This window comes from Nicotiana tabacum, chromosome 16, assembly GCF_000715075.1.
Source record: "Nicotiana tabacum cultivar K326 chromosome 16, ASM71507v2, whole genome shotgun sequence".
NCBI lineage: Eukaryota > Viridiplantae > Streptophyta > Magnoliopsida > Solanales > Solanaceae > Nicotiana > Nicotiana tabacum.
In genome coordinates this window covers 165423798-165495886 of record NC_134095.1, presented here as the reverse complement: position 1 = coordinate 165495886, position 72089 = coordinate 165423798, and the positions used below count along the sequence as shown (strand labels likewise).

Below are 72089 nucleotides of genomic sequence, written 5' to 3'. Positions count from 1 at the left end.
GACCCCTCTATTTATAGGGAAAGAGTGAGCCACCAAATAAAATCCCTAAAATCTCTCTAAAATATAAACATTCATCTTAAATAAAACTCTATTTATAACACATTACTAGTTTTTAACTAGAAAATTAACGATTAACAATTGATAGAAGCTAACGACAGTAGTTACTCCTTCTATCCCAATTAGTTCGGATATCGAGCGCCAAAATTTTGTTTTCTTTGATTGTAATTTTTTATATAACTTTATATATTTTAAATTATTAATTATTTTGACTTATAGTATTTTTTATGTAATTTTTAAATATATAAATTTTATTTTTAAAAACTTTAAAAAAATTATTTAAACTTTACAGTAAAAATTAAGAAATTTGACTCTCGAAATTCGAGTCCCGCCACATGGAGACAGAGGAAATAATTAGTGCTAATAAGTAGTATCAATTATCAATAATAATGAGTACCGAACATAGCGTACAAAAGTAGCTTTATTAAACCTAAAGTTAGGTGTTTGTTTTATTCATGTAGCTCAAGTTTCTTATAAGTTGGTGTTTTAGTAACATTATTATATCGTTTGAAGCATATGATTAGCTCAAAGTTATTTAATAGAATGATTCGGTTGGTATGAATTTAAAATTTATAAAATGGAACTCTTGCCCAAGTTTAGTCAACAACAGCATTAATTTTATCTACGTCGGATAACAACCTTGCTATTTTAAGAAAGACTAAATAAATTAAATAACAAGTTATGAATGATTGTCCCGCAGAAAAAATTACAAACTACAATAGTAATTAGGGCTGTGCATGGATCGCATCGGATTTAGCACATTTCGCATTGAAATTTCGGATTTCGGATTTCACAAATCATAATAGAACAAAATTAACATAAACAACAGTTCAATTCAACATAGTTCTAATTCTTGTGAACATCAGTCCTAATCCACATAGTTCTTGGTCATCTCTATAGTTCTAATTCTTGTGAACAAAGTTCTCGAACATCAGTCCTAATTGACATACACATAGTTAAAAATTATAATTCAACAAGAAAAGGAAAGCTGCAAATCCTAATTCTTGTGATAGAATCCATTACATAAACAAAACACAATCTTCATAACAAAACAAAATATACTGAAATCTCAAATATATGTTAATGAACTGAAATCCTCAACCAGAATTCCTTAATAGACTACACAAATGAGTTCCAAGTTCCAACTTCTATTGGTGAGATCTTGGAGCTTGGGGCGATTCAGTGCCAGTGACACTGCCTTCTCTTCATACTCTTTCATACTGTAAAATGTAAAGCAAATAAACATGAACAAGCCCAAAAAGGTAGACACACAGATAAGAAAATAAGTCATCCTTCTCTAAGAAAGGGGGAGAAAGAGAGAGAGAACGAGAGAGAAGGAGTGAGTCTTAGTGTCTTACCAGTGCGGTCGTCGGAACACTGAGAAGAGATAGAGGAAGCGACGAGCAGGAGCAGCTTGAGCCTTGAGGCATGAAGTGAGCAGCAGCCAGCAGTCTCTGCCTCTCTGGGTGTGAGGCGTGAAATGAGGGAGCAGCAGAATAAAATAAGACCTAACCGGCTAACCCTAACAATAAAATTAGTTTTTATACTTCCCTTAATAAATTTGGATTTCGGATCGGATCGGCTTCAAACTATATAAATCCGAATCCAATCCGAAAATCCGAAATTTTAATAAATCAAATCCGAATCCGATCTAAATATCCGAAATTCGAAATCCGAAATCCGAAATTGAGCGGATCGGATCGGATTTTGGATATCCGATCCAAATGCACAGCCCTAATAGTAATAGATATACAAACTATTGAGTTTGAGTATTTTTGTTTTCTTAATTAAAGATGAATGGCTTCATGTATGTGTCACGAGAAATAATTTTATCTGATTTACTCCCACCGTCTCAAATTATCTGTCGCGTTTCTCCTTTACATGACCCTTAAAAATTTCAATTAGAAGGGTTTTTTCTTTATTTTATTCTTATTTACTAGTATCCGTATCCGCGCATTCCAAGGAGAATAATAATATAATTCTTGTTAAGAAAATATATCTTGGAAAAGATGGTAGATACAAAAAAGCATGAAAATGCTATTATTTTTTGGAACATATTAATGTAATGGATGTTCGTATAATAAAGTAGTAAGGAAACTCAATAGAGAAACATACAGTTATTTCTTGAAGTCCAATAATGTTCTTTATAGCCTTAATAAAGCAAGTCAAGTATACCCAGAGGTGGATCCAGGATTTAAACCTATGAGTTCAACTTTTAAATTTTTTAGTATTGAACTCATTATATTTTTAAAAGTTAAGGATTCATATTTACTATTTTTGCAATTTTAATAAATTTTTACTCTACGTCGAAAGTTATGGGTTCAATTGAACCCATCGAGTATGCCCTACATACGCTCCTATGTATACCAGCTAGATTGCCACAAACAAATGTCTCTCATGCCTTGAAAAATCAGAAATACGACAAAGCCATAGTATTTTAAGATAAAAAAATCAGACCTCATAACATACCGTTACGGAAAAACAATTACTCTCATTTGCATAACCTTGACATCCATAATGTATGCGAACTCTGACAACAACTTCAATTCTACTAATACTCATCTTAATGCTTATTTTGCAAAGTTATGGCCGTTTATTTAATGATTTAAAAGCTAAGACCAAAGGCAAAATGTTTCAGTATTGTCACGATCCTAACCCCAAACCCGATCGTGATGACGCCTCTCGTGAAGACAAGGCCAGCCAATTAAACCCAATTTACTTTTAAACAGTTAAATAACATAAAAGCAGTCTGAAACATGATATAGCAATACTAAGTAGCGAATAATGCCAATAAAGTGCGGAAGTACAACCCAACACAACCCTAACCGGGATGTCACAAGTCACAAACATCTCTAAACCATAATACTAGTCTGCTAAAGTCATAAACTACTACAAGTGTTTGAAAGGAAACAGAAATGATAGAGAAGTAGAGACACGGGGCTGCGGACGTCAACAACTACCTCGTAGTCTCCGAAAAACTGCCTGGAACTGGAGGAATCAGCACTCAGGAGCGATACTAACTACGCCTAAATCTGCACACAGGGTGCAGGAGTAAAGTGAGTACTCCAACTCAGTGAGTAAAAAATATAAATAATGACTAAAGGTAAGAAATCACATAAGGCACAAAGCATTCTATAATGAAGCAGTAAAATCACTTAAAACAGTAAAACAGTGAAAATTCAAGTGAAAATCCCTTTCTCAACAAGTAAAACAAGTAATTGACCGGTAAATATGAAAGATAAACATATAAAGGTCCGCCCCTCGGGCACAATGTCAACAACTCCGCCCCTCGGGCAATATCTCAAAACAATAACAACCCCTTGGGTAATCACATAGAACGGTACAAGCCCCTCGGGCAAACCACATAGAACAATACCAGCCCCTTGGGCTATCACATAGAACAATATCAGCCCCTCGGGCTATATCTCACATCACAATAGGTACCCGCGCTCACTGGGGGGTGTACAGACTCCGGAAGGGGCCCCTTACGGCCCAAGCGCAATATCAATCCATCTCGTGGCATCAAATCTAGGCCCTTGGCCTCATATCAGTCAAGCCACCTCGTGGCGTATATATCTCAGGACCTCGGCCTCATAAACAGTATCAACAAGCCACCTCGTGGCGTACATATCTCAGGCCCTCGGCCTTACTCAGTCAAAAATACTCACAAGCCCCTTGGGCAATAGTAAAACAGTATTTCTCAGCCCAAAACATCATTTAAAAATCATTTAAGGCTCAAAATTGAGTAAAATTGGCTGAGTAGTAAAACAGTGGAAAATAATGGGACTGAATTCAAGTAATAAGTCAAACAGTAAGGAAATGGTAATAAAAAACCCCGAAGGATTCAAATAGTTGGCACGAAGCCCAAATATGGAAATCAGCCCAAAGCATGATGAAATCAAACAAGTTTCAGTCAAATACGTGGTAAAATCATCAATTAGGACGGTCCAAGTCACAATCTCCAATAGTGCACGACTCTACGCTCGTCATCAAGCGTGTGCCTCACCTCAATATAGTACTACGATGTGCAATCCAAGGTTTCAAACCCTCAGAGCATCATTTACAATCATTACTCACCTCGAACCGACTAATTCTCTAGCTTACGACGCCTTTTCCCCTCGAATTGGCCTCCACGCGCGTCGAATCTATCCAAAATCAGAACGAATACGTCACAATATGCTAAGGGAACAAAGCCCAAGCGAGAACAATCAACAAAGGGCACGATTCCTGAAATTACCAAAACCCGAACCCCGAGCCCACGTCTCGAAATTGGTAAAATTTACATTTTCAGAATCCTCATAACCTCACGAGTCTAACCATACCAAAATTATCCAATTTCGGTACCATTTGGTCCTTCAAATCATCATTTTATATTTTTGGAAGATTCCACAACTTTTCTTCCCAAATTCCATCCCAAATCACGAATTAAATGATGAATTCAATGATAGATTCATGTATTCTAGCCAAATCTGAGTTAAAATCACTTACCCCGATGAATTTTTTGAAAACCCTTCAAAATATCGCCAAAATCCGAGCTCTCTAGATCAAGATATTAAATAAAACCCAAAACCTCGTATTTATAGAGTACCCCACAGATTTCCACCTCCGCGGGTCACACAAAATCGACCGCGGTCCGCACAAAAACGACCGCGGCCACACAGGCTTTCCTCTACAGTGATGGGCTTTAGTATTTTATACATACCTTTCGCTACATTTGTCCAAATTGCTATATCGTTACCTTTCTAGAAACTAGACACGAAGGGCTACAACTTTTGTTTTTGAATAATCTCCAAATTCTTTGTATATCAAAAGATATGATCTTCCGAATTAGGACCAGTGAAATGTTCCCCACCGCGGCCGCACTTCATTATGTGCGGTCCGCACAGCACCTACCGCGGCCGCACTTCATTTTGTGCGGACTACGCGGGTGGGTTCCGAGGCCTGCAACCCTTCTGGACCTGCTACAACTATGATTTTCGGCCTAAAATATCCTGGAACCTACCCGGGACTTCAAACCAATTGTACCAACACATCCCATGACATCGTTCAAACTTGTTCAAAACTTCGGAACGCTCACAACAACACCAAAATCACCAATTTAACATAGGATTCAAGCCTAAGAACTCCAAGAACTCTTAAATTATACTTTCGATCAAGAAGTCTATCAAATCTCACCCGAATGACCTGAAATTTTGCACACACATCCCAAATGACACAACTAAGCTACTGCAACTCTTGGAATTCCTTTCCGACCCCTATATTAAAATCTCGCCTATCTACCGGAAATCGCCAAAATATCAACTTCGCCAATTTAAGCTTAAATCTTCTCTTCAACTCCAAAACTCATTCCGATCGCGCTCCTAAGTCACAAATCACCTAACGGAGCTAACCAAACCATAAAAACTTTAATCAGAGATTATATACAAACAAGTCAAATATTGGTCAACCCTTTCAAATCTCAAACTTCAAACTAGGAACTGTTCTTTCAAGTTTATTCTGATTATCCTGAAAACTAAAACCAACGATCTACATAAGTCATATTACATCACACGGGCAAGTCATGCCCGAGAACTGGCGAGCGAAATGCAAAAGCTCAAAACGACCGGTCAGGTCGTTACATCCTCCCCCACTTAAACACATGTTCGTCCTCGAACGTGCCCAGAGTTGTTCCAGAAGCCAACCAATTGCTGAATAACTTTACCATGCATATACCCGGGGGTGATCCCACGTCTTCCTATCTCATATAGGTTCGATAACACAATATAACTGAAATTTCACAATCCATCCTAGTCCATAAACCATAGAACCACATTTCCACTTCTAAAATCATTAACACGATCAGAATCTCACATTTATACTGTGAATAAGTCCGAACAAGCTGTAACAAACCATATATGCTATCTCCGGTGCAGTCACATGATATACCACATAACTCAACACTTGTAGTGATAAATTCTAACTACATCAGCCGCACACAACATCTGCATACCGATTGCAAAAATCTTATCAACTAAAGTCTCACCCTAACACTTTCATATACTTCCAATGATCACTAAAACATGCGGTAAGCCATAACCATTTCCCAAATCAACCATTCAAGAAGCCACTTCTCCTTGGGCAAATACCACAACAAATTTCTGAGCCGAAGCTCGATATTATCCCTCGGATATGCTAAAATCGAACCCGTTCGTATTCATTAATGATCCCAACGGTCTCCTCTAATCCAACACACTACTTTGATGACATGACACATCAATACAGGCCTAAGCCACAGCTTGCACAATACATGCACCAATAACCAACAATCCGAATGTACTCAAATCATGAAAATGACCCAAATGAAAGAGTTGTACCTCAAGCTCACCAGTACCACCACAACACAAGGCTGAGAACCCTTCTCGCATCATGGGAACAGAACACACGAATCTAACCCGCCAGGTCATACCTCCACATAACTTTACTGCAATGCGCGATCCTATCCAACACTGCTCCACATGAACCACCTCAAGTCACTATGCTCGAAATCGACAACCACGCACAATTTGATGTCTGGAATCAAAGCAATTCATCATACCCATGGTAGATCAAATAACCTACACCATACAAGCCCGAAAGGACATAACCCATACATCATTCACCGAGTAACACCCAATTTCTCTTCCCGCTCGACTTCCACTATGAAACCTCAATAGAACCACACCCTAGGTGCCTATAATTGACAAATCACAACACCTCTCTCAGCAATACAATTCAGAGCCACCCAAGCCGACTCAAGTTAGAACATGCATCCACATTGGCCTGCCAATGAACTCCTTATCAAGGAAATCTTGAGGTTGTTCCTTCAACCCCTCTAACTCTATCGGTGCCATACGATACGGTGCCCGACATCAAATCAATACCGAAATCAACCACCCTGCCCGGCGACATGCTCGGCTACAAGAAACACATCTGAAAAGTCCATCACTACCGGAACTGAATCAATGGTAGGAGCCTCTACACTGACATTTATCATGAAAGCCCACATAAGAAAAACAATCTTCCCAACCGTCCGCTGGATCTTCAAAATATAAAACCACTTAAATAAGACATAATCTGTCGAACCTCGCCACTCAATCCATGGCATTTTTGGCATAGCCAACAGCATCGCCTTAGTGCAATAGTCCAAAATGACACAACATGGAGACAACCAGTCTGAACCCAATATCATATCCAAAATCTAATATACCAAGCAATGAAAGATCCGCTCGGGTTACCAAACCCCCAATAATTACTAAACAGTGCCGATACACACGACTCACAATTACAATATAGCCTAAATGTGAGAACTTCCCTGACTCTAAGTCCATATGGCACATGACTCAACACACCTGATCCCAATTCCGTCGTTCGATTGCATACCGCACCTCGAATACCCAATCATTCCATGAAAGATACTCTAAAATTCCCCTGTGTCACCAAGCAAACTCGAATATCAGCAGTCGATCTAACAAGAAAGTGCCGCAATACTACTGAAGTATCATCAACTTAATCACATTGCCTTTCCTAAAACATATACCCTCGTAAAGTCACTCCAACTAGAAATACCATTTCCTTAATCATCTGAAGATCATCCCCCTAATCATCTGAAGCTCATTTCTCTAATCATCTGAAACTGCTTGTGCTGCCTAAGAATTTTATGACTTTCCGTTCAAAACTGAACCGCAACCTTACACACGTGATTCTCAATCCTTCACAATATACCGCATAACCCGTACTATCCTAGGATAACCATGAGAACTTCATATCTCTTCCGAACCACAAGCAACTATAAATTCCACTAGCCAAGAACTTCCCATTGATCTCATCTAGAAGAGAACCACTATACATCCCATGATCCTCACGCCAATAGGAAAAATATACCTCTCTAACTGTGGTGGAAACCATCTAGAACTCCCCGAATTCCTTTTGCACAACACTAACTCATCAGGACTGAATCCTCTAACTCAACCGAGCTACGCATGTCACTAAAACCCAAAAGAATTGCCGCGAAACACCTGCAGAGACTCGTTACCTCGAAAACACCCAAGGAACTAATCATATCCTTACCATACCGATCTGGACTACTACCACGCTATCCCATCTATTTGAGTTTCCCTCTGATCTACCGTTAGCTTGACACTTCTTCTTGCTACAACACCACAATTCCTCAACCCAGACTCACCACGCGAGACCCAAGCACAAAACCACACCGTCCAAGACTCATAAGCCGCTAAATACTCTCTCAAATATTCTCAAAAGTACAACATTCAAAATGCTTTACTCCGAGAAACCTTCCTACGAATCTAAATTCGTTACCTTTACCTTCCTGATACTGATACATAGAATCCCATAATTAATATAGAAAATACCACAAGTCTTGACATCTTCCAATGAAAACTCAGCTTCTAACCACATATACAACCTTAAAATTTCTCATTTTACATGTAGAATCTTGAACGTATTAGAACTATTCTTGAGAGTCATTCACTCTATTCAAACTGCAATTAGTCTGATCAAACGAACCGATCAACCTGTGCATCATTAGCACTCCGACACCACAGAATGTGACATCATTCCATTACAACCAATCAACTTCCTGCTCTATGCACCGAGCATTCTTGCCAATAACAACTCAAGACATCCTGTGATTTTCACACACCTATGAAGCATAATATAATCTTCGTCGAAATTTTCCTTTACCGGAGCCATCCTCGGTCTCAACCTCCGTAGGCCATAACTGATTCACCCGAACGTCTCAAATCGAAACCAACATAGCACATAACCATGCAATCAACTAATCAACAGTAGACTCCCCCACCTGGCTCGAAGCCATAGATCAAAACACACTCAATAACTCATAACGCATATACTCCATTGCTGCCATAGAACCTTAGTGAGATCAAACTCAAATCCCTTGTAAGCTTGTGAAAACACGGATCATCTAGAATTTAACTTTTCTGCAAATCTCGCATTCATCCTCGCAACAGTCAAGCCCACTCTCTTAAGTGACCCAATTTAAATTACAACACATATCTTTCACTTGCAAATGAGATCTTCTAACAGACACATAAGGATCACACAACCTCAGAACACTTCGCAAGAGATAACCCACCTACTTTGCCTCAAATTAACATTTTTGTATACCTTCCACCGTCATAAACTATACACAATCACTTAGTCTTCCTGAGTCTGAACTCATACCGCAATATGAAATTTACTTCACTTACAACTAGGAAACATGAAAAGATCCTTCACACGCCCGTAACTCGGGGCTATACCTCGAATCAAGATGGAATTCAAGCACCTAATAGTACTTCTATCCTCTAGCAGACCCTTCTCGTCGCCTCCAAATCATATGGATACATCTCGCAGTACTAGCATACTCATCACATAGTTATCCAACCGTCACTCCCACTAGTAGGGACACTACCAAACATATGAGTTCAAAAACACTTGTTCACACAATCAACACCTCGGTGCTCAAGTTATAGGCAAAGATCCGGCCTCAAGTCCTCCAGACTATCCCAACATCAACTTACAGAGATCATAAATCGCCCCTCGATCAGGGAATCACAAGCCACCGAGGCACATCTGATACTGAGCGCTCATGCGCGCATACGAATGCGTGGAAGGAATTCAAAAGTTACTTTTCAAGCTGAATCAAGGACGCACAATTAGAATACAAGAATGTGAAGTTTTCCTAAAGGTCCTGCAGCCTCTCGAGGATAAATACAGACGTCTCTGTACCGATCCGCGAGACTCTACTAAGCCTGCTCATGACTCGTGAGACCTATGTAACCTAGGCTTTGATACCAACTTGTCACGACCCTAACCCCGAACCCGATCGTGATGGCACCTCTCGTGAAGACAAGGCCAGCCAATTAAACCCAATTCACTTTTTAATTAGTTAAATAACATAAAAGCAGTCTGAAACATGATACAACAATACTAAGTAGCGAATAATGCCCATAAAGTGCGGAAGTACAACCCAACACAGCCCTAACCAGGGTGTCACAAGTCACGAGCATCTCTAAACCACAATACTAGTCTGCTAAAGTCATAAACTACTACAAGTGTTTGAAAGGAAATAGAAATGATAGAGAAGTAGAGACACAGGGCTGCAAACGTCAACAGTTACCTCGTAGTCTCCGAAAAACTGCTTGGAACTGGAGGAATCAACACTCAGGAGCGACACCAGCTACGCCTGAATCTGCACACTGGGTGCAGGGATGAAAGTGAGTACTCTAACTCAGTGAGTAACAAATATAAATAATGACTGAAGGTAAGAAATCACATAAGGCACAAAGCATTCTATAATGAAGCAGTAAAATCACTTAAAACAGTAAAACAGTGAAAAGTCAAGTAAAAATCCCTTTCTCAACAAGTAAAACAAGTAATTGAGAGGTAAATATGAAAGATAAACATATAAAGGTTCGCCCCTCGGACACAATGTCAACAACTCCGCCCCTCGGGCAATATCTCAGAACAATAACAGCCCCTCGGACAATCACATAAAATGGTACTAGCCCCTCGGGCAAATCACATAGAACAATACCAGCCCCTCGGGCTATCACATAGAACAATATCATCCCCTCGGGCTATATCTCACATCACAATGGGTACCCGCGCTCACTGGGGGTGTACAGACTCCGGGAGGGGCCCCTTACGGCCCAGCGCAATATCAAGCCATCTCGTGGCACCAAATCAAGGCCCTCGGCCTCATATCAGTCAAGCCACCTCGTGTCGTATATATCTCAGGCCCTCGGCCTCATAAACAATATCAACAAGCCACCTCTTGGCGTACATATCTCAGGCCCTCGGCCTCAATCAGTATCAGTATTTCCTCACAACTAGGCCCTCGGCCTTACTCAGTCAAAAATACTCACAAGCCCCTCGGGCAAAAGTAAAACAGTATTTCTCAGCCCAAAACATCATTTAAAATATCATTTAAGTCTCAAATTTGAGTAAAATTGGCTGAGTAGTAAAACAGTGGAAAATAACGGGACTGAGTTCAAGTAATAAGTCAAACAGTGAGGAAATGGTAATAAAAATCCCCGAAGGGTACAAATAGTTGGCACGAAGCCCAAATATGACAATCAGCCCAAAACATGATGAAAACAAACAAGTTTCAATCAAATACGCGGTAAAATCATCAATTGGGACGGACCAAGTCACAATCCCCAATAGTGCACGACCCCACGCTCATCATCAAGCGTGTGCCTCACCTAAATATAGCACTACGATGTGCAATCCGGGGTTTCAAACCCTCAGGACATCATTTACAATCATTACTCACCTCGAACCGGCTAATTCTCTAGCTCGCGATGCCTTTGCCCCTTGAATTGGCCTCCACGCACGTCGAATCTATCCAAAATCAGAACGAATACGTCACAATATGCTAAGGGAACAAAGCCCAAGCGAGAATAATCAACAAAGGGCACGATTTCAGAAATTACCAAAACCCGAGCCCCGGGCCCACGTCTCGAAATCAGGTAAAATTTATATTTTCAGAATTCTCATACCCTCACGAGTCTAACCATACCAAAATTATCCAATTCCGATACCATTTGGTCCTTCAAATCATCATTTTTATATTTTTGGAAGATTTCACAACTTTTCTTCTCAAATTCCATCCCAAATCACGAATTAAATGATAGATTCATGTATTCTAGCCAAATTTGAGTTAGAATCACTTACCCCGATGAATTTTTTGAAAAACCTTTGAAAAATCGCCAAAATCTGAGCTCTCTAGGTCAAAATATTAAATAAAACCCAAAACCTCGTATTTATAGAGTATCACACAGATTTCCACCTCCGCGGGCTGCACAAAATCGACCGCGGTCCGCACAAAACCAGTGCGGCCCGCACAAAAACGACCGCGGTCGCACAGGCTTTCCTCTTCAGTGACAGACTTTAGTGTTTTGGCCATAACTTTCGCTACAAATGTTCAAATTGCGATATCTTTACCTTTCTGGAAACGAGACACGAAGGAATATAACTTTCGTTTTTGAATCATCTCCAAATTCTTTGTAGAACAAAAGATATGAGCTTCCGAAATAGGACAAGTGAAATGTTCCCCACCGCGGCCGCACTGCATTTTGTGCAGTCCGCACAGCACCCTACCGCGGCCGCACTTCATTTTGTGCGGACCGCGCAGGTGGGTTCCGAGGCCTGCAACCTTTCTAGACCTGCTACAACTATGATTTTCGGCCTAAAATATCCCGGAACCTACCCGGGACTTCAAACCAATTGTACCAACACATCCCATGACATCGTTCAAACTTGTTCAAAACTTTGGAACGCTCACAACAACACCAAAATAACCAATTTAACATAGGATTCAAGCCTAAGAACTCCAAGAACTCTTAAATTATGCTTTCAATCAAAAAGTCTATCAAACCTCACCCGAATGACCTGAAATTTTGCACACACATCCCAAATAACACAACGAAGCTACTACAACTCTCGTAATTTCTTTCCGACCCCTATATCAAAATCTCGCCTATCAACCGGAAATCGCCAAAATATCAACTTCGCCAATTTAATCCTACATCTTCTCTACAACTCCAAAACCCATTCCGATTGCGCTCCTAAGTCACAAATCACCGAACGGAGCTAACCAAACCATAAAATTTTCAATCCGAAATCATATACAAACAAGTCAAATATTGGTCAAGCCTTTCAAATCTCAAACTTCAAACTGGGAATTGTTCTTCCAAGTTTATTCCGATTATCTTGAAAACCAAAACCAACGATCTACATAAATCATATTATATTACACGGGGCAAGTCATGCCCGAGAACTGGCAAGCGAAATGCAAAAGCTCAAAACAACCGGTCGGGTCGTTACAATCATTCATACACAAGGCAAAATTCTAATTATTCTTATTTTAAAAAAGTATTGGTACAGTAAAATTTTAGTTATTTGGAATTCAATGAAATGGAGAGACTCATTCTATATTTTCTAGCACCGACAATTATTAATTCCTTTGTTTTGCACAGACCTTCGAGATCATTTATTTTCAAATATCATTACACATGTGTGTACGTGTGTGCATTTATTTAGCCCAAAGAAAAATAAGTTAGAATGTTGGGAGCTAAATGGTTATGCCATATTTTCTAGTTTGTAAAAATAGGGCAGCCCATAAGATTTGAACCTGAACCAACGACACAAATATAAATTGGGTATAATTGCCTATTACTCGACTCGTCTACCTTACTTTACCCACGAGTGTAGTTGCACTTTCAATTGAATTGTAAATATTATTAAAGTTATAAAATCCACCATCAAGGTTGATTTATAATGTTGTTCAAGTTAGAACTCAATAGTTATGCTATATTTTTCCCTTTGAAAACGGGGCACTCTGATGAGATTTGAACCTGAACCACCGATATAAATTTTAAGGATTAAGTCTTCTGCTGACATAATAATATTAATGTGGTATAATTGCCTATTACTCGACTTGTCATATTACTTTAGAACCCAAGAGTATAGTTTTCTTTCTATTGAATTGTAAATATTGTTAAAGTAATAAAATCTACTATCAGAGTTGATTTATAATGTTGTTAAAGTTACAAAATCCACGTAGGGCGACTATACATTCCGATATCTTATATGCAAATCAGAAATAATAGATGCTAACTAAACAATCAAATTTTTGGTAATTGAGAGAGACTATCTTCTTTATCTTTCGAATTAGCCATCTTTATGGATTTCATATTTACCTACCGTTGAAGGTTTTATTGACAACTTATAATCAATAATGTGTGTATCTCAGATTGGTTAACGTATTAAAAAGTTCGGTGAATATCAAGTATCGGCCAGAAAAAGTTTGTAGCTCAAGCAACGAATTTAAAAGTCTGAATTTAATGTATTTCGAGCTCATTGATACAGAGACAACCGTTCTTGAATTTCTATTTCTAACCTTTACTAATTCATTTTTTTTGCACAGATCTTCGATATAATATGGCCTTCCAGGGAAATGGTTATAGCTTAGGACGGACTATTATTCAATATCTGCTCGAATCACATACAAAATGGAAAATGTTTACTGCCAGCCTGCCAGGCAGATGATGTATGATGAACTATCTCAAGAAATTATTAAATTAATCGAGTTTGATGAAAAGATAATAAGTTATGATGTCAATAATAAACATATTCTTTCAAGTTAAGGATTAATCACATCGGCATCCTTGGCAAAAGTTTTTAACTTTCCTCTTTAGATGTAATTTCCTATTTATGTGTACTTGGCATTATTTCGACACTTTATGTTATTGGATATTTATTCTATTTATATATTATCTCCATTTTCAAGAGCAATTACTACTAAGGTTAAAATGAGGAAAAAAAATTCTTTGTGAGGAAAAAAAATAATCTTGTCACGAACTTCTAAAATAATAAATAATTTGAGATAACTATTTTTATAAAGACAGATAATTTGAGATAAAGGGAGTATATCTTAGCAACTGGATTATAAGCATACAAGTTTGTATAATTGCATCTTAAAAAGATTTACTCTAATCTTAGACAAATTGTTTGTGAGTCCTTTAAATGCGTTTTTTTTTTTCCTAAAAAAATGCGTATATTAATCATTAACAATTAATAAAGGTCCAAATCGGATAGAATTTTTTGGTTATTCAGTTCTAATAAAAATTTCATCAAAACTAGTGAAATATCAAAATAGCAACAGAAGGTAGAGATTCTTTGCAGTTAGGCCCTCAACTATGTGCCGAGTTACCCTTGTTCAAGGGGAGTCAATTGATATCCTGTTGTCGGAAAATTATAATGTGTAAATAGGTCAATCGTGACCAAGAGGCCACGGATTCAAGCCGTGGAAATCAATGTTTTAAAAGGCGTGGGCATAAGGCGAAACGTTTTACATATGCCTCAGCGAGGCGTAAGCCCCGATGCACGGGACATAAGCCCCATAGATATTTAATTTTTAATATTTTTTAAAATAATATAATTACAATAAATATTTATAAGCAGTTAAAATTGCATAAGAATTGAAGAAAACTATAAATATGTGAAGTGGCGCGTGCATGCTCCATCCCCACAAAAAATTAGTCAAAATAATCTATTATACGCTACTCAGAAGCACAAGTAACTTGAGTCGAAAAGAATAAATTTTTCTATATGGAGGAACAAAAAGGATGACTAACTTGCAATTTGAAATTTGAACTTGCTGCTATGAAGGAGAATGAATATTTGTAAAAAAAATTGAATATTCGTTGTTTTTAGGAGATATTAACAAAGTAGCGGACAAGATAAAGAATTGGGAAAGAACATGAATTAGGGCTTCAATCAATAAAAAAAAAAGGTCTTGACTTTTAAATTTAATATATTTCAGTTCCATTTTAAAATTTTTGAGTAATTACCAAGATGAATTTTGAGAATTCGGATATTATATAAATGACTTATTCGACAAATTTTAATTTAATTTGAAAAAGTCTCTGGGGGTTATGCTTCACTAAAAAACGCACCTCAAATGCCCGGGCGCACGCCCCGAATTGCTGGGCGTACGCCTCTTGAGACTTTCGCCCCGCACCATCGCCTCGGGGCGTTTTTGGTGTGCCCCGCCCAGGGCTCGCTCTGAAAACGCCTTTTAAAACACTGGTGAAAACAATCTCATGTAGAAATGCAGGGTAAGATTGCGTACAATAGACACTTATAGTCTCCCTTCCCTCGGACTCCGCATATAGTAGGAGTTTAGTGTACTGGCTATCCTTTTCTTAGATAACTCAATTTTTTAAATATATTATATGTTAAATTCTTTCAGATTTCGTATGTTTACTTCTTTATATTTTGGATCATTTTAGTGAAACTGTGGACTCCGCCCTTATCTCATAGAAATTGAAATTGATGGGAACCAAGTTACTGTAGTTGACCAATACACTAACATGGCTACTAACTAAATGACTTGATATATTTGATTAAGATGTGATAATTGCAAATTTGTTGCACTGTTTTAAGGTAATTACGCTTGAGAAATAAATTGTGACAGCAAAAGGTCAACTACCCTTTTGGACACAAGATTTGAAAGTGACTATACCAGTTTAACAAATTGAAAAGTTCAAATATCAATTTTCTTGCACTTATTTGGGTACATTCTGAATCTCTAATTTAGATTCCTGTTTTAGGTCCCATTTGTTTTTTTTTTAAATTTAAAATGTTTGAATATGAGATAAACATTTTTAAATGAAAAATTAAGATTTTTAAATTTCATAAAAGCTTGGCTAAACGGGGCTATTAGCATTTAACAATGGTGTTTTTATCGGCTTAGATTATCTTTTGACCTAATACATACTTTATATCATAGGATTATGGTTAGCGACCTTGAGTTTTAAATGTTCGTTTTTAACCTTCCTTTTGAACTTAGAGCCTGTTTGGACATATAATTTTTTTCATTTTTTCCGATTTTTTTTTTACTTTTTTTTGAAATATGTGTTATGACATAAAATTTTCAATTTTCACTTGAAGATGAGATTTAAATTTTTTTGAAAATTTTAAAAACTACAAAAAGCTATTTTTCAAAATTTTCACTCAGATCACTCACAAAACTTCAAAAACAACCCAAATTATATTCATGTCCAAACACAACTCTAATTTTCAAATATCATTTTCACTTTTTTTTTTAGAATTTTAAAATCCTTATGTCCAAACGCCCACTTAATTATAATGGAATAAGATTGACGATCACCATATAAGAAATGAGAATTTAATATAAAACATAATTATAAAACTCAAAAAGGACCGCAGGGGATAAATGAGTTGGTTGGGTGAATGGTTTTCCACATGGGAGACCTAGGATCGATTCCCCTCACAACAGCCTCCTCAGTGAGAGCTCATTGCACCGGGCATCCCTAGTGTGGTTTACATCTTCTGCGTGGTTTGAATTATTGCACAGTAAGCAGGTTACCCAAGAAAAAACAAAATCCTTCGAATGCCATCTTTTAATAGAGATTATCCCTAATTAAAATTTCAAGCTAAACATGATTTTACTAGTGCATTATTTACAAAAAAGGATTATTTATATAAAATTTAATTGACAGTATAATACATAGGAGAACCTTTGGCTAAGTTATTCACATGACAAAACCTAGAGATGCCAATAGTTTATTTGCCACCGACAGAAATAAATAAAAGAGAAAAAATGTCAAGGAGATGGAAATAAATATAAAAAATTAAGGCTTATTTAATTAATTTTCATAAAAAAACAAAAATTGATGTAACAACTGTCAACTCAAGATCTGCTGTCTAACGTCATTGGCTTTCTACTAACAACGTAAATAGAAAATGCTTCGTCCTCTTCAACTTATTTACCCGACGATGTTTTTAATTATAAATGCGTCAAAATAATTAATATGATTTTAATTAATACTCCGTATAATACTTATAACATTTTTAACTTTTAACAATAAATTTATTGAATCGTTAAATTTTGAACTATAATGTGATAGGTTCTCTATTAAGATAATTTTCAACTATTATTCTAAAATTTTCTTCCAAGTCTATAATAGTATACATAAATCAAATTTACATTTTAAATTCATTGCCTAATCTAATATAATCACATAAAATTTAAGGGAAAATGGGTGATAAATTATATATTCACTTAGTTTCTAAGAGTTCGTTTGGCCATAAAAAAGAACTTTACTTTTTTCGAATTTTTTTTACCTTTTTCCGAATCAGTATTTAGCCATGGAAATTTTTCTTTTTTCACTTGAAAATAAATTTTGAAATTTTTTCGAAAATTTGATAAACTCCAAAAGCAGTTTTTCAAAAAATTTCACTTCTGATCACTCACAAAAATTCAAAAATAGCCTAAAATTGTGTTCATGTCCAAATACAACTCTAATTTTTAAATACTATTTTTACTTAAATTTTGTTTTTTACTTTTTTTTTTCAGAAATATTAGAATTCTTATGTCCAAACGCCCACTAACTCAAATTAGCTAGGATTAATTTTGTAATAATATTATATAACTTAAATCTTAAGAGCGCGCAAAATAGCCGACACACCAAGAATGGACAGACAGCGCACGTTGTAATGCAATTTAGGGACAGGGGACAAAACCGTCATTATCACTAATCTCCAGGTCCTTTTCGTCTTTTGCCACTTCCCCTTTCCCTTCACCTCCATTTCCTCACTCACTTACTCTAACACTCAACTCTCTCCTTCTGCAACTTCACACACACACATACACTCCCTCTCACCCAAAATGGGTTCTCGAAGCGGGTCGCACCAGCTGAGCAACGGGTTAATCGTCTCGGGTCGACCCGAGCAGCTCAAGGAACGTCAGCCCACAATGGCCTCCCGCGCCGTGCCGTACACTGGTGGCGACGTCAAGAAGTCCGGCGAGTTGGGGAAGATGTACGGCGTCGGTCCTCCTGGCCCACCACCAACTCTTCTCAAACCCTCATCAAGGTCCTCATCTTCACAGCACAACAACAGCGGACCTGTTAGATCCGGCCCGAATTCCGGCCCTATGGTCCATAAACCCGGAAGTTCCGGCCCGATTAGGAAATCATCATCGTCTTCCTCCGGTCAGCTTATGACTCCGATTCAACCTACAGGCCTCATTACATCTGGCCCGTTGAGTACTAATGCGAGCCGGCGATCCGGCCCGCTCGAGCCCACCGGTTCGTTTAAGAAAGTTGTGTACGGTTCTGCTGTTACGAGCTTGGGAGATGTGATAAAGCTAGGATTCAGGGTTTCAAGGGTAACAATGTGGGTGTTTTTAGTGGTAGTGTTGATGGGTTTGGTGGTGGGTGCATTTCTAATGGTGGCGGTTAAAAAGGCGATGATTCTCGTGGCGATAGCGGGTGTTTTAGCTCCAATGGTGATGATTTTACTGTGGAATTTTGGGTATAAAGAACGAGGGTTGTTGGGTTTTTTGAAAAGATATCCTGATGCTGAGCTTAGAGGTGCCGTTGATGGTCAATATGTCAAGGTCACTGGGGTAATTTCGCAAACATTTACTAGCTTTGCTTATATCAGTTCTTAAATTTTCATTCTTAATATTGAGTGTGATGTGATGAGGTTGATGTTTCTAATTCTTGTTTTTAGTTATAATTTTGTAATTAGGTGGTAGTTAGTACATAATACTCACTCCATCCCAATTTAAGTGGGGGTGTTTGATTGGATACGGGATTCAATAGAGAAAGAAATACTTTTGAAACTTATGGTTTAAAATAAGGCAAATATTTCTATGGCTATGAATCATATTATTAAGGTAAAGTTAGAAATGTGTCACTCTTTTTGGAATAAGGAAAAGGAAAGAGTATCACAGTAATTGGGACGGAGGGAGTAGTTTAGTAGGATGGTACTGATGCTAGTTTTGAGACTGGCCATTTACCATTTGGTCCTTGGAGGTGTAGATTACCTTATGTTCTGGAATGAGATTTTGTCTGTGCAAACATTTGGCATGCTTATTACGTGGCGACGATGGTTTTAATTAGAGGTAGATCCATGATTTTAAGACTGTCATTCATCATCTTGTCTTCAAAGGTAAAGTTTGCTATGTTCTGGAGTGAGATTCTGTTTGTGAGGATCTTTATTGTGTTTTGAATTTGAGTTAAAGATACCATGGCTCTTGAACTAACCCAGGTTCTGCTTAAAGAAGGGTTATGTGCACCTTTTATCTGTGGGTTTCCAATCTTGGCTGCTGAGGCCTGAGTTATGGATACTCTAAGGGATCGTTTGGTTACCGGGATAGGGATACTAATCCTGGGATAAAATTTGGTACTTCATCTATCCCAAGCTTGGTAATGGTTATTAGGCCATTGGCTGATATTGGTATCAGTTTTATACCAAAAAATTGGTATTAACTGTCCCACATTGGATGTGGGATAATAATCCCTATCAATCCCAGGACAAACCTTTATATGTCCTAAAGGTTTTCGAAGTTCTTAATGGGACAGAGTTGTTGTAGGAGGATATAGGGGATAACCTAATTTGGTGTGGAAGGGATAGATACTATGTTGCTCAGGTCATTTAAAAATGTTCGCGCCCGTGTCCGATCCTCCAAAAATGCAAGTTGCATTTCCTAGCACCCGTCGATGAGGGTGAGTAGTTGCTAGCGAACTGTGTATATTCATTAAATTAAAAATCTATGCGAGAGGACTGGAGTTCGATTTTCGAAACGCCCCCAATTATTTGTTATCAATTATTATTTTGCACCCAAGAGTGCGGCCTAGTGGTCAATGATGTGGATTGAGAATCATGAGGTCCCCAGTTCAAATTCCAACGGAGTCAAAAATACTACGTGATTTCTTCCCATCTGTCCAAACATTGGTGGACAAAGTTACCTGGTACCTGTTACTGGTGGGAGGTAGCAGGTATCCTATGGAATTAGTCGAGGTGCGCCCAAGTTGGCCAGACACCACGATTATAAAAATATTATCGATAAGTATTTAATTAATTAAATGTAAAAAAATCAAGTCATTCATTATTATATAACAACCATTGGTCATTTAATCAAATAAAAATTGAGTTAAATTACATTGTTGACAAGAAATATAAGTTAATTTTCAACAAGAATGTACTGGTCTGTTCCCTGAATCCTAAAAGTTTATGTGATGTTGAAACTGACTTTTATATACACACCCGTGACGGATATACGCACCCGTACCTAAGCACAATTTTATGTGTTGTTTCACTGGATTTATGGATTCACAAAATTTCTTACACACTGAAGAGCATTTGGAAGAAAACCATACAGAAAGTTACCTCACAGTTATTAATGTTTGTTTTGAATATGTTATAACATGCTGTTTGGTTGTATTCAGACATCTAAGTTTCCACATTTAAATTTCTTCCATTCCTAGAATAATAGGAAGAGTATAATATACTGTTTTGTGTAGGTTGTCACTTGTGGAAGTATCCCACTTGAAACTTCTTTTCAGCAGATACCTAGATGTGTATATGCTTCTACAGAACTGTATGAATACAAAGGTTGGGGTGGTAAATCTGCACATCCTAGCCACCGTTGCTTCTCATGGGGACGCAGGCATTCGGAGGTTAGTTTGCATTTATTTACTATTTGAGCATTTCCAGGCTTGCTTGGCAAAAATGAATTGGTATTGCCCATCTCGGAATTTTATCTCAAGTATCACATTATTCTTTTATAACACAATTGCAAAAATACACTTGCTGTTGGTCCTTGTTTCAATTTGTCCCCGTGAGAGCTTTGTAATGCTTCCAATTTATTCCAAAGCATTTGTACTCTTATCATGTAGGAACTTGAATAAAGTTGTATTAGGTTTAAGAGCTGAAAGGTTGGGAGCCGGGGCATGCGGGGCCCATGGACTGTCAATATTCAAGGTTGAATAACTAATAACATGCTAATCTCTACAAGTTCATAGAATATATCAAAAGGCCTGACCAACATCATATGCTAACTATTAGACTTGAATATCAGAAGCTTCATCATATGCTAACTCTTCTGCTTCGGCTGGTTAGCTTTTGCATGGTTGTTGACATGGCTATTGCTGTAGTGTTAGTGATAGTTAATCCTTGTGATTCTGTATGTATTGGCCTAACTCCTAATCGTTTGTCCTAAAACTCCAATTGAAGATTCATGGTTGCTTTTACCTCTTGAAAACAGAAATATGTAGCTGATTTCTATATCTCAGACTTCCAGTCGGGATTAAGAGCTATGGTGAAGGCAGGTTATGGAGCAAAAGTTGCCCCATTTGTCAAGCCGACAACAGTTATTGATGTAACAAAGAGTAACAAAGAGTTGTCTCCCAACTTCCTGCGCTGGCTTGCTGATCGGAGCCTCTCAAGTGATGACCGCATAATGCGCCTCAAAGAAGGGTAAGTTGTGGTTTTATCTTGCAATTCACGAACTTGACAGATGATTTCACATGGGCTTTCATATTTATGTGCCTCTATCATAATTTTGTGACAACCTTCCGAGTCTTGGCTCATTCTTTGTGGTTGCTCCTAATGACAGCTACATCAAAGAAGGGAGCACTGTAAGCGTCATGGGTGTTGTAAGGCGCCATGAGAATGTCCTAATGATTGTTCCACCAGCGGAGCCTATTTCAACAGGTTGTCAGTGGACTCGCTGCCTTCTCCCTACTTACATTGAAGGCCTCATCTTAACATGTGATGACAGTCAGAATTCAGATGTGATCCCTGTATAAGTTTGCTCATGTAGTTTCAATTTTGATTTCTGATGAGTCATGACGATAGAGTGAATCAGATGGCAATGTGGGGACAGCAAAACCTCCTTGGTTGTGCCAGTGCAAAGATTCAAGTGTAACATCAAACAGGGAACATCAGCAGGGAAAGCTGAAGATGGTAGACGTCTGAAGTTAGTTTTCCCACGTTTTCACTATTTTAGCAGAGATCGCGAAGGAAGAGGAGGAAAAAGCGTTCTACCTTAAGCAGCTAGTCGTGTTGTATCGTGCATATTTCATTTCTGGTTTGGTTTTAGATACTTCTATGTACATAAACTATCAAGGTATTTATATATGTTCATATTTTGGCTTTAGCTTTCATTTCATATGCACATTCGGCTGTGGGGTTCCTCTGTAAAATAATGAGTTCTATATTATTATAAGCATTAAGCTTCTCTTGTAATTGTATCAGTAATATTACACTCTTCATTTCATTAGCTCCGTGTCTCAACTATCACCTGTTAATAAAGAGTTTATCACCTATGTCGATGCTTTCCCATAAGTGGGGGTCTAGAGAGGATAGCGTGTATGCCGACCTTACGTCTTTACTCCTACTTATAGGAAGGCAGAGAAATGTGAGGTTGTTTCTGGTAGATCCTTGACTCAAGAAAGATAAAAGGAAAGAAGAATGTCTAAAGGAGGTAGTAATTTATAAAATGCATTGAAGTAACGGTAAAGGGTAAATGGGATAGCACTCTACCCCAGTGTTCACAATGTTATCAGACATTTTACTAATGAGAAAAGTAAACACTTTCATTTGCTCACAAAGGCAAATATCCAAAAGCGAATGCTTTAGAATATTCTATTTTTCAACACCATAAGCATGTCCTCCGAGAGTGACACAAGGGAGCTAAAACCAGAACGAGAGGCACCACGATCAAGAGGTTAAAGTCTGGAAGGCATTCCTCCAGCGACAACCAGAGTTTCTCCGGTTACATAAGCAGCGTCTTCAGAAGCTAAATACGCAACAGCTGCGGCCATATCTTGTGTTGTTCCAAGCCTATTGAGTAATGTCTTGCCCTCAATCTCTCTCCTCTATACACAATCAGCAATTAGTTAACAAATAAACAATGGATATTCATCTTGTTTTATCATTGAGTAAGAGATTTAAATTAATAAGAACTTACCACATGTTCATTCTGTGTAATGAAATCAGCAAAGTGTGTAGGTACAAAACCCGGTGCTACACAGTTTACACGAGTACCTGGACTCATTTCAGATGCTAGAGCCTGGTATCAAACAAGACAATTAGAAAAAAGCTAATAGGTCATAGTTACTTATGTGGCAGGATGCCAACTTAAAAAGTTAGCACCTTAGTAAGTCCAAGAAGCGCCGTTTTTGTCACCCCATACATACCCATGGAAGCTGGTGGTGAGTAACCAGAAATTGAGGAAATCAGAACTGACGAACCCTTCTTAAGGTAAGGCGCTGCGTCCTATATAAGCGACAGAAAGAGCAGAATATTATGTGCAATGGCCAAAACATGAAAAAGTAAGCATTTGGACAGAGGAATTTCAAATAAATGGAAAGATGTGATAAAGAACAAATAGTTAGTATCCTTTAATGTATTCGATAAATGCTCCAGGAAGTAAAACATGCATTTGCAACATTTTATTCTCATCAACTTACTTGTAGTAATAGTATAGAGGCTTTGACATTGATATCCCACAGCTTGTCAAGGACCGATTCTTTAGTTTCTAGTATTGCATCCACTGAAGGATTGACAGCAGCATTTGACACGACGACGTCTAGTTTCCCATATTTCTGGAAAATTACAAATTTATATCAAAAAAGCTGGATGATACGAAATAAAACAGCATTGACTACTCATTTTTCGTAGTTAGATGTTAGAAAAAACGTGCAATTAGCCTTAAAGAAATTCTTAGATCTAAAAACCATTCCCAAGGAAACAAATAAACGCTTGACCTCCAAGAGATGTAAGCACAGACCAAGAAGTGTTGATATGAGGAGATTAGATACTAGGATAACGGAAAATACTCCAACTTTTCTCACTGATCGGGATCCCAATCAAGATTTAACAATTTAAGAATTGTGAAAATTAAGAGTAGGAATACCCTGCTGAATATGGAAATTACGGGGTTTGAGAATAGATAAAGCTTTTATTTGTGCAATCAAAATAGTGACATTGCGTTCCTGCAGCGCAACCACATATCTTGTACCTGATCTTATGTGATTTTGGCTGTAAGCATAATCTGGCAGATAAACCAATAAGATACCTAAGAACCTTGATGAAATGTGCCTAATACCTGTACATGAACTGATAACTAAGTGGTGTTTGTTCAAAATACAGGTGTAAGAAACGTCATTAGAGAAACATTCTTCAGTTTTTACAAAAACGAAAAATTATTCCCAGATATGTTTTCTGAAACAGGTGCCTCCTAAATCAAGAGCCTATCGAAGCTCTCTTTTAGGTCCTAAAATCTCTTCACCCAATGACCCTTTTCAATCATTTAAGTCTTATTTGCACTTGCTAATAATTAGAAAGATAAGAGAAACTACTACTTTGTGAACCATTTGCCTATAAAAGATTATGTACAGAGACTCTACGACCTATTCTTATCCACCTGATTCAGGAAAATAGCTGCACCAGTGCACCTGGACCTTTGATTCAATGGTTAGACTCCTTAGAAACACCCTTAAGCGAAAAACAACAGAGAAAGGTGAATTACAAGTAATTGCTTCGCATGCTAAAGAGTTTGTTACAGTTAGACTTAAAACATATAAATTAAATCAGTTTCAGTTGGTCCGAATATGAGCTAAAGAAGATTACAAACACCAATAGACCTAAAAGACCCCATTGATTCAAAATTCTGAACCGAAGTTACAATTTTAAATTTCAATTCAAGGGTCAGGCCGGAACAGTGGTACAGTGCACAGTATCATTCATACCTGAATGGTTCTCTCTATCAAATTCTTCCTCTGTTGTGCATTTGACACATGACATACTAAACCAAAGACTTCAATTCCTCGATCACTAAGTGTCTTTACTGCTTCATCTACATTTTTCTGTAAAATGAATATACAATACCTCAAGTCAAATCCAGCATGACAAAGAGAGCAAGAATAGACAGATACACATACTTCCATCCAGAAAAAAGTTGCAAAATACCGGTGGTTAAATAGCACACAATCACACACAAAGAAAACTGAGAACAGGAAATAAGCTGAAGAGAGTTGTCCACTATGAAAGAAAAGAAACGGTGCATGAGATCCCCCATTACAATCTCCTTTAAATACTCCAAGTGTTTTCCGAACCAATTGAGCCAATAAGCCTCTCAATAGAAGAAAAAATATACTCCCTCTGTCCCAATTTATGTTGCGGACAAGGCACGGAGTTTAAGAAAATAAAACTTGTAGTCTAAAACAAGGAATAAACATTTTTGTAGGTACAAATCATCTCATTAAGGTTAAAATGTAATTAGATTGTTTCTTAATAAGGAAATATGACATTCTTTTGGGACAAACAAAAAAAGAAAGTATGACACATAAACTAGGACAGAGAGTAAGAGGGTTCAGATTTAAGATCGCTCCACTCTTTGAGTTGCTCCACGCAACGCAATGGTCAGTGGTCAGGGACAAGTTGCGTAACTCTTAGAAGTTTCTATGCAACCACGCACTGGTCACGCTCTGATCGTGCACGGCTAATAAGTCCCATATTTTCTTCACTAGTCCATATCACATGGCTCTGCCCCCCGCATCTCTCTATATCGGCCCTCAACCTCCCCTACCTATACAGATTCCCATTTTTTCCCAATTTTGGGTTGCACCGTGATCATTCGTGGTCGGATCGCAATTCTATTCCACCAGAATTCAAAACATAAAGTCAACAAGAAAACAATGGTCCTATGCCTTTTGTTTGACACAATTTTTCTAGTACAAAATGCATATATAACTACAAAAAGCTGCAATTCATAGTAATTTTACCTAGCTTTTACATGTGTATATTCATTTCACAAAAAATAAGAAAATTAATATCCGAATTGAAAACTAGATGAGCTTATCCTCATATGCCAAATTTTCCCACTGATTTTGGAATTAGGATGGAGTATATGCAACAAGATAACTGAAAGGGAAATAAGCATCAAACTTTAGCAAAATTCTCCAAAAATTGGCAAGAAAGGACAATAAAAAATAAAAAAAATTGGGTGAAGAAATAAAACCTGTTTACGAGAGGAGATAACAACAGAAGCACCTTCTAAAGCAAGCCTCTCAGCAATACTAAAACCAATACCCTGTGTTGAAGCTGTGACAATTACCACTTTCCCTTCAAATCTTTTACCAATTTTCTCCATTGCTATATTTGTTTAGATGCTTAACGTTTTGAACAACACAAGATAGAAAGAAGTAGAGTATTAAGAAGCCAATAGCAGCAAGCCAAAATTGATTTCTTTTCTAGGGAAATGGAATACTAGTAATTGTTTTTCTTCTTGGAAAGACAAGACTTTTCTTTCTGTTCAGATTTGGAGATTTTAACTTTGAGTCTTGTTTTGACTAAATTTTTATTTGATATTTATGAAGGGGAGCATTGGGGCTGGCCGTAAAAGGAAGAGGTTAGTTCACACCTCTCGCAATTGCCTTTCTGGAATCCTTTCGCTAGAGCTATTATTGGGTTTTGGTACGATATTTTTGTATATATATGGGTATAATGGGTCCGGTCCCATCCTTTATATAATTGTACACTTTTATTGAATGTGTGTAAACAATCACGTATAGTTGGATAGTATATGGCCTTGTCGGTTTCTATATTGATATATAGTCGTCCATAGTAGCTTTGTCAGCCCAGGGATATTCCATCTCGTGTGTATATATATATATATATATATATATATATATATATATATATATATATATATATATATCTTTTGGGCATGTTTTCTCGTGTATGTTATTCACATGATTCAACAGTTTATTGACAAATGTTATACATGATATACTTAATTCATGTTTATATCTTAGACACATGCTTATGGTTGTTCGACAGGTAAGACTCAGGCATTCGTCATGACCCATCGGTTTGGGTCGTAACAAAAGTGATATCATGAAAGACGAGCAGCAAATAAGGTAGAGATTTAGGCAACTTAATTGACCTACCGGACTCTAAAGAAGAAATTAAAAACTTCTGATTTCTAAGCGAAACTCACTGCTACTTTAACACAAGGGCCGACGTCCATCATTGAAAGTGGCATCTCTAGCAACCATAAAATGTGATTTATAGGTTACGAGTTCGAGTTCGAGTTACGAAAACAACCACTAATACTAATATTAGGATAGGTTGTTTATATCACACCTTTTTGCGAAATACCTTGTACACTAGGCTAGCCTGGGCTACCCTTTATAGAATGATCAAATATTTATGGGAAAATTATGCGACACTTCAAACATATATATAGTGTTTACCATGCGTAGCTATACTTTTAATAAATTTATCAATCGTGGTTATATTTGAATTTTATAGCAAATTCATAAAACAAGAGATCAATTGTTTTGAACTGAAACAAGAGATCAATAAGCTTTCGTAGCTCAGTTGGTCAGAGCGCCCGCTCAGTTCGACTCTCAATATACAAAAGGTATGTGTTATGCATCTGAATACAAGTGATACAGACTGGTAATAATTGAACGGTAACTATAAATAATAATTAGGCAAATTATAGTTACAAGGCTCCAATGACTAATGACTAGTGTTTATACGTAATAAAGAGATGATAAGGTCAATGAGTTGGAGAACGACTTGATCAAACATCACATGTTTTACATGTATGAGGATTTATAGTTTTAAGAATTAAAACTCTCGAAAAATAAAATTTAGGCGAGGCAGTTAAGCTGTTGCAACTTGGATAATCTTAAATATATATATATATATATATATATATATATATATATATATATATATATATATATATTTTGTTTCAAAAAGAATGAACAAATTACTATTTAAAGAGTCAACAACAATTATAATAAATCTAGTGTAATTCTATAAATAGTATTTGGGAAGGGTAGTGTATACCCAGAGTTAATTACCCCTACCTTATAAAGATAGAGAGGTTGTCCGATAAATCCTCGGCTCAAAAAAAAGTGGAGATAAGATAAAGCAACCAAGTAGCAAACAATGATAACAACAATGTAATATGGTAACGAGCGCGAGTGACACAACATGTAATAATAACGAACCATGACTAAGATAATACAAAAATAGTCCTAGTACTAATGGTAAGGAGGAACATACTACCATCAGTCAACCTATAACCCTAATTCTTGACTCCACACCTTCTACCGTGGGTCATATTCTCGGTAAGCTGAAGCAATGACATGTCCTGCTTAATTGTCTCTCCCCAATATTTCTTAGGCCTACCCCTTCCTATCCTTAGACCCATCATAGACAACGACAAAGTCAAATAAGTTTTTTTTTATTATGTTTTTCGTAAATAACTTTTTAAAAATTTTAAATTGTTAATTAATTAACTATTGTGATTTATATTAGTTTCGTGAAAGAATGAATATAGAGAACTCAAGATTTAGCGTGAGGTCAATTCAGAGGTTTTTTTTTTTTTAAGCTATTTAGGTGATACCAATGAGCTTTGTATGCCACTAAAGACAAGGATCCGATAGTCAGAGGCGGATTCAGAATATAAATTTTATGAGTTCAATCTTTAAGATTTTTAGTACTAAACTCATTATATTCTTAAAGTTATGGGTTTATATTTATAATTTATTGGCAATTTTAGTGAACTTTTACATATAAATTTATACTTCATGTCAAAAGTTATAGGTTCAATTGAACCCATTGATATAGAGTTACATCCGCCCCGGCCGATAGTTGCATCCATTTTGCTTCCACTGGATCAAAACCAAAAAAATTAAAAAAGAATAAACATCAGTAAGACAGTATTCTCTTCCTTAGACATTGAGTTATATTCTTTTTGTCATACAATATGATAAGATCGATAAAATTCTTTAACTCTTAAAGATTTTGAGTTCGTGTTAAGAGAATTTAAGAAATTTTACTGGATTCTAATAGACTGAATTTGAGTTAATCGATTTACAACAATAACGATCCAGTGAAATTTGGGGAGGATAATGTGTAAGCAGACCTCACCCCTATCCCAAACGATATACATACTGTTTTCAAAATACCCTCAGCTAAAAAAAACGGGAAAAAAAAGACGAAAAAGCCAAATGTCCTGAATTTTCTTGAAATTAAGATTTTTATTTAATTTTTAAGACAAAATAAGTATTGAGAAATCCCTAAATAATAGTCCTAAAAAATGGCTATATGTGAAGTTCCCCTATTCTCTTTTTAATGCAATAACCACGATAATTCAGAATATAAACTATATGGGTTCAACTTTTAAGGGTTTAGCATTGAACCCATTATATTTTTAAAGTTATGAATTTGTATCTACTATTTTTACAATTTTAACAAATTTTTATACATAAATTTTTACTCTACATCAAAAGTTATGGGTTCAGTTGAACCCGTTATTAGCAGACATACATCCAAAGGCGGACCCATGTGTATGGGTGAGGGGTCACCGGACTCCATAAACTTCGGATAAAATCCTCTATATATATACGTACATATATATTTTGAAAATGGTTAATTTAAAGCAGTTGACACCCTGAACACTAAAAGTCTTTAGGGAATACTGGTTGAACAGAATAATGTACCTCCATCGCACATCTGTCCCTGGCCACGACATGTACACTAAGGTCTGCGTTTAAATCCTCATTTTATGGAAAGACCATAGAATGTGCAAAAAGAAAGACTTGGGACACCACTGATCATACGACGGAGAAACCAACAGCTCTGCCTTAGACCTCGTCATCTACCTAGGAGAAAATATTATACCATTTTGTTGTATATAATATTTGAATAAATTCTACTATTTGTCGGTCGTTTCACAATATCATGCACTAATAATATAAAAAATAAATTTACAATATTATTTTTAAAAAAGTAAGATACAAGGTAAAATTTTATATAAAAAGGCAGGGTACAAGATAAAATATAATTATTTAATAATAAGAAAGGACAAGATGAGAGTAAATTAAAAAAATAAAGAAATGATGCGACCACGCCAAATCGATCGTTCCATAAAGTGACATTTTTCTACACGACGGATTTAACGATACGATACAATAAAATTTAAGTAATTATCAAAATAAATATTGTATTTAAAGTCACAATACGATACAATACAACAAGTAACTACCATCCAAACAAGCTGTAAACTAACACATTATTGGATTTGTTTTACGGAATAAGCATTGTTTTCGTTCCATGTGAATATTATTTTCTTATTTTTCAGTTTCTAACAGGATAACATCTTATTATATTTAAAAATAATCTAATTTTAGATTTTATATATTTGATGACATCTTTTTATATTATAATCTTATTACTTGTTGGATGGCCGGACCATAAGGTCTATAGTACACAGCCTTAACAATTTTTTGCTGAAAAGTAGGGTAAGGTTGTGTACTATAGACCTTTGAAGCCCTGCCCTTTTTCGGACCCCGCACATAACGAAAGCTTAGTAGACCGAACGATTTTTTTTTTATTATCCTAAATCTCATAATATATGTAAAGACTATAAATTTTAGTTAAAAAAGAAATAAATATCAACAACTTGACTTCCATTGGATAGATCCGTTATGATTATCTCATACATGACGATTGAAACAAAAACGCACCAATAAATCCAAAAGCAAAAGCCTTCGGAACTAAGGTTCAAGAGTTAAAACGCGTTATTCAAAGAAAAATGGAAAAGAATAATAGTAGTTTCATAATATTTAATTACATAAAAGGGTAGCTGATATAACGGTAAAGTTGTCTCACAATCTATGAATTACTATAATAATTATTAATCTTTGTATTAGAGTACATTATCTATATCATACCATTTAGAATACGGCTCTTTCAGGAGCCGAGTCAGGCTTTCTAGAAGGTAGTAGTATAAGGGTCGGATGTAGTATTTTACGGCCGGGATCAATTGAATTCATAACTTTCGGTGTAAAATAAAAATTTATTAGATTATAAAAATAATATATATGAACTCATAAAGTTAAAAATATAATGAAGAAAAAAACTTAAAAATTGAACCATAAAATTTAAATCTTAGATTGGTGTCCCCTTCGTTACTACCCTTACAATAAAACGCTAACCATCTCTACTTTTCCTATTTCTTAATCTGTAAGAAACATAATAAAATAATAAGTTGCATCCAACTAATTTTAAATTCTGAATATGTTAAAAAACTAATCTCTGCTACATATTACATGCACTCAGTTCATAACTATATTAGTATTGTGCACTCTGATTCTAAATTTTGAATCCGTTTTATGTGTAAAAGTTGCATTTCGCTTTAGCATTCATTAGTTTCAAATTCTTAATCTGCTCTGTATAGCAAAAATTTCATTCGATTCTGCACTCGTTTCAAAAATTTCATTCGACTGAGAGAGAGAGAGAGAGAGTTTGTAGTGATGGAAGAAGGTGAGAGTTCGGTGGGAGATTTCGTGTCTGCGATGAAATCGGAGAATTTAAGTTCCGGCGAATTAGCGCCAGGGGCGGCGGCGGTGAAATCGGAGCAATTGTTAGCTTTGCCACCTCCATTGCCGGCGACGGTGGAGAAGGAAGAGGACAAAGAGATGATGTGTCCAATTTGCATGCAAATTATGAATGACGTGTTCCTCACGGCGTGTGGACATAGCTTCTGCTACATGTGCATTGTCACTCATTTACAGAACAAAAGAGCTTGTCCCTGTTGTTCTGTTTGCTTAACTGTTAAGCAGCTTTATCCTAATTTCCTCCTCAATAAGGTAATTTTTCATCTTTAATTCCCCTATTTATATTCGTGCTTGTTTTAAGTTATTTTTTTAATTTTAAGTTCCATAAACTGACTGTGTAAATACTAGTTATATAATCAAGTCACTCATTAGGTAATTACAGGTAAATCTCTTGACAAATATTAATCGTTAATTTGATAAAAAATGGTAGCTAATCTGCTATTATAAGTTAAAATTCAATGTGAAAAAATGTGTGCATTTTCAGTTTATACAACAACAACAACCCAGTATAATCCCAACAACCCAGTATAATCCCACTTAGTGGGGTCTGGGGAGGGTAGTGTGTACGCAGACCTTACCTCTACCCTGGGGTAGAGAGGCTGTTTCCAAATAGATCCCCGGCATCCTTCCCTCCAAGAACTTCCCACCTTGGTCTTGGGGAGACTCGAACTCACAACCTCTTGGTTGGAAGTGGAGGTTGCTTACCATCAGAGCAACCCCTCTTGGAGGTTGCATTTTCAGTTTATATAACTGACAATTCACATAATCAGGTATTTACAAATAAACTTGACAAATATTAATTGGTAATTTGGTAATAATGGTAGCTAATATGCTATTATTGGTTAAAATCCATTGTACAAAAATGTGTCCGTTATCCGTGTATATAACTTCAATCATTTTTTTTATATTGTTAAATTGTTGCATTTGTTTGAAATATAGGAGGGAAGACAGGAAATATGTTGTGGAAGAGGTTTATTCATTCAGTTGACAATGATCAAATTCTTACTTCCGGTTCTACATTAGTTGGTACTTGGAAGAACTTCTTGGGGCCTTGCCCATTCTTTTCATTTTTTTTTTGTGTGAGTTGTTTCCTTTTAGTAATTGTGATTTGATCCTAGATTTGCATAAAGTTTTTTATGATTTTCACTTACACAAACATTGGTAATACTTGAAGTCTATTTAAGTTAAAGTCTCAGCTCAGCTGTCTCAATTCTAAACTAGTTGGGCAGGTTTTTTTGAGTTCTCTGAATTCATTTCTCTCAATTTCTCTTTATTCATTGGATTCGTTACTCCTAATTTAATTATCTTTACGGTAGCCATCAATTTACTGCAGAACTCTTCCTTTATTTGGTTTTTGGGATCTGTCATACTTTACGAGTTCAATCCAATATTTGAAAACCTATTATAAGTGATTGATAGAATGATATAAAACAAATATTAGTTTGTCGCTATGAAGAAATCCATAAGGAGCTGCTATGCTGGCTTCCGAAGGTAAGACTTCTATGAACAAGTAGTGCAGGAATTGATCACTGCACTTCAAAGCTGGGAATAGAGGTAACTGTTTCCTATCTTGTGAGCAAATGCTCTATATGGATCTTAAGCAAGCATTTATGGAGAAATTTGTTTTCAGAATTTACATTGAGATTCACTTGAATTGGTGAATAGTTTATGGAAGTCTTTCATATAAACTCTCGAAAGATGTAAGTTTCTTTCCCGTTAAATGCTTTCTCTCAAAACTCTGAATAGATCAATGTTTGAGATGATAGAGAACTTCATTGATTCTCCTTTATTGTATTTCAGTTCCATTGTTTCTTTTTTCTTCTCACGCTCGTTCCTTCTTTTTTTGTTCTTTCTCCGTTTCGTGCTCAACACTTCACTGCTTACTGATTTATTGATGATTAATTACATCGCTCAAAGGTTATCTATCTGTCGATCGAAGTTGTGTTTATGTGCTTTATTGTGCAGTTATTGATGAAGACCTCTGCTCTCCAAATAGCCAGAAGGGCCACGCCTTTGGAACAACTTTCTCAAGCAATACAGCAGGTCAGATATTATGTTCTGCGTTAGACGAGCTTTCTTGTTTCTTATAGTAAAGTGAACGGCTTAGCAGATTATTTGTTGTGATGATGATGAATTGCAGTTCCTGATGTTAGTGGAATTTGTAAGAAAAGGGTAGGGAGGGTAAAATATATCTCTTTCTCAAAAAAAGGGTAGAATATGTTTCAGCTACATCCTGTCTATTTGCAAGAGGAAAAGTCATCTGACAGGATATAGTTACTTGGACATGCTCACATCCATAACATGTGGGTACTTAGTTATTTTGTGTTGATAGTTTCTTTTGAGAGTCTTTATCTAGCATTTATCTTGCCTGGGTGAGCCATTTATCTCTTGGAGACTTCTCATTCTGATTCTTAACAGGGAAGCGAGGTGTCTGTTAAAGAGCTTGAAAGCCTCTTATCACTTCTTATGGACAAGAAAAGGAAAATGGAGCAAGAAGAAGCTGAATCAAGTCTCCGGATTATGCTTGAGTTTCTCCAGTTTTTGAGGAAGCGAAAGGTTGAAGAGCTTAATGAGGTTTGTCTTGAACTTATATCTATTAACTTGTAGAGTGGTTTTTAGTTTTGTAATTATTTATTCTGTCGTGGACAATTTGGTTCTTTCTTCTATTAATTTTAGATGCTTCATGCGGTTAGGACATGGGTTTATTTTGCTTTGTAGACTAAATGGAGAAAGGCATATTCAGACCTGCTTTTTCCCTTAGATGTGACATGAAAATTTAATGCGACATGAATTGTGAATTACTTCAAGAAGTTTGGGCAATGCTCCTATATCTCAATTGAAGTGTTCCTATTTCTTGGAATTTTGGGCACAGTTATCCAGGCTGGACTTGAATTTTGTTTTAATTAATTTGAATGGTCCGAGATAGAGATCCCACAATATTTTCTGGAAAAAAAACAATGGAAAAGTCTCGAAAGTAATGGAAAAGCCTCTCTTTCAGGAAAGTGGAAGAACTTTGAGACAACTCAAAATAGAGGGTAAAGCAATCAATTTGGAACCAAGGAAGAATACTTATAGTTTTAGCTGTATGTTTTCTCGGTTCCCACAGGCTTGATTTCATCTTTCTCCTGCTTATTAGGGTGCAAGCAGATTATTTACTATTTCCTGCATATTTCATAGGTTGAAAATGATCTCCAGTTCATTAAAGAAGATATAAGTACTGTGGAGAAACATAGAGTGGAATTGTATAGGGCAAGGCATAGATATGCAGCAAAGATGAGAATGCTAGTAAATTATTCTTCTGCGGTGACAGTTCCGCCTTCATTGATAGATAAGCAAGGTAGTGGCATTGTTTCTGGTTCCTCAATTTCACAGCAACAAGGATATGCTGCTTCAGACACTTCACAGAACAGGAAAGCAGATGCAAGAGCTCCAGAGAATGTTCACAGGACAGATTCCGACTCGCAGAATTCTGATCAATCTGGACTTGCGACAGCAAGAAAGAGACATATCTATGCACAGGTCAGTATTTTGTAAATTAGCTTATTGGAGGTTGTTGTAAATTTTGGGGTTGGCCTATGCTGGAAGAATATTTCGTTGTTTATATCCCCTCTTTAATACACATATTGCAACAGCTCGATGATATACAAGGTTATTATTTGCAAAAGCGGCGACACTGCACAAAACAGTCACATAGACAGGAAGAAAGGGTAGCAAACGTCATAAACAGAGAAGGTTATTGTGCAGAACTTGAGGATTTTCAATCTGTTCTATCTACCTTTACGCAATACAGGTCCGTGTTCTTCGGTCAATACATTTTGCATTGACTGCAAAGCCTCCTATATATTTGAGCTTAAAGTTTTTGTCTATGTTTTTTTTGTTCAAACAGTCGGTTGCGGGTTGTTGCTGAACTTAGGCCTGTCGATCTTTTCCACTCAGCTAATGTTGTCTCAAGGTAAAGAGCTTATTGCATGTAGAAAGATTCCATGAGCTAGAGGAGTTCTAATAAGTACTGAAGGCAAGAATGTAGCTCCCTCCAAGAGGCCAATTTTTAAAGTTATAAAATTTAAATGATGATCTATGTTGCTCGGACTCTCCGAAAATATGGCCGGATACGTGTCAGATCCTCCAAAAGTAGTGCATTTTTGAAGGATCCGACACGGATGCGCTACATTTTGTAGAGTTCACGCAACATAGATGATGATGCCAGTCTGTTGATGTGTTACCACTAGTCTACAGCTGTTAAAAATTAGTGCATCTTACATGTTTTATTTACCGTTGAGTCAAATAATTCAGTTCCTATTTTATAGGAATAGTATCAGCTTAGTTGTTCATTTGGATAAGATTCCTGTTGCGGAAGCCAAATGTATATAGTGTGAATGAGTCACAACTACTATACCAAAAATTATGACGGCCACCAAATAATAAATAAGATAATAAAGCAACAATAAAATGAACACCAGAATTTACGAGGTTCGACCAATTTTGCCTACTTCCTCGGATACAACCAATATTTTATTCCACTCCAAAAATACAAGTGAAATAATACTAAAGAGAGAAGATACAAATATCTTAAGAAGATAAGAAGACAAATGAGAGGTGTGTTTAAATCCTAAATATTAGGCCTCCTTTTATAAGGGAAAAATCCCAACAATTTTTCTCCCCAACCGATGTGGGAGTTTGACAACTTCAACAAATCTCCACCTTGGCAAAATTCCACATCTTCAATTTTCTCTTAATAACAAATTTTGGTTGTGTCTTCATCTTTAATTTTCAGTGTTCAACATTGTTGATCAAATCCAAACAATGTTGAAACTTGACCGCAGTCACCACTTTTGTCAGCATATCAGCAGGATTCTCTGCAGTATGAATTTTCTTCACCGTGACTCCAACTTCTTCTATGATTTCTCGTACGAAATGATACCGAACATCAATGTGCTTCGTCCTTGCATGATAAACTTGGTTCTTCGCTAATTGAATAACACTTTGACTATAACAAAAAATTGTGATACCTTTTTGTTCAACACCAAGCTACTTTAGCAATCCTTGAAGCCAAATTGCTTCCTTCACAGCCTCTGTAATAGCCAAAGCAACTGTTGACTGCAAAGTAGACTTCCAACTAACTGGTGCCTTTGCAAAAGTAAACACATAACCAGTAGTTGATCTTCGTTTGCCCAGATCACCCGCAAAATCTGAGTCACAATATCCAACTACAGACTGATTGTCTTCCTGCTTAAAAACTAACCCAACATCTACAGTATTATGAATATACCGTAGAATCCACTTCACATCTTGCCATTGCTCCTTTCCGGGATTATGCATATATCGGCTAATAACTCCAACAGCTTGTGAAATGTCAGGTCTCGTACAGACCATTGCATACGTCAAGCTACCAACAGCATTTGTGTATGGTACCTTTGACATATACTCTCGTTCAGCTTCATCCTTTGGCGACATAGTAGTACTTAGCTTAAAATGGGGAGCAAGTGGAGTACTAACTGGCTTAGTCTTCTCATCTATGCCAAAACGTTGTAGTACTCTTTTCAAATATTCTTTCTGAGATAAACAGAGTTTCTTTGAACGTCTATCTCTTATTATCTCCATGCCAAGAATTTTCTTTGCCTCACCCAGATCCTTCATCTCGAACTCCTTCAGTTGAATCTTCAACTTATCAATTTCTTCCGAATTCTTGGAAGCTATCAACATATCATCAACATATAGGAGAAGATATATAAAGGAACCATCTTTAAGTTTGCGCAAATACACACAATGATTGTATTTGCTTCTCTTGTACCCTTGCTGCAACATAAACTTGTCAAATCACTTGTACCATTGTCTAGAAGATTGTTTCAATCCGTACAACGATTTTTCAAGTTTGCACACTATATTTTCTTTTCCAGCAACTTTGAATCCTTCTGGCTGAGTCATGTAGATCTCCCTCTCCAAGTTTCCATGTAAAAACGCAGTTTTTACATCCATCTGAACTAGTTCCAAATCCAACTGTGCTACCAAAGCCAACATAATTCTAATGGAGGAATGTTTTACGACTGGAGAAAACACTTCGTTGTAATCAATTCCCTCCTTTTGAGCATATCCTTTGGCCACCAATCTTTCTTTGTAGCGAACATCTACTTGGTTAGGAAATCCTTCATTCTTTGCAAATACCCATTTGCACCCAATTGCTTTCTTTCTCTTCGGGAGATTGGCCAATCTCCATGTATGATTCTGATGAAGGGACTGTATTTCATCATTCATGGCAATCATCCACTTATCTTCTTCTGAACTTTGGACTGTGTCTTTATAAGTGGTAGGAACATCATCAGCTACAATTGAGGTTGCACAAGCAACCGTCTCTATGAGACGAACAGGTTTCGTTATTGTCCTTTTTGGCCTGCTGGTTGCTATTGATTCAAGTTGTTGTTGAGGTTCCTGAGTTGGAATCTCCTCTACTGGCTCTCCTTCCAGAGGATAATCTTCATTTGTTTCCTCCTCTGCTTCTTGTGTAGGAAAAATAAATTTTCCCTCAAACTCCACCTGCTTAGAAGCATCTTCATTTTGTTTGGTATCTTCTGTTACCTTATTTACCATAGCAGATTCATCAAAGGTAACATCCCTGCTGAATATTACTTTCTTTGTCATAGGACACCATAAGCGATATCCTTTGACTCCAGAAGTAATTTCCATAAAAATAGCCTTATTTGCCCTTGGATCCAATATTGACTCTATCACATGATAATATGTAGTTGAGTCAAACACGTGCAAAGAGTCATAATCTACAGCAGGCTTTCCATACCATTTTTCAAATGGTGTCTTGCCATCAATAGCAGCACATGGTAGACGATTAATGAGGTGACATGCATATGTAATTGCCTCAGCCCAAAATTCTTTGCCCAAACAAGCATTGGACAACATACACCGTACCTTCTCCAGCAAGGTCCGGTTCATACATTCTGCCACTCCATTCTGTTGTGGTGTATGTCTAACAGTGAAGTGTCGGACGATGCCATCATTTTCACAGACCTTATTGAAATGATCATTTTTGTATTCACCTCCATTGTCTGTGCGAATACACTTGATCCTCCTGCCTGTTTGATTCTCCACCATCGTCTTCCATTTGAGAAAAATTCCCAGCACTTAATCTTTGCTTTTCATTGTATACACCCACACTCTTCGGAAAAAATCATCAACAAAGGTTACAAAATAGTTCTTCCCACCCAATGAAGGTGTTTTGGAAGGACCCCAAACATCAGAGTGACATAATCCAAAATGCCTTTAGTATTATGGATTGTTGTACCAAATTTAACCCTTGTCTGTTTCCCTTTGACACAATGCTCGCAAAACTCCAAGTTGCAAGTCTTTACCCCTTTTAACAATCCTTGATCTGATAGAGTTTTCAAGGATTTTCCTCCAGCATGTCCCAAGCGCATGTGTCATAGCCTGGTTGCTTCTGCCTCTTTGTCGTCACTGGACGTCACTGTCGCTGTCCCAATAACTGTACTACCACAATAGCGGTACATGTTATTGTTCTTCCGATTAGCCTTCATTACCACTACTAGTGCACCAGAGCATACTCTCATCACTCCATTTTCTGCAATGATTTTGAACCCTTTTGATTCTAGGGCTCCCACAGAGATAAGATTCTTCTTCAAATCCGCTACATATCGAACATCTGTTAATGTTCTGATCATTCCATCATGGTTCCTTAACCGTATTGAACCAATGCCATATGAGGTAAGAGGGTTGTTATCCGCTGTGTGGATGACTCCATATTCTCCTTCTTGAAATTCCACAAACCAGTCCCTGTTGGGACACATGTGATAGCTACAAGCCGAGTCCATCAACCATATGTCTGATGATGTTGATGACTCTGTTGTAACTAATGAGAAGTCTGAATCATCAGAATCAGCTACATTTGAATCCATAATGGCCTTTCCATTGTTATGTTTGGCCTTATTCTTCAACTTCGGACAGTCTTTCTTCCAGTGCCCCTTTTCTCGACAAAAGATACATTCATCTTTGCTGGGTTTAGATCTTGACTTGAATATTCCCTTCTTTGTCCTCATTTGATTTTGAGGACGACCCCTCACAACCAGTGCTTCTCCTTCTCCGCCCTTTTGTTTTTCTCCCTTTCTTTGTTCATAGCTGTACAAAGCCGAACAAACTTCTCTGAGAGAAATTTCGTCATTCCCATGGAGTAGAGTAGTTTCAAGGTGCTCGTACTCATCAGGAAGTGACCCCAATAACATCAAGGCCAAGTCACCATCATCAAAAGTTGCATCCATATTTTGCAAATCTGTGACCAACTTATTGAAACTGGTGATATGTTCGTTCATTGTGGTACCAGGAACATAGGTGAAGCGAAACAGTCTCTTCTTCATATACAATTTATTTTGACTGTTTTTCTTCAAAAATTTATACTCCAGTGTTTTCCATAATTTACTTGCAGAAGTTTCCTTTGTGTATGGATATTTCTGCTCTCTAGCAAGGTAGGATCGAATGGTACCGCAAGGGCTTTCTGGTCTTTTTTCTTCAATGGCAAGATCTAGCCCTTGTTGAAAAAGGATATCTAGAACCTCGCTTTGCCACATCCCAAAATGTCCTGATCCGTCAAAAATTTCTACCGCAAATTTCGCATTTGACACAATTCTTGTCATAAGCGAAGATGCCAATGATGACGTATTGTTGGCACTTGATGTAGATTCTTCTTGTTTATTGTCTCCCATCTTTGACACAAATATTATTTAATAGCTGGCGACAAAAATCAAGATTATTTCCTTTCTGATGTAGAAGATCAGACTAAGCTGCAACTACAGAGCATACTCAGACAGAACCTTGACTCAGTTACCAAGATAAATCTTTTCTGATGTGGAAGATCATACTATGCTGCAACCACAGAGCATACTTAGACAGTACCTTGGCTCTGATACCAATTGTTGCGGAAGCCAAATGTATATAGTGTGAATAAGTCACAACTACTATACCAAAAATTATGACAGCCACCAAATAATAAATAAGACAATAAAGCAACAATAAAAGGAACACCAGAATTTATGAGGTTCGGCCAATTTTGCCTACTTCCTCGGACACAACCAATATTTTATTACACTCCAAAAATACTAGTGAAATAATACTAAAGAGAGAAGATACAAATGCCTTAAGAAGATAAGAAGGCAAATGAGAGGTGTGTTTAAATCCTAAACATTAGGCCTCCTTTTATAAGGGAAAAATCCCAACAATTTTTCTCCCCAACCGATGTGGGAGTTTGACAACTTCAACAATTCCTTGCTAGTTGTTAGAGTCTTTTTAGGAGTTGAACGTTAGTGGTTCAGTCTTATTTATATGCTTTGCATATCGTGCTGTAAATCAGAGTTACGGTGAAAGCAATAACATTCTTCAGTGTTTTATTTCTCCTACAATCTCTTTGACTGTAATTTCTTCTTTCCTCTGTTATTTTTTTGTTTTATGGTACCAGAGCCAGGTTGTTGAACTCTGGTTGTTCTTTCTTTCTTCTTGCCTATTAAGTTCGCTTTGTCTTGTTGGAGGAGATCGAAAGTTGTAGAGGAGAAGCTCTTTGTGCAGTATGGAATTGGCAAATGGGGGAAGTAGTTCGAATGCACAGTTTGGTGCTGAAAAGCTTGTAGGGACAAACTACAAGTACTGGAGAATGTGTATGGAGGCTTACCTTCTAGGTCAAGACTTGTGGGATCTTATTGTTGGTGCTGAAGCAGACATTCCAGCAAATACTCCGGAAAATGCGGAACCACGAAGGAAATGGAAGATCAAATGTGGTAAAGCTCTCTTTGCTTAAGAACTTCAATTGGAAAAGAATTCATCGATCATGTACGTGATGTTAGTTCACCAAAAGAAGTCTGAGAGATACTTGAGAGATTGTTTTCTCAAAAGAATACAGCTAGGTTACAGCTGTTGGAAAATGAATTGGCAATGCTAACACAGGGAGGTATGTCTATTTCTGAATATTTCCTACGAGTTAAAAGCATTTGTGCTGAAATTTCAGAATTAGATCCCGATGAGAAGATCGGCGAAGCAAGAATGCGACGATTTCTTATTCGAGGATTGAAGGAATCCTTTCATCACCTCCATTCAAGGTTGGTCAAAGCAACCTTCAGTTGAAGAATTAGAAAATTTGCTTTCCAACCAAGAGGCTTTAGCAAAGCAAATGGCAAAAAGTTTTGAATCTGATGCCGTTCTCTTCTCAAAGGACAAGAATAAAAAGAAAGCACATCAGCAGGAAACAAGAACAATGAGAAAGGCTCAAACAGCGGAAAAGCTACTGATGGCAACTTTGAAAATAGAAGGTGCCATAGATGTGGTAAAATCGGGCACATCAAGAAAAACTGTAGAGTGAAGATCTCAAAGGCAAATGTTACCACTGAAAATGAAGGAAACGAGCAACTCAAATGGGAGCAATGCTTCACCGTTGAAGTAGTTGAAGGGAGGAACGATGGTGCCGTACCAGCTCAAGTTCTTTACAACCACGATAGCTGCAGACAAGAGTGGATCATTGATTCTGGTTGCTCTCATCATGTAACCGGCAATGATTCACTACTTTCAGAGCTACGTCAACATAACGGAGAACGAGTTATTGTTACAGCTGATAACTCGGTATATCCAGTAGCTAAAGAAGGAGTTTTGAAGATTGACGTTGGAGATACACGGGCTATCAAGTTGAACGACATCTTTCATGTTCCAGGTTTGAAGAGAAATTTAGTTTCAGTCTCCCAAATTACCAATTCAGGAAAATATGTTTTGTTCGGTCCAAGTGATGTAAATGTTCTTGATAACGTAAAGAATATAGCTGCTGATGTTATTCTTGCTGGTGAAAAGAAAGGTTCTTTATTTGTCATGACTGTAGGGGAAGCCTATGTGAAGAAGACAAGTCAAACAGATAGTCCAGCAATTTGGCATGCTCGACTGGGACGCTTAGGCTACCAATTGTTGCAGCAAATTTCTTCGAAGAAATTGGTGGATGGCATACCAGCTCTACAGAATATTCATGAAGATGTAGTTTGCCAAGGCTGTCAATATGGCAAATCACATCACCTTCCATTTCAGAGATCGTTGAATCGGAGATCCTCTATATTTGAGCTGGTTCATACCGACTTGATGGGACCAACAAAAACATCAAGTTATAGCAGTTTTCGCTACGCCATGGTGTTCGTAGATGATTTTTCAAGATATACATGGGTGAAGTTCTTGAAAGAGAAGAGCGAAGCTTTGTCAAAATTTACTGAGTTTAAAATTGCTGTGGAAAAGGAATTTGGGGTGAAGATTAAGTGTTTACGAAGTGACAACGGAGGCGAGTATATGTCAAATGATTTCTTCAAGTACTGTGATGACAACGGTATTTCAAGACAAATGACATGTCCAAGTACCCCTCAACAGAACGGTGTCTCGGAAAGGAAATTAGCTCATCTTGTTTCCATGAGCCTTTCCTGGCTGCACGATAAGAATCTCCCTTGAGAGCTTTGGGCTGAAGCAATTCAATGTGCATGCCATGTAATAAATCGTTTGCCTCCATGGCCAGGTAAAGAAAAATCTCCTTTTGAGACTCTATATGATGAAAAGCCAAATGAGAGAATTGAAAATGTGGAATTTTGCCAAGGTGGAGATTTGTTGAAGTTTGGCAAAATGCCAAAGTCCCACATTGGTTGGGAGTTAAGTTTGGGGGGATTTTTCCCCTATAAAAGAAGGCCTAATGTTTAGGATTGAAACACACCTCTCATTTGCCTTCTCATCTGTTTAAGGCATTTGTATCTTCTCTCTTTAGTATTATTTCACTTGTATTTTGGAGTGGAATAAAATATTGGTTGTGTCCGAGGAGTAGGCAAAATTAGCCGAACCTCGTAAATTCTGGTGTTCCCTTTATTGTTGCTTTATTGTCTTATTTATTATTTCGTGGCTGTCATAATTTTTGGTATAGTAGTTGTGACTCATTCACACTATATACATTTGGCTTCTGCAACAATTGGTATCAGAGCCAAGGTACTGTCTAAGTATGCTCTGTGGTTGCAGCATAGTCTGATCTTCCACATCAGAAAAGATTTATCTTGGTAACTGAGTCAAGGTTCTGTCTGAGTATGCTCTGTGGTTGCAGCTTAGTCTGATCTTCCACACCAGAAAGGAAATAATCTTGATTTGTGTCGTCAGCTATTAAATAGTATTTGTGTCAAAGATGGGAGACAATAAACAAGAAGAATCTACATCAAGTGTCAACAATACGTCATCATTGGCATCTTCGCTTATGACAAGAATTGTGTCAAATGCGAAATTTGCGGTCGAAATATTTGACGGGTCCGGACATTTTGGGATGTGGCAAGGCGAGGTTCTAGATGTCCTTTTTCAACAAGGGCTAGATCTGGCCATTGAAGAAAATAAACTAGATGTTATTGGAGAAGAAGATTGGAAGATTCTCAACCGTGTTGCTTGCGGTACCATTCGATCCTACCTTGCTAGAGAGCAGAAATATCCATACACAAAGGAAACTTCTGCAAGTAAATTATGGAAAGCACTGGAGGATAAATTTTTGAAGAAAAACAGTCAAAATAAATTGTACATGAAGAAGAGACTGTTTCACTTCACCTATGTTCCTGGTACCACGATGAATGAACATATCACCAGTTTCAATAAGTTGGTCACAGATTTGCAAAATATGGATACAACTTATGATGATGGTGACTTGGCCTTAATGTTGTTGGCGTCACTTCCTGATGAGTACGAGCACCTTGAAACTACTCTACTCCATGGAAATGACGAAGTTTCTCTCAGAGAAGTTTGTTCGGCTTTGTACAGCTATGAACAAAGAAAGCGAGAAAAACAGAAGGGCGGAGAAGGAGAAGCACTATTTGTGAGGGGTCGTCCTCAAAATCAAACGAGGACAAAGAAGGGAAGATCCAAGTCAAGATCCAGACCCAGCAAAGATGAATGCGCCTTTTGTCGAGAAAAAGGGCACTGGAAGAAAGACTGTCCGAAGTTGAAGAATAAGGCCAAATATAATAATGGAAAGGCCATTATGGATTCAAATGTAGCTGATTGTGATGATTCAGACTTCTCATTAGTTACAACAGAGTCATCAACATCATCAGACATATGGTTGATGGACTCGGCTTGTAGCTATCATATGTGTCCCAACAGGGACTGGTTCGTGGATTTTCAAGAAGGAGAATATGGAATTATTCACACAGCGGATAACAGCCCTCTTACCTCATATGGGATTGGTTCAATACGATTAAGGAACCACGATGGAATGATCAGAACATTAACAGATGTTCGATATGTACCAGATTTGAAGAAGAATCTCATCTCTGTGGGAGCCCTTGAATCAAAAGGGTTCAAAATCATTGCAGAAAATGGAGTGATGAGAGTATGCTCCGGTGCACTAGTGGTAATGAAGGCTAATCGGAAGAATAATAATATGTACCGCTATCGTGGCAGTACAGTTATTGGGACAGCGACAGTGACATCCAGTGACGACAAAGAGGCAGAAGCAACCAAGCTATGGCACATGCGCTTGGGACATGCTGGAGGAAAATCCTTGAAAACTCTATCAGATCAAGGATTGTTAAAAGGAGTAAAGGCTTGCAACTTGGAGTTTTGTGAGCATTGTGTTAAAGGGAAACAGACAAGGGTTAAATTTGGTACAGCGATTCATAATACTAAAGGCATTTTGGATTATGTACACTCTGATGTTTGGGGTCCTTCCAAAACACCTTCGTTGGGTGAGAAGCACTATTTTGTAACCTTTGTTGATGATTTTTCCCGAAGAGTATGGGTGTATACAATGAAGAGCAAAGATGAAGTGTTGGGAATTTTTCTCAAATGGAAGACGATGGTGGAGAATCAGACAGGCAGGAGGATCAAGTGTATTCGCACAGACAATGGAGGTGAATACAAAAATGATCATTTCAATAAGGTCTGTGAAAATGATGGCATCGTCCGACACTTCACTGTTAGACATACACCACAACAGAATGGAGTGGCAGAACGTATGAACCGGACTTTGCTGGAGAAGGTACGGTGTATGTTGTCCAATGCTGGCTTGGGCAAAGAATTTTGGGCTGAGGCAATTACATATGCATGCCACCTCATTAATCGTCTACCATCTGCTGCTATTGATGGCAAGACACTATTTGAAAAATGCTACGGAAAACCTGCTGTAGATTATAACTCTTTGCACGTGTTTGGCTCAACTGCATATTATCATGTGACGGAGTCAAAATTGGATCCAAGGGCAAAGAAGGCTATTTTTATGGGAATTACTTCTGGAGTCAAAGGATATCGCTTATGGTGTCCTATGACAAAGAAAGTAATATTCAGCAGAGATGTTACCTTTGATGAATCTGCTATGGTAAATAAGGTAACAGAAGACACCAAACAAAAAATAAAGGTGCTTCTAAGCAGGTGGAGTTTGAGGGAAAATTTATTTTTCCTACACAAGAAGCAGAGGAGGAAACAAATGAAGATTACCCTCTGGAAGGAGAGCCAGTAGAGGAGATTCCAACTCAGGAACCTCAACAACAACTTGAATCAATAGCAACCAGCAGGCCAAAAAGAACAATAACGAAACCCGTTCGTCTCATAGAGACGGTTGCTTGTGCAACCTCAATTGTAGCTGATGATGTTCCTACTACTTATAAAGATGTTGTCCAAAGTTCAGAAGAAGATAAGTGGAGGATTGCCATGAATGATGAAATACAGTCCCTTCATCAGAATCATACATGGAGATTGGCCAATCTCCCGAAGGGAAAGCAAGCAATTGGGTGCAAATGGGTATTTGCAAAGAAGGAAGGATTTCCTAACCAAGTAGATGTTCGCTACAAAGCAAGATTGGTGGCCAAAGGATATGCTCAAAAGGAGGGAATTGATTATAATGAAGTGTTTTCTCCGGTTGTAAAACATTCCTCCATTAGAATTATGTTGGCTTTGGTAGCACAATTGGATTTGGAACTAGTTCAGATGGATGTAAAAACTGCGTTTTTACATGGAAACTTGGAGGAGGAAATCTACATGACTCAGCCAGAAGGATTCAAAGTTGCTGGAAAAGAAAATATGGTGTGCAAACTTGAAAAATCGTTGTACGGTTTGAAACAATCTTCTAGACAATGGTACAAACGATTTGACAAGTTTATGTTGCAGCAAGGGTACAAGAGAAGCAAATACGATCATTGTGTGTATTTGCGCAGGCTTAAAGATGGTTCCTTTATATATCTTCTTCTATATGTTGATGATATGTTGATAGCTTCCAAGAATTCGGAAGAAATTGATAAGTTGAAGATTCAACTGAAGAAGGAGTTTGAGATGAAGGATCTTGGCGAGGCAAAGAAAATTCTTGGCATGGAGATAATTAGAGATAGACGTTCAAAGAAACTCTGTTTATCTCAAAAGGAATATTTGAAGAGAGTACTTCAACGTTTTGGCATAGATGACAAGACTAAGCCAGTTAGTACTCCACTTGCTTCCCATTTTAAGCTAAGTACTATTATGTCGCCAATGGATGAAGCTGAACGAGAGTATATGTCAAAGGTACCATACGCAAATGCTGTTGGTAGCTTGATGTATGCAATGGTTTGCACAAGGCCTGACATTTCACAAGCTGTTGGAATTATTAGCAGATATATGCACAATCCAGGGAAGGAGCATTGGCAAGCTGTGAAGTGGATTCTACGGTATATTCATAATACTGTAGATGTCGGGTTAGTTTTTGAGCAGGAATACAATCAGTCTGTAGTTGGATATTGTGACTCAGATTTTGCGGGTGATCTGGACAAACGAAGATCAACTACTGGTTATGTGTTTACTTTTGCAAAAGCACCAGTTAGTTGGAAGTCTACTTTGCAGTCAACAGCTGCTTTGTCTACAACAGAGTTAGAGTACATGACTATTACAGAGGCTGTGAATGAGGCAATTTGGCTTCAAGGATTGCTAAAGGAGCTTGGTGTTGAACAAAAAGGTATCACAATTTTTTGTGATAGTCAAAGTGTTATTCAATTAGCGAAGAACCAAGTTTATCATGCAAGGACGAAGCATATTGATGTTCGGTATCATTTCGTACGAGAAATCATAGAAGAAGGAGGAGTCACAGTGAAGAAAATTCATACTACGGAGAATCCTGCTGATATGCTAACTAAGGTGGTGACTGCGATCAAGTTTCAACATTGTTTGGATTTGATCAACATTGTTGAACACTGAAGATTGAAGATGAAGACACAACCAAAATTTGTTATTGAGAGAGAATTGAAAATGTGGAATTTTGCCAAGGTGGAGATTTGTTGAAGTTTGGCAAAATGCCAAAGTCCCACATTGGTTGGGAGTTAAGTTTGGGGGGATTTTTCCCCTATAAAAGAAGGCCTAATGTTTAGGATTGAAACACACCTCTCATTTGCCTTCTCATCTGTTTAAGGCATTTGTATCTTCTCTCTTTAGTATTATTTCACTTGTATTTTGGAGTGGAATAAAATATTGGTTGTGTCCGAGGAGTGGCAAAATTAGCCGAACCTCGTAAATTCTGGTGTTTCCTTTATTGTTGTTTTATTGTCTTATTTATTATTTGGTGGCTGTCATAATTTTTGGTATAGTAGTTGTGACTTATTCACACTATATACATTTGGCTTCCGCAACAAATCTAACCGAACTAAACTTGACCCGAAAGCAAAAAGGTGTGTCTTTGTTGGCTATGATTCATATAGAAAAGGATGGAGGTGTATGGATCCTCGAACAAAAAGGTTTGTCACTTCCAGAGATGTTGTGTTTGATGAAGTATCATCATACTATTCTGCCGAGAAAACAAGCAATCAAGAAACCATTCTTGATGGTGATCAAGAACATTTGCAGGTGATTCCAGAGGGTAACCCGCAGGCTTCGAACAATGATGAAATCTCAACTTCAAATACCTCAATTTCAGATGGTGGTGAACAGCAAACTCCTAGGAGATCAACAAGGGAGAAACAACAGCCAAGTTACCTGAAATACTATGAGGTACAACTGAATAACTGCTCAATTACTTCATGCTTTTTTATAGGAGGATTGGATGAAGAACCAGCAAGCTTTGAAGAAGCCAAAGGTCATCCAAAGTGGGAAGCAGCTATGCAAGAAGAAATTGATGCTTTGAACAAAAACCAGACATGGGAGTTGGTGACGAAGCCAGAGAATTGCGAGCTGATCACTTGCAAATGGGTTTACCGATTGAAGAAAAACTCAGATGGGGTCGTTGATAAGTACAAAGCTCGGCTTGTTGCACGTGGTTTTTCTCAAAGTTATGGACTAGATTATGAGGAGACTTTCAGCCCAGTTGCAAAAATGGTAACAATAAGAACCATTTTCTCTGTTGCAGCATCTAAGAATTGGAAGTTGTGGCAACTTGATGTAAAGAACGTTTTTTTTACGGAGAATTGGATCGTGATGTTTTTATGGAACAGCCTAAAGGTTATGTCTCTACGCAATATCCTCATCATGTTTGCCGGTTAAAGAAGGCATTGTATGGTCTTAAACAAGCACCACGTGCTTGGTATGGTAAAGTTGCTCAATACTTTATCTTCTGTGGCTTTAAAGTTTCTGATGCAGATTCTAGTTTATTTATTAAAATAGAATCAAATATGCACTTGATGGTCTTATCATATGTGGATGACATGATCGTTACTGGAAATAATGAAGCTGAGATTTCTAAGTTGAAAAGTGAACTCTCTGTTCGATTTGAGATGAAGAATTTGGGAGAAGTTAGCTGTTTTCTTGGTCTTGAAATTGAAAAAACAGATCAAGGATATTTTGTTTCTCAAAAGGCATATGCAAGAAAGTTGCTGCAGCGTTTTGGCATGGGGGAGTCGAAAGAGAAAGCTACTCCAATGGAGCCACATCTCAAATTGATGAAAGATGAAGGAACACTGTTAAAAGATGCTAAAAGTTTTCAGCAGCTTGTTGGTAGTTTAATTTATTTAACTATCACAAGACCTGAGATTGCTTATTCTGTTGGAATTGTATCTCAGTTCATGCAATGTCCAAGAAGTTCACACCTAGATGCAGCAAAAAGAATTCTTCGTTATGTGAAGGGCTCACTTGACCATGGTCTGATGTATAGAAGACATGAAGAATTCGTATTAAGTGGCTTTACCGACGCGGACTGGGCTGGAGATGTGAATGATAGACATTCAACTTCGGGATATTGTTTCAGCACCGGGTCAGCCATGGTATCTTGGTGCAGTAAAAAGCAATCAGTGGTGGCATTATCTAGCACCGAAGCTGAGTATGTCGCAGCAACTATGGCTGCGCAAGAATGTATGTGGTTGAAAAGATTAATAGGAGAGATGTTGCACAAAGTTGATTATGCTGTTCAACTTAGATGTGATAATGAAAGTGCTATCAAGCTTGCGTCGAATCCCATTTTCCATGGTCGGACGAAGCATATTGAGGTTCGTCATCACTACATTCGAGAAAAAGTGCTAGATCAAGAAGTTGTTTTGAAAGGAATTTCTACAAATGAGCAAGTCGCAGATATATTTACAAAGGCTTTGGTAAAGCCTAAGTTTGAATATTTTAGAGCTGCTCTTGGAGTTATTGATCGTAAGTTTGCACTAAGGGAGAGTGTTAAAAATTAGTGCATCTTACATGTTTTATTTACTGTTTTACTTATGTTTACTGAGTCAAATAATTCAGTTCCTATTTTATAGGAATAGTATCAGCTTAGTTGTTAATTTGGATAAGATTACTTGCTAGTTGTTAGAGTCTTTTTAGGAATTGAACGTTAGTGGTTCAGTCTTATTTATATGCTTTGCATATCTTGCTGTAAATCAGAGTTCCAGTGAAAGCAATAACATTCTTCAGTGTTTTATTTCTCCTACAATCTCTTTGACTGCAATTTCTTCTTTCCTCTGTTATTTTTTTGTTTTAACAGCTTGCTGAATTTTCTTTGTTTGGCTTTTGGCGATATCACCATATGATTGACTTAGTGGAGTTTGAGAGATTTTCATCATCCGATCACTCCTGATCCCAAAAATGGGTCAGAAAGGTCATTATCATTGTTAGAAATATAATGGTAATTCTACTCTGTTTTTCATTAATCTGGACTCATCCTAGCAGTCCCCATGCCTGCGGTAGCAAGAGGTTGAATCTTCTCCTCTGGGAGGTCTTATTTTGGTAACTAGTGAATGGACTCTACTATCTCTTCAATCTCTCTCTCTCTCTCTCTCTCTCTCTCTCTCTCTCTCTCTCTCTCTCTCTCTCTCTCTCTCTCTCTGGGTTCTTAACACCTGCAATTGCCTCATTTTTCAGTATTGAATTTGATCGAGATGATGAATTTTTTGCTACAGCTGGCGTGTCGAGAAGAATCAAGGTCTTTGACTTTTCATCAGTAAGTATACTTTTCGTGATCTTAATAAATCCTCCCATTGTTAATGGAAATTTCCAGCTGGTAGTTTTTCTTTTTGAATCTGCTGTGGCTGATTTACTACTTCACATTTGGTAGATTATTTTCCCGTTTTATTCGACAATGTTGGAATATTCTCAAGTGCTGTCAAGTAAAGCTGGATTACAGCTTCATGTCCCTTTCCCACGTTGGGTTTTTTTTTATTAAAACGTTGGTTTAATGAGATGTTTAAATAAACCTTCTCAAAAAATAGTAAGATGTTTAAATAGAATAGTGTCATCCTGATAAAAGTCGTATGATGCTGCTCTTTCTGTTGAAATTACCTCAACAGTTTGAGATGATTTAAATACTTAATATTCTAAGAGCATTTTCTTGTACTTCTATTTCTCTACTATGTATAAATCGAATATGATATGTTCTCATTTTCAGGTGGTAAATGAACCAGCTGATGCACAACGTCCTGTTGTTGAAATGTCTTCACGATCCAAACTTAGTTGTCTGAGCTGGAACAAGTACGCAAAGAACCACATTGCGAGCAGTGACTATGAAGGCATAGTAACCATTTGGGATGTGAGCAGTCGCCAGGTAGTATCTGTTTTCAGGAGTTTTATCTTTGATCATGGGGCATGTTTCAAATCTCTAATAACATTATTATATATTTTCTTGCTCAGAGTGTGGTGGAGTATGAGGAGCATGAAAAACGAGCATGGAGTGTTGATTTCTCTCATACTGATCCTTCTATGCTTGTGTCTGGCAGTGATGATTGCAAGGTAAAAAGAACTTCATCATTTCTCTTTTTGCTTTTCATGGTCTTCTCTACAGTAGCGAACGTACAGTTGACGAAATTGACAAATAGAGCAGATAGGGGAGTATGTCATTCAGCTTTATGGATATCAAATTCCTGGAAGTTGCTAATAGATTAGTTTGCAAACGGTTGTCTTAATTATGCAAACCTTTTTGAGCTACAAACATCATTTTATTACTCCTTATGCAGTTGGGTTTACCATCAACAAATCAGAAGAGTGAGATGCAGCAGGCAACAAGGCCCATAATTCGTCTTATTTTCGATTTTTCATTCCTTTGAATTCTTTTTCGTATTTTAGGAATTTGCTAAAGTTCTGGTTCAGATGTAGGAATAAAAGTTTGAGAGATTCTTTCAGTTCCTCCTATTGGATTGATAACAACTATATTCACTTTCAAGTTTGAGAGGTAGTTCTGCAGATTGGGTTGATAATAACAATCCTCATTGATGGTTAACTTTTCTGGTCTGATTAGTCCCAGAGTCTAAAAATATATATTTGCAAAATCATATGCTGGTTATGCATGAACTAGTAAGTGTGAGGCCGCTTCTGTATGTTATGTGAATCACGCCCCATGTATGGTTCAACAACAGAGAGCAAAATGTACTCACTAACTGCAACAAAAAAAACATGATTAAAAGGATTTCAAATGTGTGAAATATCATAGCAAGCTAACTCTAATTGCTCAACAGGTCAAAGTTTGGTGCACGAAGCAGGAGGCAAGTGTTATTAGCATTGACATGAAAGCAAACATTTGCTCTGTGAAGTACAATCCTCAATCCAGCTTTCATATAGCTGTAAGTCACACTTCCTCTTGATTCAATGCATCAAATTATGCTAAATCTCGTACATTGTTGAACTTTTACACCAAGGCATGATCTTGTTTCTTGCAGGTGGGTTCTGCTGATAATCATATCCATTATTATGACTTGAGAAATATTAAGCAGCCGCTGCATATTTTCTGTGGACACCATAAATCTGTTTCATATGTGAAATTTTTATCCAACAATGAGCTGGCGTCTGCATCAACGGATGGTACATTGCGTTTGTGGGATGTCAAGGAGAACATTCCAGTAAGTTATGACACAGATTCGTTGCTTTTGTTTCACTATGTGTTCCTCAATGTGAATACTTGAGATGTTAATAACATATTCCTGTTTTAAAATTAATTCCTGAAAACCAAGCAAACTAGAAAAAATCAATTGAAAACCAATCACCAATCAGGGATTGAAAATAAAATTAGAAGAGGGAGGGAGGGAGCATATTTTGCTAAATTTCGGTGTTTTTTCCTGTGCATGCAGCTTGGGTGTAAGTAAGTTGTTTTTTTTTTTCAAAAAGAATAGCTACTTCTACAAGGGCTTTATGGTCCATGCATATACTTTAATTAATTTTGTTTTGTAAATCCACAGAATTATCTAACTTTGACTTGGCCATTTCTTTGTTATGTTTTTTCTCCTTTCAGCTGCGAAATTATAGAGGACATACAAACGAGAAGAACTTTGTGGGTCTTGCAGTAAACAGTGAATACATTGCCTGTGGCAGTGAAACAAATGAAGTGTTTGTCTATCACAAGGTATTTCTAATACTACAGTAGAAAACAGGGTTATTTCTAGTAAATAACAAGATTCATTATCATTCCCTTTGATCATATGTTGGATTTTGTGCACAGGCGATTTCTAAGCCAGCAGCATCGCACAAATTTGATTCTGACCAGAATGATCCAGATGAGGACATGGGATCACATTTCATTAGTTCTGTTTGTTGGAAGCGCGAGAGCCCAACCATTTTAACAGCAAATAGTCAAGGGATCGTACAAGTGCTTGTTCTTACTGCTTGATGAGTAAAAGTAGAACGATAAAAAGATAAAAGCACGACTAAGGAGCTTCTTATGAAGGAATAGAGGTACCATGCCCCTGCACCAATTCTCCATTGTACGTGTGTGACCGGTTTATTAGGGTAATTAATGAAGATTGTTTTTGATCTTTGTTGCTCCTTTTAAACCAATTTGACTGATGGGGATGGGGATGTAGCTCCAAAGGGTGTCTGATTATACGGTACTTAATGTACTTAAGTTGCAGCAAACATCATGTTTATGGTTCAAGTGCAGCAGTTCAGAGAAAAAGATTGTTTCTTCAAACTTCATTGGAAAGTCTAAAAACATAAAATCTTCTTGTGGGATGAAGGTTTTTCTGTTCAATTTCCATGCCTTGGCAGTCTGCTTTCAACAACAAAAAAGACTTTATCCCTACCCCGACAGAGCAGCAAGGTTGTTTCCAATATAGACCCTCAGCTAGTCCTCTTTTTACCAACAAAATTGTACTGTTGTAACTTTGGAGGGGAGGTAGTATTCATTTTTCATGGACATGTTGGGGATACCAAATTTTGTAAACGTGGAACATTAGTCACACAAGACCAAGCCTCTAAATGAAGGAGGGATTATTTTGTTGCGTCTTCTATAAGAGGAAGAGCATAGACAGTTCCTATTTAGAATGAATTCACTTTTATCAATTCCTATTCAGATAAATATTGGAGAGATTGTGCACTAAATATTTGTATGTTTAGTGCCAATCTTGGTTCCTCTTGCCTTTTATCTTGGCTTAGATTGTGCCATTTTGTTAATGCCAATCTTGGTTCCACTTGCCTTTTATGCCACGCTACACTTTTTATATATGTGATCGTACTGTGGTGTGCAGAATGCTAGAGTATGGACCTGAGGCTTATATTGTTTGACATTTCCTACGTCAAAACAGTTTACTTATTACGCCCACTTGCCCACTTTACACATCAAACTTTGACAAAGAACTGTACACAAAAAAGAACTATACACATTAAAAAATTAGTGATTCCTTATCTTCATTTATATTTAAACTATCCATTGATATTTATTTTACGCAGAACAACCCAAAACTAATTAGGCAGCAAATGGGGAAAGATATTTTCGTTTTTTAAGGTTGTTTTTCACAATAGCCAAAGCATTTTATTAAATTCTACACCTTGAAAGTACATCGGTCTGACATTTCCTCAAGGATCGAATTTATAGTTAATCCAATAGGTTAAAAGTGAAGAAAACAGGTTTAACACTTCATCTTCACCTATTAAAATATTTTTCACATACCCATCTATTTCTAAAAAATTTACTGGGTCATTGTTGTACCCATATATATCTAAAAAGTAAATACAAAAAAAAGAGAAGAAAAAAACGAAAGCTAAATAAATTGAAAATCGAGGAAGGAAAAATGGAAAAAGTTAGGGTGTAGACGAGCAACAATCGAATCGTCAATCTGAATAAATGACGACCGAAACGATATCTCGCCGATATCACTATGCCTCCTGTAAATTTAATTAAAAATGATGAAACAAACAAAAAATACTTGTTCATCATTCGATCAGAAGGAGGCGCAAAAAACAGATACAATTTCAAATAATAAAACAAATTGTAATTTCTATAGATAGAGAGCACAGAACTGCCATGGAATTAGCAGCATTTGTTAACATAGATGCGATTTACCTGCTCAACAGAAGAGTGAATATAGTGAAAGCAATTAGGCAATTTATAGAGATGCCAAACCCTAGAAAACTCTTCAGAATTGAATTTACAGTAATATCCCTCGACCAGGTTTTGGGCCCTCTTCAGATTTTACGGGCTTCAGCCTGTTTGGGAGTGAAGTATACAAATAGCGTAGGATGATCTTACATTTTTACCCTCGTTTGCTTTAAGAATTTTTACATTCTCCTATATCATGTAATAAACTATATTACCCCCATACTTAACTTTTAATATAATTACCTTCTATATACCTAATTATCATTTATGTACCATTTTAAGATTTTAATGGTATTAATTAGTCTCTTAATTTTACTCAATCGTATATTCTCACTCCCCCAAGTTTCTATCTTCAAATCCCTACGTTTCCTCTTCAAACATCCACAATTTCCTATTTTAAAATCAGCGAAAATCTGTAACCCCTCCACCATTTGACAACCATTAAAAAGTTTTGAACCTTTGAGTTCGAATTTGGGTTTTCAAAAGACATTGTTTGTTTGGATTGGATGTTGTTGCAAAGAATTGAGAATTCTCTCTACGTCTCTCTCTATCTCGCAATCCCAATTTTCAGTAATATAAAAGGAAAGAAAAAGAGAGCAACAATTCCACCATTAAGAGCCATTAAAAAACTTTGAAGCTTTGAATTTAAATTTGGGTTTTCAAAAATCATTATTTGTTTGGATTGGGTGTTGTTGTAAATAATTGGGAATATGGTTTGAAATTTATATCTCAATTTTAAGAGGTTTTGGTGAAAATTAGACTTGGTTTTGACTGAATTTCAGATTGAAAGTCGAAGAAGAAGAAGAAGAAGAAGAAGAAGAAGAAGAAGAAGAAGAAGAAGAAGAAGAAGAAGAAGAAGAAGAAGAAGAAGAAGAAGAAGAAGAAGAAGAAGAACATGACATACATTATATTGCAAAAATTGTAGATAAATTATAGAAAAATTGTAGACTGTTGTTTATTTATTTTTGAGCTTTGTGTTTTTGTGTTAAAAGCTTTGATGGAAGGTTGTTATTTCACTTCGTCTGTTTTGGAGCTAACTTGTGCAGAGGAAAAGATATTTTTTAAGTTATATATATTGTTATACCTTTAAATTCAAGAAAGTATGATTGTATTGTATTTAAAGAGGCGTGAATTTGTAGAATAAGTTGAATATGAGGAATGAGTCAAATAAGACTCACAATGGCTTGTTTTCTATATTTATTCTACAATAAAACTACATATCATTTGAAAAATTAAGATGAAAATGCAGAATTTCAATGTTTCTACAAATTATCTATAAAATTTCTACAAATTGTTCATAACATAATTTATCTTTATTTTCATGCATGTTCGTCTGGAACACTAAAGTTACTTGATATGACAACATCTCCTGTCATAGAGGAATACAACTTATCTATAATTTTCTACAACTTTCACACATTATTTTCACCTAGTTAAATACAACTACAATAACATAAATTTGAGCTTTGTGTTTTTGTGTTAAAAGTTTTGATGGGAACTTGTTATTCGACTTCGTCCGTTTTGGAACTAACTTATGCAGAGGATGTCGCACCTCCTTTTTACATACCCGAGAGGGTGCAAGGGAGTTTTCTCCAATTAAAGGACAGTCGAAACGGGATTTGTTTGTTTGTTTCAGAGTCGCCACCTGGGAATTTTAAGGCGTCCCAAGTCATCGGTTTTAATCCCTGAATCGAGGAGAATATGACTCTGTCTATTTAACAGTCTGCGCACCAGAAATCCGGATAAGGAATTTTGTTAACCCGGGAGAAGGTGTTAGGCATTCCCGAGTTCCGTGGTTCTAGCACGGTCGCTCAACTGTTATATTCGGCTTGATTATTTTGATTTGTAAAATACATTTTTATTGCATGATTTTATTGTTACCGCTTCTATTTAAATTGTTTATAATTAAAGACCCTTCTTCGAATCGAATCACGCGTACGTGTATTCGTGTTATAAATTATATATTTTTTTTAAAACATGCGGAGTTGTGTCACGCGCACGTGTACACAATAATATAGATAATATTTTTATTATAATAATTATTTTCGAAATTATGCTTTAATAAAATCAAGAACATTCGCCCTTTTTGTATAATTAAGTAGTGAACCTCACATCTTGGTTTTTTATGAAATTAATAATGATATTCTCCGAGGAATCCCTTTTATTAAATATTCGATCGAAGTTGCGCGAACGCATAATCCGAATTGCTTTTAGAAATATAATCAGGTTACGCGAACGTATCCCTAATCACAAAAATATTCTTGATAAGGTTCTCTACAAATTGTTATTATGTGTTGACCGCGAGCCTTGTTTTACACATATGAATCATATACCTCAAATTTTAAAGAATTAATGACGTGAAAAAGAAAACAGACAATACGTATCTAAAACTAACATTTTTCGTGGATACAACCTTTGGATGTCCATAAATCGAATCGTGTATAAAATTGGGAAAGAACTTAAAATGGTAAACAAATTAATATTTTCCGCAGAATCTTCATTGTTTCATTTAAGGCGAACTCTTCTTCTATATATCTTTTACATAAAATGCCACGATTCGTTTATAAATCCTATGTCCTTCTCATGTATTTGTTTTAGTCCAAAGTTGCAATGGTTTGGTTAATGTTTGCAATGGAAGATAAGAGTCAAGTTGATAAGAAAGAGAACTATTATATAAATTGATTCAATAAAATTACATCACATGCAATATGGTTGTACGTTTGAACCATTCCTAATATTGTATCAACTCACCTTCCAGATATGATTATATATATACTCATCATCATGCCATATATGAACATACAACTTATATCAATCTAAACGAAAATCAGATTTTTTTTACAAGATATACTAATAATGTAATTTATTGATACTTCCATTCTACTTTACATTTAGCTAACAATATTACGGGATGTAATTAATGGCCCATTTTATGCCATGTTCCCTACCTTGGTATTTTAATCATGACTTCACTTAATGAAAATTCCGAAATAGATGATATTATTACAACACTTAAACGAATTTTAAGAGGTAACAATTATCTTATATTCATTACGTCAAACGTACTACTATATTAATCAACTGAAACAAAAACCAAATTTTTAACTAATGAACTTGAACGAATGGAAAACAGAATTATAATTCCCGAACTTCATTAATTTGTCATGTTGAAGCTTTTCGTGACATGAATTTACAGATATGTACCTGATATTGGAAGCAAAAGAAAATGAAGATGAGAATCAGCAGCAGTAATAACAGTACAACAGCAACAACTGCCCAGCAACAGTAACAACCTAGTAACAGACCGGTGGAGTAGTAATCCCAAAAACAAAAGCTTTAAGCTTTAAATGAAACAACAACTATTAATACTAATTTCAAACAAAGAAAGAAAGCAGTAGATTTTTAGTTTTTATTTTTATTTTTGAAAGCTTAAATATTTTTCGGAATTTTTCTCTCTTCTATTCTCTGTCCGTTTTTTCTCTCTATCTGTGTGTGTATTTTTTCTCATATCCCCTCTCTCATTGTCTTGTGTTCAAGACTTCTTCTTATAACTCATCCCATAAATCTTTCAAATAATTAAAATCCATACTTTTTCTCTACCCAACCCATTATCTTTCCACTCATCCCCATTACATTAAATAAACATATTACACCACCCTATTATATTTTGTCCCCCATGCTTCATTTAAAATAATGCAAGATTCCCCCTTTAAATTAAATCTTGTCCCACCTTTATATTAAACAACTATATCACAACTCACCCCATTTCATTTTGTCCCCCATGCTTCAAATAAACAATTTCAAAATGTACAATTCCTAAACTACCCCTCACGACCTTACTGAAATTACCAAACTACCCCTGAACGTACTACAAATTACCAAACTACCCATCAGCTATAACACATCATTTAATCAAACATAACCAAAATATAGACAATATGATTAATTTCTAACAATGTTCAAACAACAAATTTCATGAACATGATTTCTTCAACATTTCAACAACAAAGCACATGAACATGATTTCAACAACATTTCAACAACAAATCACATGAACACAAATTGAACAACAAAGAATAACTAAAATTTGATTGAACAATATTTTAGCAACAAACAATCCTATTTTCGGATTCAACAACAACAACAAACAAGTATATTTAGATTTCTAAATTCAATAATATTGAACTTAAAATCAACTACTCTAACAACATTACAACAAACAATTCCTATAAACAAGATTATGAGACAAATTCAAGAAATAATCATAAATGATAAACAAAAAATCAAACTATACACATTTCAGATTCAAGATCAAACAAACATAATATGAACATGAATTAAATCTAAAAAACGATGGATTCAAATGATTAAAACCAACATACTTCCCTTATTACAACTAAATTCTTTTAGGCAAATGACAAAACAAAAACATAAGAGGAAACAATTATGAACTTAAGCTTGAACTTAACAATATTAACAATTTCCGGAAAATACATAAAATACATGAAACAAATTGAAGAAACAATTAATTAAACTTCAATTTGTATCTAACTAATATTAAACTAACAAATATTCATTTAAACAATAATACAAACATGAAATAAATATGAAAACAACTAATTAAACTTCTATTTTGAAATCTGAAAATTAGTTTTAACAAAGCACATGAACATGAACAAACTAGAAAAATGATTTCAACGATAAACAACGAACAAAACAAGAATCAAATATTTAACGATTTTAACTTTTAGAAATATAAAAACGAAATATGGACAAAATAAAACTCAAAAACAACTAACCGGAGATGAATCAACGAAGAACTTTGATTGCAAACAAATCTGTCCGAGCCTCGACCAAAGCTCGAACAAATGACGACGAAGACGAAGAGAAGATGAAGCAGCCCGTAGCTACTGGCGCGACGAGCAGCAGCAGCAGTCCGTCCAACACCTGCTGCGACGAGCAGCAGCAGCACAACGTCGAGACAGCAGCAGCGGCGGCGACAGGCAGCAGCAACGGCGACAGGCAGCAGCAACGCGGACAGCCATGGACGACGACATGGTCGACGTCGAAGCTCGTCCATGGCTGTGTTCGTTTGGTTGTTTGGTTGAGACAAAAGCAGCAGCGACGGGGCTTTGAACAACAGAAGGAACAAACAATGGGCTGGTCGACGCACAAGCAGAAGCAACTGGTGGCGACGACGGACTGTTTTGCCGGAGAAGATGAAGCTCGACCAAACGACGACGAACTAGAGCAATAATGGTGGACGAAGAAGATGAAGTGCTCGGGCAGCAGCTGTTTGGACGATGAGGATGTGTCGAAGAAGAAGGTAAAGGGCAGCCATGGATGCTTGGTTGGAGCTTTGGAGGAAGAAGAAGAAGATAGGAGAGGGGGGGGATGGTTTAGATTTTAGGGTTTTCTTCTTTTAGTTTTTGTTTTGTTTTTGTAAAATGTAAGACAAAGGGGTTTGGGTCTTTTGGGTTATGGACTGGGTCGACCCAGTTCGAAATGGACTGGGTCGTAGGGAAGATTGAGCCATTTTTTGGGCCTATGGCTTGAAATCGAAGAAGAGGCCCAATTCCGACTTTCTTTATATTTTCGCTCTTTTTTCTTCTTTTATTTCTCTAAAACTAAATTATAAAAATACTTAAACTATTATTAAGAATTAAATTAAGTTATAAAAGCGCAAATTAACTCCCAATAACAATTAACGCACAATTAAGTAATAATTAAGCATAAAATTGTATATTTGGACATTAAATGCTAAAAATGCAAACGATGTCTATTTTTGTAATTTTTAATTTTTGTAAAACAAATTTAATTACTAAAAACTGTAGAATTAAATCCTACATGCAAAATGCGACATATTTTTGTATTTTTTATTAATTTATCAAATAAACACGCACAGACAAATACAAATAATTATTCAAAATATCACAAAATTGCACACCAAAGAAAAATCATTTTATTTTTGGATTTTTTGGGAGTAATTCTCATATTGGGCAAAAATCACGTGCTTACAGCTGCCCCTCTTTGCCCGAAGACACGAAGGGTTTTCGTGCAAAGATAAAGCGAGCGATTTTTTGCCCATCCGAGTACTCCGTGTGAAGCATTTTTTGAAAAAGATTTGACCGAACCTTTGCTTCAAAGGTTTCCTACATATCCTGGGCTAAACAGGAATCAGGTCAATGTAGTTCGGGAAGTTTTGGTAGCTGGGACTACCGGGGAACTGCATTGTTACTGTTGTTGCATGCTATTACCACTGCTTACCGATCTCCTTGTTACACCATGCTTAAAAGAAAACAAGAAGCTAGGCTAGAGTACAATTTGTTTTTGTTGCCTTGCTTCCTTGTCTGCTTGCATTTCCTCCGGTGCTTTTCTTCTTTTGACACATGTACTTGAGTTTGTGTTGTGACCTCTTGTTGCAACCTTCTGCTTCCCAGTGTCGGGGAATTTTATTGTCTCCTATTGGGGATTCCTATTGTAACCCTATGTTTTATTGTCCTCTGACTTGATCTTGAAATGTATGCCTCTGTTATCTGGGCGGGCTCCCAACTTCAATACTTGAAAATTAAAGACTTGAAATGTAGGCCTCTGTTATTTGGGCGGGCTCCCAACTTCAATGCTTGAAATATAAAGACTGAAATGTATGCCTCTGTTGTCTGGGCGGGCTCCCAACTTCAACAACTGAAATGTAAAGACTGATATGTATGCCTCTGTTATCTGGGCGGGCTCCCAACATCAATAACAACTTTAGAAATAAACGTCATTCCTCTCTTCAGGCGGGCTCCTGACTTCAACCAATACATTGCCATTCCTTTCTTTAGGTTGGCAATATTTCAACAACTTTTAAAAAAAACGTCTTTCCTCTCTTCAGGCGGGCTCCTGACTTCAACAACAACTTTGAAAATAATCGTCATTCCTCTCTTCAGGCGGGCTCCTGACTTTAACCAATACATCGCCATTCCTTTCTTTAGGTTGGCAAGATTTCAACAACTTTTAAAAACGCCTTTCCTCTCTTCAGGCGGGCTCCTGACTTCAACAACAACTTTGAAAATAATCGTCATTCCTCTCTTCAGGCGGGCTCCTGACTTCAACCAATACATCGCCATTCCTTTCTTTAGGTTGGCAAGATTTCAACAACTTTTAAAAATGCCTTTCCTCTCTTCAGGCGGGCTCCTGACAACAACTTTGAAAATAATCGCCATTCCTCTCTTCAGGCGGGCTCCTGACTTCAAACCATACATCGTCATTCCTTTCTTTAGGTTGGCAAGATTTCAACAACTTTTAAAAACGCCTTTCCTCTCTTCAGGCGGGCTCCTGACAACAACTTTGAAAATAATCGTCATTCCTCTCTTCAGGTGGGCTCCTGACTTCAAACAATACATCGCCATTCCTTTCTTTAGGTTGACAAGATTTCAACAACTTTTAAAAATGCTTTTCCTCTCTTCAGGCGGGCTCCTGACAACAACTTTGAAAATAATATTCATTCCTCTCTTCAGGCGGGCTCCTGACTTCAAACCATACATCGCCATTCCTTTTAGGTTGGCAAGATTTCAACAACTTTTTAAAACGCCTTTCCTCTCTTCAGGCGGGCTCCTGACAACAACTTTGAAAATAATCGCCATTCCTCTCTTCAGGTGGGCTCCTGACTTCAAACAATACATCGCCATTCCTTTCTTTAGGTTGGCAAGATTTCAACAACTTTTAAAAATGCCTTTCCTCTCTTCAGGTGGGCTCCTGACAACAACTTTGAAAATAATCGTCATTCCTCTCTTCAGGCGGGCTCCTGACTTCAAACCATACATCGCCATTCCTTTTAGGTTGGCAAGATTTCAACAACTTTTTAAAACGCCTTTCCTCTCTTCAGGCGGGCTCCTGACAACAACTTTGAAAATAATCGCCATTCCTCTCTTCAGGCGGGCTCCTGACTTCAAACAATACATCGTCATTCCTTTCTTTAGGTTGGCAAGATTTCAACAACTTTTAAAAATGCCTTTCCTCTCTTCAGGCGGGCTCCTGACAACAACTTTGAAAATAATCGCCATTCCTCTCTTCAGGCGGGCTCCTGACTTCAAACCATACATCGCCATTCCTTTCTTTAGGTTGGCAAGATTTCAACAACTTTTTAAAATGTCTTTCCTCTCTTCAGGCGGGCTCCTGACTTCAACAACAACTTTGAAAATAATCGCCATTCCTCTCTTCAGGTGGGCTCCTGACTTCAACTTTGAAAATAATCGCCATTACATTCTTCAGGGGGGGCTCCTGACTTCAACCAATATATCGTCATTCTGTTCTTCAGGAGGGCTCCCGACTTCTTCTTAAATTCTTCATCCTCGTTCTCCAGGTGGACGCCTGACTTCTTCTTAAATTCTTCATCCTCGTTCTCCAGGTGGATGCCTGACTTCTTCTTAAATTCTTCATCTTCGTTCTCCAGGTGGATGCCTGACTTCTTCTTAAATTCTTCATCCTCATTCTCCAGGTGGACGCCTGACTTCTTCTTTAATTCTTCATCCTCGTTCTCCAGGTGGATGCCTGACTTCTTCTTTAATTCTTCATCCTCATTCTCCAGGTGGACGCCTGATTTCTTCTTCAATTTTTTCATCCTCATTCTCCAGGTGGACGCCTGACTTCTTCTTCAATTTTTTCAAATTATCCTAGGAGAAAATTCATCAGACTAGATTTTGATCCTAGGAGAAGATTCATCCGACTAAGATTTTATTATATTATCTTGGGAGAAAATTTTCATCAGACCAAGATTTTGACTCTAGGAGATAAATCGTCAGACTAGGTCCATTTTGTTGTGATCTTAGGAGAAAGATTCATCCGACTAAGATTTTATTATATTATCTTGGGAGAAAAATTTCATCAGACCAAGATTTTGACTCTAGGAGATAAATCGTCAGACTAGGTCCATTTTGTTGTGATCTTAAGAGAAAGATTCATCCGACTAAGATTTTATTATATTATCTTGGGAGAAAATTTTCATCAGACCAAGATTTTGACTCTAGGAGATAAATCGTCAGACTAGGTCCATTTTGTTGTGATCTTAGGAGAAAGATTCATCCGACTAAGATTTTATTATATTATCTTGGGAGAAAAATTTCATCAGACCAAGATTTCTATCTTAGGAGAAAATTCATCGGACTAAGATTTGATATCTTATCTTGGGAGAAAAATTTCATCAGACCAAGATTGTATCGGGAGGGAAGTTCATCAGATTAGGACTTTTTATCCTAAGAGGAAAATGTAAAGATCAATGATTTGAGAAACTTACCTTCGTAATTTCTTCTTTTCTTTTCTCCTTCCTTTGCTCTGCTTTGTTCTTGCTTGCTGGGGATAATACCACTGTGGGAGTCTCCTTTCTTCCCCTCCTCCATTCTTTATATATATATATTTTTTTTCTCAACACTGCTGGGGATAAAAGGGTTATCTTTTTGGATAACGTTGTTGAGGATAACGCTGTTGGGGAATTTTATCCCTTCAAATCGATGCTTTATTCTTCTGGAAGCCGTTGGGGATGACAATGGCTCTTTGCTTTTCTGAGCACAAATGTCATCCCTTTGTTCTGCTAGGGAACAACTTCTCCATTGAAACTTGTTATGCTGGGGGCAACACTGGTTCAATGACCACTTCCCTTGAGACTGGTGTTATCTTTATTCTTCCTCGAGTGGGTACCTGACTTCCAGAAAATTTTCCAAATGAAAGGAAAATTTTCTGCCCCAGTTTTACAGTCTCCCTTATGGCATGCATTTCTGTCATCAATGCCATTCCCTTTACCTGTTTCAAATCAAACAAAATTTGTTAGTTTAAAACGTGGTGGTTGGTTGTGATACTCCCACTGGGATGGTTTTCCCTTTTCCCTTCCTTGCTCTGCGTTCCACAACTTGTTGGGGATGATATTATTTGCTGGGGATAATCCTTTTCTGCTGGGGATATCCCTCTTCTTTCGTGGCATGGCTCGGAAACTTGCATTTTCCCGACCTTTTAGTCTCGCATGAATTTCCCAAATCATGCTTATTGTTTTTCTTGTTTTGTCCACGGGCTCTGGTCTTGAGGTTTAATAACCTTTGATTTCGGCAAGGATATCCCTCTTGACACTCGTCAATCCTTTTGCTGGGGATATCTTTCTTGACACTGGCCTCGCGCTTGTTCCTTCCTGACTATATCATTTGGATGTACTAGTCAGATCTTATCTTGGAAAGCTAATGGTCTACTTTGAAGTCATTTCCCGCTGGTCTTGACCCAACAGACTCTACTGGGGAAATTTCTATGAAAGGAAAAGATAAAAGGGAACAGAATAAAAGACAAAGGAAAAAATGACTCTTTAACAAAAGAAACTATAAATAAAAACCTATCAAACGAAAACACTGACTCTAATGGTCATGACATGCATATGTGGCCTATCCTTCGTCATCAATCGTCTTTCGAGGTCTTCCCTTGACTATCCCCCATCTGATTCCCAATCTTATTCAACCTGTAGTGCCCGAAGGGTTTTCACTATCAAGCCTCTCTCATTTTGGTTTTTCTTTCAGCTTGCGTCGCCTTATGGTGTCCGTAAAAAATTTCACCGATAAGACTCTCTCATTTGTATCACTTTCCAGCTGGGGATTTGGAGTGTTGCCGGTATGACTCTCCCTGCTGGAGATTAGAGTCCTTTCTGCTGTGGAACAGAATGTTATGTTCGTCGGTAAGATTCTCATTTGTTTGACTTGGCATCTTTTGCAGACTGATCAGAAGGTCTTTCTTTGGACCGTAATGTGGGTTTTTTGGATAGGCTTAAAAAGAAAGGGTATTAAAGGCTCAAAAACAAAATAAATTTGGGGTTTTAAAATTACAACCTTCGGAACCAATTTTGCTTATAACGAGTACAACTCTTGCCCCAGTTTCTTGCTTGGGGATTATTTATTTATTATTTTTAATTTCTTTTTACACCATGACCGAGCCGTGAGGCGCCTACGTATCCTCTTTGAGGAATCAGGTCAAATGTAGTTCCCAATTCCTCTTTTTTCATTTGACTTTCTTTTGTTTTTTTTCATTTTTCTTTTTCTTTTTCGTTTTTTTTGTTTTTTTTTTTCTTTACCTTCCAGGCTCGTATTTCCTAGTCGTTGTTATTGATTCCGAACGAGGAGTATGAAAGAAAATAAATAAGGCTCAAAAGGGGTAACGAAGGATAAAGTGTTTAGGTAGCAGAATAAAATGCCTTCGTCATTCCAGTCTTCAAAACATGCCAAGTGCAAACAACACAATTGAACATAGATTTATAGTCTCTTCCGATGGTGCTGGACTTGACAATTATGTTAAACACTTGCTTTTTCATTTGTCATTTCTAAAGCACTGTTGGGCGACACTCTCACTCTCATGCACGACCCTCATGCCAATTTGGCGAATCTTGCATTTAACGGTTTTCTTTATGTTTTACTTGCCCCAGTTCCACATGACTCGGGCTTCAAATAATCTCAAACCGTTCTTATTTCCTTTAAATGCTTTGATCACCTTCCCAGGGTTTTATGATTAACTTTATAGACTAGGCCCAAACTGTGTGCGCATGTCATGTCCCTAGAATAGGCATTGAACGAAAATGACAAAAGGACTAAATAAAAAGATGACTGGAAATAATAAAAGACCGGCTTTTGTATTAGACTTCCGGCGAAACGGTTAGAAAAAACAAACAAAACAACCAGAATAAAATCTTAACACAACATCAACGAGACTTAAACAAACTGATACGACAAAAATGGAAAGATAAGAAGGTTTGACACAAGACAATATTCGGATTACAACCCTAAGAATAATCCGGATAACAGAAATGACAACAAAATAAACCACCAACAGCTTCTCTCTTGCTAACCAAGGAACGGAGCGTCCTCCCATTTTATCAAAATTGGCATCTTAGCCACTAAGCTTTGCATTAGTATTGCCAAGACCATTATCAGCTTCCATATCATCAACCTCCGTCAACAAGTTCTCGATAGGGTTCGAGTGCTCCATGTTACTGTTATCGATCACAATCCGCCCTTCTTGGATCATTTTCTCTACTTCCCTTTTCAAATTACGACAACTCTCAATGTTGTGCCCTATGACATTGGAGTGGTACGCGCATTGCGCTGCCGGATCAAAGTTTCTTGCATGTGGATCTGGAGTATATGCGGGGAGCGGCTCAATCAAGCCAGCATGCTTTAGCCTTTCAAACAGACTTGCATAAGATACTCCGTTAGGGGTGAGAGCCTTTCCTCGTTTCAGCAACCTTTCGTTCCTAAATGCTTGATTGGGCCGGAAACCTGATCCAGGGGCTTCCGGTAGGCTTGTGAGGGTGGATAGGCCTTCTGTGGAGCTGGATATTTGGAAAGTGAAGCCCATCTTTGGGAACCTCGTGGAGAGAAGTAGCATTGGGGAGGGGAGTAGCGTGGACGAGTGATGGAACTACTCGGGTAGCTAGGAAAGCTGTCATAAGTGGGTTGGGATGGAGAGTATGGGGGATGGGTAATGCCAGAGTTTGAAAAGCTTGGCGGTGGTGGGGGTGGTGCTTTCCCAGTTATCCATGCCTGATACATGTCTGCCACATGTTGTCTCAGCATTTTCACTTCTTCTACCAACCCGTTGTTCTGTTCGACCAATTGTTGTCGGTCATCAGTACCGACCCACTCTGTTCTGAGGTTCTGTGTCATTTGCTTTGCAGGGAGGAGTTACCACAACCAACCACTTTTCTATATATGAACACAGCAAAGGGAAGCCATCACGTTAGTGTCAGGGCATTTGACAGATAATCATATATTAGAGATGCAATGCACCTAAGCAGTTAAACCGTTCTATCAGAGATGCGATGCACTTGCGCTTTCCTTTATTTTTCTTTCTTCCCTTTTTTTTCCAGTGGTGGTCGAATCTTATGGAGATTGCCTACGTATCATGACCCCGCATGAATCAGACCTTGCGTAATTCGGACCAATAAAAGATAAACAATACTAATCATTTTTTCGATTTTCATATTAAAATAAACTGGGTTTCAAAGGTTTGAAGATGACCTACAAACTCGAAAATCAAACATCCCACATATTTTAATTAAAAGATTTTCAAAATTCAAAACAAACGGCCAGCTTCCTTTCTCCGTTTGACAGATGCAACCGAACGGTTATTTTTGCAAACGTGGCCCCTTCCAAATTTTGAGGCCGGAGAGGATTATTTATGACACTTTACACACTTGTTCGTTCTTTTACGAAAATAGCCTTTCGACAACTGAAAGATATTCTAAGGCTATTTCGGCAAGAACGGTTTAAGACGCGGCCGAAGCTGGTTTGACTTATTTTTGACTAAAAAAAATTCAAATGGTATTCACCTGACCGCTGACTCTTTGTTTTTTTTTTTCAAATTACAATAAAAACCGGGTGTTGCAAACACGGCCCTTCAGCGCCTCGGGGACGAAGATTTTTTTTTAAGGCCGTGTGGGTCAACTGGACCAAAATCCTACACATGACCCAAAAAGTGGCTGTTTATGCAAAGTCAGCCTTCCGGCGTCCTTTTCGGGAACATTCGGCTATGTCTTGATAAAACAGCGTCACCCGATTTCTTTATGACAAAATTAAAATTAGACATATTTTTTTTTTGCTATTTTTTTTTTTAGCAAAAGGGGAGGCTGGACACTGCCCGACCTATTTATGACAAAATTAAAATTTTGACACGTTTTTTATTTATTTATTGGTTTTTGGCTATTTTAGCAAAAAAGGGGGGTTGGACCCGATGAGGGTTGCCTACGTATCTCACATCCAGTGAGAATCAAACCCGCGTAGTTCGGGCAGGTCATGAATAAAGTAAATAAACTAATGAGAATCAAACCCGCGTAGTTCGGGCAGGTCATGAATAAAGTAAATAAACTGATTTTAAATTATGATTATTTTTTTTATTTTTTTTTGTAAAAGAACTGCTTTAAAAGAAGAAAGGAAGTATTTTTATATTTTTTTTGGATTTTTGATTGATTTTCTTTTTGAAAGAAAGACTTCTAAGAATTCCTTTTCTTTTGATTTGAACTTTGAGAATTTCAAAAGTAAAAGGAAGATTTTTTTTTTGTTTTTTCTTATTCTAAGAAGAAAGAAAATATTTTTTTGGAATTTTACCTTTAATAAAAGAAATGCTTTCTAAAAAAAATATTTTTTTTGAATTTTGAATTTTCTTTTCAATTTTTAAAGAAGAAGGAAAATATTTTCGAATTTGTTTTATTTTATTATATATATATATATATATATTAATAATTAAAAAGACTTTATTAAAGAAGTCAATAATGGAAAATATTTTTTGGATTTTTTGTTTTGAAAATTGGGAGTCTAAAAAAAACTTTTCTAGACTTTGGCAGGACAAATATTTTTGCAACAAATAAAGATATATATACATTTTTTGGAAATAAAGAAAAACTTTTTGGATTTTTATATATATATATATATATATATATATATATATATATATATATATATATATATATATATATATATATATATATATATTTGCAACAAATAATAAAACCACTTTCAACGCGACTCTTTTTATTTTATTATTTTTATTTTTATTTTGGTATCTAAACAAATAAATAAATAAAAACCCATTTTAAAAACAAGACTCTTTTTCATTTTCATTTTTTATGGCAAGACAAACTATTTTTTTTTCTAATTTGTTTTTTTTTTTAAAACAAGACAGAACAACGACTCTTTTTTTTTCTATTTTTCCTTTGCTTTTAATAAAACAAACTAATAAAACATTTTTTTTTCATTTTCTCAAAATTTCGGCAGAGTTTTGACAGTTATTTGGGCATTGGTTTTTTTTTTCCAAAAATTAACAATCAATTCCCTAACCACTATTTTTTTTCAATTTTAAAATATTATTCCTGATATTCAAAAGTCAATCAGCACACAAGTACGAATCAAATAAATGCGCAAGTAGGAGCAAGTAAGATGCATCAGGATGGTCATTTTCATTTTTTGGTACACCTGTCCTAGACAGACCCAACCCCTGTGTTGAGTCTCCAAAGTCAAATGCACGTGATGCAAACAAACGCTCCTACTAGGGATCCGGCATGAAGCTGAGTTATTCTAAGTGAAAAAACCTGAGGCATATTGATCTAGCCCTGGCTTACCCAAACAGACAGTTTGAGCCGAAGCGGGGGCAACGTACCGTGAGCACGAAAGTCTACCCGGCCTAGTTACTTGTCCCAACTTCGTCTTATTTGGTATGACTTTAACAGAAAGGTGGGCCACGCGCACGTGTGCACCATAAATTTAGAAGACTCAGAAAGAAGGGGGTTTCGTAGCAGTTGTATATATTCATAATTCAAACAATATTAAAGCGGTAAAAGTGTCATTTAGCACATTGGGCATATATCATGTAAAAAAATCAGATAATAAATAAAGCCAACTATAACAATTATTTTAAGCTCGAATTCTTGAACCCTGAACCAGAGGTTCTACCTTATTGTCTCTAATATATTTGTCGCACCTCCTTTTTACATACCCGAGAGGGTGCAAGGGAGTTTTCTCCAATTAAAGGACAGTCGAAACGGGATTTGTTTGTTTGTTTCAGAGTCGCCACCTGGGAATTTTAAGGCGTCCCAAGTCACCGGTTTTAATCCCTGAATCGAGGAGAATATGACTCTGTCTATTTAACAGTCTGCGCACCAGAAATCCGGATAAGGAATTCTGTTAACCCGGGAGAATGTGTTAGGCATTCCCGAGTTCCGTGGTTCTAGCACGGTCGCTCAACTGTTATATTCGGCTTGATTATTTTGATTTGTAAAATACATTTTTATTGCATGATTTTATTGTTACCGCTTCTATTTATATTTAAAGACCCTTCTTTGAATTGAATCACGCGTACGTGTATTCGTGTTATAAATTATATTTTTTTTAAAAACATGCGGAGTTGTGTCACGCGCACGTGTACACAATAATATAGATAATATTTTTATTATAATAATTATTTTCGAAATTATGCTTTAATAAAATCAAGAACATTCGCCCTTTTTGTATAATTAAGTAGTGAACCTCACATCTCGGATTTTTATGAAATTAATAATGATATTCTCCGAGGAATCCCTTTTATTAAATATTCGATCGAAGTTGCGCGAACGCATAATCCGAATTGCTTTTAGAAATATAATCAGGTTACGCGAACGTATCCCTAATCACAAAAATATTCTTGATAAGGTTCTCTACAAATTGTTATTATGTGTTGACCGCGACCCTTGTTTTACACATATGAATCATATACCTCAAATTTTAAAGAATTAATGACGTGAAAAAGAAAACAGACAATACATATCTAAAACTAACATTTTTCGTGGATACAACCTTTAGATGTCCATAAATCGAATCGTGTATAAAATTGGGAAAGAACTTAAAATGGTAAACAAATTAATATTTTCCGCAGAATCTTCATTGTTTCATTTAAGGCGAACTCTTCTTCTATATATCTTTTACATAAAATGCCACGATTCGTTTATAAATCCTATGTCCTTCTCATGTATTTGTTTTAGTCCAAAGTTGCAATGGTTT

At 36.9% G+C, this 72089-nt stretch overlaps 3 protein-coding genes and 1 non-coding gene across 5 annotated transcripts; 2 read left to right on the top strand and 2 right to left on the bottom strand.

The window, feature by feature from the left end:
- The first annotated feature begins 18224 nt into the window (after positions 1-18224).
- LOC107775269 (putative membrane protein At1g16860) lies at positions 18225-22699 on the top strand. The gene is made up of 4 exons (XM_016594988.2): positions 18225-19036; positions 20940-21095; positions 21683-21894; positions 22034-22699. Exons 1-4 carry the CDS (start codon positions 18296-18298, stop codon positions 22224-22226), a joined length of 1302 nt encoding a protein of 433 aa, XP_016450474.1. The 5' UTR covers positions 18225-18295; the 3' UTR covers positions 22227-22699.
- A 196-nt stretch (positions 22700-22895) lies between these two features.
- On the bottom strand, positions 22896-26856 carry LOC107775270 (tropinone reductase-like 3). Its single transcript, XM_016594989.2, has 6 exons — positions 26444-26856; positions 25173-25289; positions 23892-24026; positions 23575-23697; positions 23390-23491; positions 22896-23297 (listed from the first exon to the last, which is right to left on the bottom strand). Exons 1-6 carry the CDS (start codon positions 26573-26575, stop codon positions 23148-23150), a joined length of 759 nt encoding a protein of 252 aa, XP_016450475.1. The 5' UTR covers positions 26576-26856; the 3' UTR covers positions 22896-23147.
- A 4678-nt stretch (positions 26857-31534) lies between these two features.
- LOC107811264 (E3 ubiquitin-protein ligase COP1) lies at positions 31535-54684 on the top strand. Of its 2 annotated transcripts, XM_075233571.1 has the most exons (14): positions 31960-32099; positions 32787-32873; positions 33813-33890; positions 34266-34421; positions 35025-35366; positions 35480-35637; positions 35734-35799; positions 51123-51201; positions 51646-51801; positions 51888-51986; positions 52709-52813; positions 52910-53089; positions 53479-53589; positions 53686-54684. In XM_075233571.1, the coding sequence occupies exons 3-14, from the start codon at positions 33819-33821 to the stop codon at positions 53851-53853; spliced, it is 1692 nt and encodes a 563-aa protein (XP_075089672.1). In that variant the 5' UTR covers positions 31960-32099; positions 32787-32873; positions 33813-33818; the 3' UTR covers positions 53854-54684. The 2 variants fall into 2 exon arrangements, with proteins under 2 accessions (XP_075089671.1, XP_075089672.1); XM_075233570.1 differs by lacking the exon at positions 32787-32873 and having other exon boundaries at positions 31535-32099.
- A 583-nt stretch (positions 54685-55267) lies between these two features.
- LOC142170859 (small nucleolar RNA snoR111) lies at positions 55268-55402 on the bottom strand. The gene has a single exon (XR_012700471.1). It is a non-coding gene; the product is annotated as a small nucleolar RNA snoR111 (small nucleolar RNA).
- Between the last annotated feature and the right edge of the window lie 16687 nt (positions 55403-72089).

Coding starts and splice junctions, on each gene's coding strand:
- LOC107811264 (XM_075233570.1), top strand. CDS start 31,764: ATGGAAGAAGGTGAGAGTTCGGTGGGAGATTTCGTGTCTGCGATGAAA. Junction 35,367..35,479: donor AGAGACATATCTATGCACAG/GTCAGTATTTTG, acceptor ATATTGCAACAG/CTCGATGATATACAAGGTTA. Junction 51,802..51,887: donor GGGATGTGAGCAGTCGCCAG/GTAGTATCTGTT, acceptor TTTCTTGCTCAG/AGTGTGGTGGAGTATGAGGA.
- LOC107775270 (XM_016594989.2), bottom strand. CDS start 26,575: ATGGAGAAAATTGGTAAAAGATTTGAAGGGAAAGTGGTAATTGTCACA. Junction 23,492..23,574: donor CGCTTCTTGGACTTACTAAG/GTGCTAACTTTT, acceptor GTTTGATACCAG/GCTCTAGCATCTGAAATGAG. Junction 23,298..23,389: donor TTACACAGAATGAACATGTG/GTAAGTTCTTAT, acceptor GATTGTGTATAG/AGGAGAGAGATTGAGGGCAA.
- LOC107775269 (XM_016594988.2), top strand. CDS start 18,296: ATGGGTTCTCGAAGCGGGTCGCACCAGCTGAGCAACGGGTTAATCGTC. Junction 19,037..20,939: donor AATATGTCAAGGTCACTGGG/GTAATTTCGCAA, acceptor TGTTTTGTGTAG/GTTGTCACTTGTGGAAGTAT. Junction 21,096..21,682: donor GGGGACGCAGGCATTCGGAG/GTTAGTTTGCAT, acceptor TCTTGAAAACAG/AAATATGTAGCTGATTTCTA.